This window comes from Thermobia domestica, chromosome 1, assembly GCF_964235325.1.
Source record: "Thermobia domestica chromosome 1, izTheDome1.hap1.1, whole genome shotgun sequence".
Taxonomy (NCBI): domain Eukaryota; kingdom Metazoa; phylum Arthropoda; class Insecta; order Zygentoma; family Lepismatidae; genus Thermobia; species Thermobia domestica.
Genome location: NC_137454.1, coordinates 212,370,882 through 212,442,970, shown reverse-complemented (window position 1 = coordinate 212,442,970; position 72,089 = coordinate 212,370,882). Strand labels below are relative to the sequence as shown.

Sequence of the window (72,089 nt, the reverse complement as noted above, 5' to 3'; positions counted from 1 at the left end):
ATATTCATTTGCATCACATTTTAAAGTAAATCCTCTCTATATATAATTCTTACTGGAAAGCATGCTTAACTTCAATTACTTAATCAATATATTTAATAATATATTTTTATTATAATATTTTTACTATTCAATGTAGAATACACTTCATTTCCCAAAGCTAAACCTCGCAAATGTATGGTGAATATTATCAAATAAATTATCATTTAGTTTACGTAAATACTGCAGCGCCTGATTTGAAATTTCGTACTTTTACTACTACTACTACTACTACTACTACTACTACTACTACTACTACTACTACTACTAATAATAATAATAATAATAATAATAATAATAAAATCATAGCCATATCTTATAAGAATTTCAGGCTTACTCAATAAATGAATTCAACGTGGTCTCTATTCGAAGTTCTATTTATTCGAATCCGATAGAAATACAAAGAGAAACTTCGAGAACACGTAAAAGAAAAATGTTACTTTGGTGGGACTGGAACTAACCTTTAAGAGTTCCTTTCAAGTTACAAATGCCTTAGACACTTTGTTTCTTGTCTTTAAGTTAACTGATTCACTGAGCGTATCTGAGTACGTTGTCTTTATTTTCTACTCGGTTATACACGTTTTACACTATTTTTTTAAGCTTGAACGACAGGAACACGAAAGAAAAAACATTTAGCACATCCCTCATGATACAGTTCCTTCTTAACCAATATGCCAACCAGTTTCTCTTCCTCTTCTTAATAATATTTTTCTTCTTCCATTTTTAACACCCTCTCATTCGCTTTCCTCTCGACCCAGTTATTTCTCCCCATTCTTCTCCACGCACATATTTCGAAACTCTTCAATTGTTTCTCATCATTTTTGCATAATGTTCATGATTCTGCCTATAAATACAGTAAAATACAGTACACGAAGCATTTTAAGAGTTTTTTTCAACTCTATTCAAGGTCCCACAAAATAGTATTTTCTTCATCCTAAAGGCTTCTTTCGCCATTTCTATCCTTGCTTTTATTTCACGTTCGCATATCATATCATCACTAATAATACTACTCAGATATCGAAAACTAGTGATTTGTTCTTTTCTCCCGCTCCTACTTCTATATTTGACACCGATCGCTTCGTTTCAATCACCATGGATTTTGTCTTTCTAACATTTATTTTCATCCCATATTCTTCTGAAGCCTTTCTCAAGTTTTCTACATCTTATTAATTTTCTTTTAAGATTCTGCAACAACAACTATATCAACCACAAACCGTATACACCTAATCATTTCATCTCCTACCGAAATTCCATCTTCATTAGGTAGACTCGTTTTCGCTATCTCTTCTATATAGCTATTAAATAATGTCGGTGAAATACATAATCTCTGTTGAACTCACCTTCCAATTACACTGTCCGTCTACTGTGCATGTAAGAGCGAATTTCCATGAAAGATCATAAATAATTCTGATAATTTATATAGTATTTATGGACGAATACGTAATAGAACCTATATAAATAACATATATCGTTCCTCAAAGTAACGAATACGGTAAACATAAAAACATTAGACATTACATCACGGCGAAAGAGGCATAAATTTCAGACACTTCAAAACAGATTTCGTTCGTTGTTATCGCTGATCTAGTGGCTAGCACGTGTACATTTGGTGTACGGGGTCCCCAGTCAGATTCCCAGTGGGGGAATTTTAATTAACCTAAATGTTTTTGCATTCCTGTTCCTGTCGTTCAAGCTTAAAAAAATATTGTAAAACGTGTATAACCGACTAGAAAATAAAGACAACGTACTCAGATACGCTCAGTGAATCAGTTAACTTAAAGACAAGAAACAAAGTGTCTAAGGCATTTGTAACTTGAAAGGAACTCTTAAAGGTTAGTTCCAGTCCCACCAAAGTAACATTTTTCTTTTACGTGTTCTCGAAGTTTCTCTTTGTATTTCTATCGGATTCGAATAAATAGAACTTCGAATAGAGACCACGTTGAATTCATTTATTGAGTAAGCCTGAAATTCTTATAAGATATGGCTATGATTTTATTATTATTATTATTATTATTATTATTATTATTATTATTATTATTATTATTATTATTATTATTATTAGTAGTAGTAGTAGTAGTAGTAGTAGTAGTAGTAGTAGTAGTAGTAGTAGTAGTAGTAGTAGTAGTAGTAGTAGTAGTAGTAAAAGTACGAAATTTCAAATCAGGCGCTGCAGTATTTACGTAAACTAAATGATAATTTATTTGATAATATTCACCATACATTTGCGAGGTTTAGCTTTGGGAAATGAAGTGTATTCTACATTGAATAGTAAAAATATTATAATAAAAATATATTATTAAATATATTGATTAAGTAATTGAAGTTAAGCATGCTTTCCAGTAAGAATTATATATAGAGAGGATTTACTTTAAAATGTGATGCAAATGAATATTCTAGTTTTAATCCGATTAGAAACCGATAACTAACACAACACTATTTACTTCATTAGTTCTATAAACCTTTATGCTTATCGTATTATAATTATCTTTAAAATTATGTTTTTGTCATTTCAAAACGTAGAACGAGAAATAAATGTAATATTCTACCTAGGTATTTGTTAAGGAAACCTTTGAAACAGTGATGATTTCAGGGCATGACCTGTGGGAGAATTTAAGACCCTGTCGACATAAATTCGTGGCCATATCTTCGATCATGCTCAAAGTGGACTAATACTGTTCTATCAATTTCCTCTCATTCATATATTGACCATTACACGGGGAGAATCTTCTGAAATCATCAATGCTTATAATTAGTTTTTCATTACAAATCAAAAGATAATAATGAAATATTCAACATACTTAATATTTTGTTTTCAGTTTTGGATTTTAAATTTGCAATTCATATAATGTTCCCTTCTAATCGAATTTGAGAGAAAAGTAGTTGCCAAATATTTATTCAAAGAAATGTTTTCAGTCCTCTAATGAAAATAAGGAACACACTTTTAAGGAAAAAAACGAAACGAATACTTCCTACAGGATTTGAACACATAAACTTATGATTGATAGACTATTGACCAAAACCGCTCGACTAGTTGGTCGTCTTCATGGAGTTTCTTTAGACTTTTGTGTAAACTAGTTTCCCGCTCCACACTTTTCTTTTTCTTTCTTTCTTTTTTTTTTTTTAATGTCGATAACACTATAAGTTTGTGGTGAATATTTGGCCGTTACAGGTCTTGCAATGCATAAATGTCTTTTTCGTATAAACTATATTCAATTTTACGTCCTAATAACTTATATGCAACAGGTTGAATTTGTAAAACGATTGGGGGAGTGATCGTAAATGTTTTCATAATTAGAACCTCGATATGGAAACCCACTTAACGTGGGGATTTACTATTGTGAAATTTGGTATATTCTTCAAGTATATTACTTAGACAGTATAATTATTATCAATGACACTACTACTACTACAACTTATTATTATTATTATTATTATTATTATTATTATTATTATTATTATTATTATTATTATTATTATTATTATTATTATTATTATTATTATTAATTGTAACAACTCTGTATGTAAACGTGAAAGATAGGCGGTTTGTATTTGAATACTAAAAAACTAGTTGAATGAGAACCTCGATAGTCGTGAAGTCTAGGAGTCAAGGACATTGTTCTCTAGCTTCTGAATTTGGGTTGAGGGTCTAGGTTGAGTATTCGGGCTCGAGCCAAACACAGTTAAAAGTTATAGGGCACTGGCCAAATATCTTCAAAACTGCTCAGTCCGGGTTTAGAATTGTCAACGACTCGAACAGCTCGGCTCACAGCTCATTCACTATCGACCCGAACCGAGAAATGAGCCGAGCCAACAGCTCACCCAACGACTCGGCTAGAGCCCTCGGCTCAGTTGAGCCGAACCGAGCAGATGGCTCATCCCTACCAAGCCAGCTCGAGCCGATGGTTCACCCCAAGTGAGCCGGCTCGAGCCATCCTCTGAGTTGAGCCAAGCCGAGCTGAGCTTGTTATGAAAACTCTCTTGTGGTTTCGCTATCGAGACGAGACAAGATGCAAGCAGTGTCCCCTCTCGTGAGCAACACTATAAGTATTCCATATTACTGTTTAGCTTACATTTCTCATGGCTTTCGTTTTCCAGTGTAATCAGGTCATGATTTCAAGACGAGTTAAAACGAACGAACCATTTATCAAACTCGACTGAACTTGACGCGAAAAACAGAATCGGCTTGGAACTCGAATCGAGGTTATTACCTTTGACTTGACTGGAAACTCAATTTGAATTCGAGTCGAGTAGAGTTTTAGCTTGACTTGTGCTCATCCCTATGCGTTAGAAATACTTGTTGCTTATTATTATTCTGCTAAACTAATTATATAATAATAACAATGTTGTTATATAAAATTAAAAATACAGAATATAGAGAAACATTACACTACAACTAATAAAATGAGAACACATGAACTGGGAGTGAATCAAAACTTGCCAGTAACTCTAAAATCGATACATGGTTTTTAAAGCTAGTTTCAAACTCTATAATCAACGGGACTCTAGGATAAGCAAACTGATCTGAAAGAACCCCAATATTACATACCATCAGCAAACTATTTTCTAATGATAAAGTATGCCTGCTCATCAGAACACAGTTTATTCATATTAACCCCTTACTATAAATCGTTAATTATGGCACCCTAGTTGTTGATAAATATTTTCCGGCGGGGCAGTTCAGACTGTTTACTTTTAAATTTTGTCTACCATCATCCTCAGGTCTTAAGAAACAAATATTCTTTCAAATGTTCGAACGGTAAAATATTTTCGTTCTCCATCTTTATAAAAACAACACCAATCAAAGTAAAATAGAGTACGTATCATTGCACTCCTAGTTCACTCACTTAATGTATTGATTTGGAGCTGCCAAATCTACGACAAAATCTACCAGGTGCTTGCAATCAGTACACGTGATTTCCCTAAGGCTGTCTTCATCTTCCAAAAACAGCAAGTGGCACTACGAACTTGGGAGCACATGGTATTTGCCTCCATCCAACTATAACCAATGCCCTCAATTTCCTTCGTGCAGTTGAAACCGATTTTCCTCCAAGCTGTTACACAACGACAGTTAGTCTAGTTGTCTACGTGTCGAACTGCTGAGCCAAAGGACGAGGTATCGAATCTCGGAGAAGAACATGAAAATTTTTATTACTTGCAGAATTATACATTTCACCCATAATAAAATGAGCATTCAAACAGTTTGTGTTTCCGTGGAAAAGTAAGAATTTATTTCAAGTTAAACTTGTGAGCAGTGAAGCAAAACGAATTGGGCTTATGGTTGTCCGAATACCTGGCGGTTTGAATAAATCATACGACACGCCTTTAGTATGGAGTTAAAGAGCTTTCTGATACGTATAAATAAATCTCACTGACCTAAAATCCATTACGAAATGGGACCTACCAGAAGCTTCAACACCACGTCTGCGTCACTTTGGTGAACGCTGTATCGAAACTTCCTATATAAATTTCACTCACGGAACGTTTAGTCAGTCGATCGTACTTGGTTTGACTAACTATATTGAAGGGGTATAGACGAACAATATGCAAAATCCATTTTTCAATTTTGTCAGGAAACGAATAAAATGTGACGCCCTTATGTTTCAGATTGTTGAACATTTTTTTTTGGGGGGGGGGGGAGATTTCACTCATCTGCTGTAAGTAGTGACTACTGCTGTTAACCATTGGTTTCTTTAATTTTTCCTTTACACATAGTATCCTCTTTCAAGTTCAGTTCCACATGCCATTCTATTTAGTTTCAAATATTCTGTTCGATTACATACACATTCCTCAATCTCTTATAATATGCCCATATTAACAAAACGGTTCTCTTGCTTTCTTTCTAATAATGATTATTTAGTTTTCAAGAGAGTTAATTTTAAATAAACATGCAACCAATTTCTTAATTACTACGAGCATTGAGTTCTTCCTCATTGTGTGTTAATATATATTCTTCAGTGTTTACATTCTAATAATAATAAATATTTATACCAAACTTAAATATAATTGCAGTATACGAAGGTTAAGTGGGTAATAAAGGAGTTCAAGCCAATATCTTACTTGAATCTGTATCGTAGATTACAATTATCGTTAAAAGAAATTGAATATTCGTATCCAAAATTGATTTTATGTAGGTAGGATGGATAGGAATGCACGAGACAAGATTTGAGGTCGTCTCGTCTCGACAATATGCTGTAAAAGTGATGTCTCGACTCGAAAAATGTATATTTTTCTATTGGAAGAGCTGTGCCTTGACTTGAATTTTGTCAGGAAAATTCTGTCTCGACTCGACTCTGCGCATCCCTAAGGATGGACAGTTTGAAGAGCCCAGTATTCCAAAGCTGGCGGGGTAAGTATTCCATCTACCATTACGCAACATCTATTTCAGATACAACCATTATTATACACTTCATTTTCACAAGCTTCTTCTTATAATAACTATTTCAATTTCCTACTTAAATTCAATTATAGATAATTGTTTCTTATGTAGCAGCTAATATTCATGCTATACAGTATAAAACAAGTACACATTCAATGTAAATAAATAAAAATGTAAGATATTACAGATTACTGGCATTGCGATTTAATCCGATTTTAAGCAGTATATATTTTCTAAATAATTGTTCAAATTGCTTTATAAGAATCCAGATTATGAGGTACCTTAAGGTTTTGTAATGCAAAAAAAAAAAAAAAAATTAAAAATACATGCATATATATAGGTGTATTATAGGGGACTTCCGGGCTTGATCTCCCCCCCACATTTTATGTTTATTCAAATAAAATATAGTAAAGTGAATGATATATTTTGTAGAATGTTCACGTTTTCAAGAATGAAGTTAGCAAAGCCCCCCGAAATATAGTTATATCTTAGAAGTTGTGGAATATCCTTGTTTATAGGCAACTCACACTGGCTCTGCGCGTATCGGTTGCATTAACAATCTGGATATGTGTATGAGATAACAAGAAGAAAAACCTTGATGGAAATCTGCATTTCGGAGAATAGTAACCGAACCACTCAACCTATTAACCAGAGGCAGAGAAAAAGATTACCTTCAGTATTAGAAATTAGTTTAAGACGTTATTTGGCTCTCTGCTTTAGGCCAATTTATTGCTGAAATAATCTCTGGTGCCAAGTTAGAATCGTGTAGTATCGGTATTCCCATCTAAAACTTTAGTTCAATAATTTATTTCGATTCGAGGTTTCCCGTCAGCAGCGACTCAAAAAAAAAAAAAAGTAACAAACTACAATCTTACCAAGCGAAGTATCCCTAGTGGTAGAATTTTGGCTTCGCGTTCAGGAGGTCGTGCGTTCGATTCCTATTGCTGACCATCCTGTCTAGTTTTCCTCAGTTCTACTAGGCAAATGCCGGGATAGTACCTACTAAACATGCTAGCCGACACCTTACCAAATTGTGTGCCGCAGTGGCTCAGTGGGATTATGAAAGCATACACTTTTGTAATTTATATTCGCCGTCCGGGAATAGCAAACGTGCTGAGCGAAACTCCTTCTATCTCACCGACGTTCCAACGGAGTTACATTCTGGTGCCAGAGATTTGATTTGTGTAGGAGACTACAACGCAGTGTTAGATCCTATAGACTCAAGTTTTGGTTACAATACTTCTCCTACATTACGTAAATTGATTCAAGACTTTAAGTTAGTTGACGTTTGGCGTCATTATAAAGGTAACGCCCCAGGGAACACTTTTTTCCGACGAAATGGATCCTCACGTTTGGATAGGATCTATGTCAGTACCACTTTAATTAATTTTGTGCGCTCCATAAACGTTCAACCTGTATGCTTTTCTGATCACTATGCTGTGGTTTGTACCATTGATCTACCTATCCGTAAGTACTTAAAGTCATCCTTTGTTTGGTCACTCAATAACAGCATTTTAACTGACGAGGATCTACAGTTGCTAATTACCAATAGGTGGAACTATTTAATGCACTTTAAATCTCACAAGAAAAGTTTGTTTTCATGGTGGTTACATCACATTAAACCGTCCTTTCGATCTATCTGTAAACAGCACTGCAAAGACAGATCCTCTCTTCTTAAAGAGCAATATAATTATTACCATCACTTATTATGTGACTACTATAAAGAACTTGCTCAAGGAGTAGACGTACTCCCTCATATTAAGGAAATTAAGGCACTCCTACTCACTTTACATCGTAAAAAAATCAAGGTTTTATCACGAGAGGCAAAACAACGATGCTTCAGCATGAAGTTCCCTCTTTACATACAGTTATCTGTGAAAGGCGCAGAGGTAAACAAAACCTTATTTCCAAGGTCTCCTTTCCTAACGGTGTAGTTCACGAGCATGATCAGGTGATCCCAGCTTTGTACGATACATACCAGAACCTATATTCCCCCGCTCCAACCCAATCTTCTGACCCTTGCTTCGAGCGTCCGACCGGACTTTCACCCCGGAGGCTCGTAACATATTCAATGCGCCCTTTACAGAAAGAGAAGTCAAGCACGTTATTTTTGCGGGGAAGTTAAATAAATCTCCGGGACCCGATGGTCTTACACTAGAATTTTAACGCCAATTTCACAGCATTCTTACGCCTTTTCTCACAGAAATGTATAACGAAATCCGACTCACTCCCACGTGCATATCTTCTTTTACCGCTGGTATTATTGCACTTGTATACACGACTCCAAAAGTGCATTACCACCTGCAATTCTACTTTTCCTGCAATAGCAGGCAACCCAAAAAGCTCGGCGCTTCGGTTGGTTGCGAATTCGAAAGGCGTTGGACTAAACCTCAATTTTGTAACAAATATATCAGTGTGGCAAACTGGAAATAAGAGAATTAAACAAATTGTTAAGAATGACAATTTTATTACCGTGACGGAGTTGGATGACATCAGAAGTTACAAAATGTTCTTACTTAAGCAGTTCAAACAAGATGAATGGCAAGAAACAGATATAAGAGGAAACCATTTCTCTCAGTCGCCCCCAAAAAAGAATCTAAAAAATATATACATTGCAAAGGTTTAATATAAAAGCCCAAATCAAAATTTAAAAAGTTGACACCCGAAAGGAAAGAACAACTGAAACGAAATGAGTGCAATTGTGCACAGATATTGCAGACGTAAAATGAAGGAATAGGGGTTTCGTATTTTATTTAAAAAACGGTTGGGTGGGGCATGGGTCCCTCCAAACATTGGATCACGAAACATCAAAAGTGTTGGTAACAGTATGTCAGATGTGTGTAAAGAACATAAAGAATTGCAGGGAAAATTTACGTATGGACAATACGAAAAAACAAACGAATACGAGCTTTTTATGTTCTGCGGAAAAAACATTTTAGGGGGCAAAATCCCCAACACAAAATTATGAAATTCGACACGCGAAAGGCAAAATCAAGTGAACCAAAGTGAATTAAATTGTGCACAGATATTGTAGATGTAAAATGACAAAAAGCGGGTTCCGTATACTCCTGCAAAAAAGGGTTGGGTAGGGCAAAGACCCCTCCAAACCTTTTATCACGAAATGTCGAAAGTGCTAGTAACAGTATGTCAGATGTGTGTAAAGTACATGAAGACTTGCAACGAAACTTGCAACGCAAAAAATAAACATATACTGTGTTTTATTTCCTGGAAAAAGACGGGTATTGAGGGCAAAAGCCCCTACCCAAAATTTTGAGTGTTGACGCCCGAAAGGCAGGAAAAAAAGAACCAAAGTGAAGAAGTTGTGCTCAGATATTGTAGACATAAAATGAGGGAATACGGGTTTAGTATATTCCTAAAAAAAGGGTTGTTTGGTGCACCGACCCCTCCAAACCTTTGATCACGAAATATCGAAAGTACTAGTAACAGCATGTCAGATGTGTGAGTAAGGGACATGAAGAATTGCAGCATAACTTTGTGTATGGACAAAACGCCAAATATAAACGCATAGTTATTTTATTTTCTGCGAAGAAACGGTTTTTAGGTTGCAAAAAAACTCACCAGAAAAGTTTGAAAGTTGATGCTGAATGCTAAGAGGAAGTGAACCAAAGTGAATGTAATTTTGCACAGACATTGTAGACGTGAAATGATTATACGTGTTTCGTATTTTCCTTCAGAAAACTGTTGGGTGGGGCACCGAACCATCCAAACCTTTGATCACGAAAAATCAAAAGTGCCATTAACAATATTTCAGATGTGTGTTAAGGACATGAAGAATTTCAACATAACTTTGTGTATGGACAATACGCAAAAAATAAACATATACTGTTTATTATTTTCTGCGGAAAATCGGTTTTAGGGGGCGAAGTCCCCCACCAAAAATGTTGAAAGTTGACACCCGAAAGGCAAAAAGAATGAACCAAAGTGAATGAAGTTGTGCACAGATTTTGTAGACATAAAATGAGGGAATACGGGTTAAGTGTATCCCTGGAAAAATGGGTTGTTTGGGGCACCGAACCTTTGATCACGAAATATCGAATGTGCTAGTAACAGTATGTCAGATGTGTGTGAAGGACATGAAGAATTGCAACATAACTTTGTGTATGGACAAAACGCTAAAAATAAACGAGTACTGTTGTTTTTATTTTCTGCGGAAAAACGGTTTTATGTGGCTAAAGAGCCCACACCAAAAATTTTAAAGTTGACTCGAAAGGTAAGAAGAAGTGAACCAAAGTGAATGAAATTTTGCACAGATATTGCAGATATAAACTGAGGGAATACGAGTTTCGTATCTTCCTGTAAGAAACGGTTAGGTGGGGCACGGACCCCTGCAAACCTTTGATCACGAAATATCAAAAGTGCTAGTAACAGTATGTCAGATATTTGTAAAGGACATGAAAAATTTGAACGAAGCATTTTGTATGAACAATAGGAAAAAATAAACGAATACGCGTTTTTTTATTTTCTGTGGATAAATGGTTTTAGGGGCAAAAGCTCCCACTCAAAAATTTGAAAGTTGACGCAAGAAAGACAAGAAGAAATGGACCGAAATGAATGGACGATATGTGCACAAGTATTGCAGAGGTAAGATGAGGGAATATATGTTTCGTATTCTTCCTGAAACAAAAAACTGTTGAGTGGACCCAGGCTTTGAGGGGCGAGAAGGGTGGACCAAAGCGAATGAAATTGTATGTAGATATTGAGTGTGTGAACTATGGCCCTTCGTGTTTCACATGTGTCGTGTCTCCATCCGATTTCTTTAAATTTTTCAGATCAACTACAAGCACAAACAGTATAGCGTTTTTACAGTATTTCAGGAGGCACTTTTAACCCTTATAATGTTTTTGCGCATAAACAAAAATACGTGTCGATTTATTTGCAGTTTGCTCTTGATCTGCCAAATTTGAAGCAACGGATAGGGGAACTTGAGAAACACGAAAGGGCTTATTTCACATAGGGTGTATATAAAACCTACACACAATTTCATTTGCTTCGGTCCACTCCTTCCTGAGCTATTAAGGAAATATTTAATTTTTCTCGGATGGGGCCTAGGTCCCAACAGTGTTTTCCTGCAAAAATTAAAACACGGTTCATTTATTGTTTTGGAATATACGAAGTTTCGTTGTAATTCGAAATATTCTTTAGGAACGTCCGACATATGCTTATTTGCAATTTTGATATTTAGTAATCAACGGTTTGTAAGGTCCGTGCCTCACTCAACCGCTTTATTCCAGGATAATACGAAACTCAATTATCTCATCTTACGTCTACAATATCTGTGCACAATGTAATTCAATTCGGTGCAGTTCTTGCCTTTTGGGCCTCAAATTTAAAAATTTTGGGTGTGGCTTTTGCCCCCTGAAAACCATTTTTCTGCAGAATAAACCGTATTCGTTTTTTTTTTTTTTGCGTATTGTCCCTACTCAATAAGTTGTTCCAATTCCTCATATCCTTCAAGCACTTGTGACATACTGTTATTAGCACTTTTGATATTTTACGATCCAAGTTTTGGAGGGGACTGTGTATCATCTAAACTGATTTCATTTTTTTCAGGACAATAAGAAACACACATTCCCTAATTTTGTCTACAGTCTCTATGCACAATTTCATTCACTTCAGTTCACATCCTCTGGCCATTCGGCCTCAATTTTCAAAATTTTGGGTGAGAGCATTTGCCCCTAAAACCTTTTTTCCGCAGAAAATAGAAAACCCGTATTCGTATACTTTTTCCATACTGTCCCTACAATGTGTTGTTCCAATTTTTCATGTCCTTCAAGCACTTCTGACACTGTTATTTGCACTTTTGATATTTCACGATCAAAGTTTTGGAGGGGGCTGTGTCCCACCTAAACGGTTTTCTTTTTTTTTTCAAGAAAATAAAGAACCTGTATTCCCTCATTTTATATCTACAATATCTGTGCACAATTTCATTGACTTCGGTTAACTTCCTCTGGCCTTTTGGGCCTCAATTAAAAAAATTGGTGGGGCTTTTGCCCCCTAAAACCGTTTTTCCGCAGAATATAAAAAAAACCGTATTCCTTTATTTTTTGCGTATTGTTCTTACACAAAGTTTCGTTGCAATTCTTCATGTCCTTTACACACATCTGACATACTGTTACTAGCAATTTCAATATTTCGTGATGAAAGTTTTGGAGGGTTCCGTGCCCCACCCTACCGTTTTTTTTTCAGGTAAATATGAAGCCTGTATTCCCACATTTTAAGTCTGCAATATCTGTGCACAATTTTATTCACTTGGGTTCAGTTATTCTTGCCTTTCGCGTGTCAATTTTCAAAATTTTGGGTGAGTCTTTTATATTAAACATTTATGTAACTTTTTCTTTTTTAAAATTCTCTTTTTGGAGGGGAGAAGGAGAGAAATGTTTTTTCTGATATGTGTCTTTTGCCATTCATCTTTTTTGAACTGCTTAAGTAAGATCATTTTGTAACTTTTGATGTCATCTAACTCCGTCACGATAATAAAATTGTCATTCTTAACAATTTGTTTTATTTCCTTATTTTTCAGTTTGCCACTCTGATATATTTTTAACAAAATTGAGGTTTGGTCCAACGCCTTTCGAATTCGGAACCAACAACCGCCGAGCTTTTTGGGTTGCCTGCTATTGCAGGAAAACGAGAATTGCAGGTGGTAATGCACTTTTGGAGTCGTGTATACATTAAAGAAAATGTAATCTTTCCCTTTTATGTGTTTAATTTTTTTTTTGTTTGTTTGTTTTACAGTGGAAAGCTTATATGCCAAATGTCATTTTACTAGATTTAGAGATTTAGGATATACACTACTCTTTTTAGAAAAAAATATTACCCACCCTTTTTACGATACGTATTTCCCAAAATTCTTTCTTTTATCCTGCTTTCGTAAGAAAGAGATTTTTTAATTAAAATTTAACGACTCTACTTGTAGTTTGCTCAGAAAGTCACTTATCTTAACTTTATATATATATAAGAGTACAGAAGATAAACATAGTCAAACTCATGGACTTTCATGAACAGTTTCTGATTTCTTTTGACTTAACTTATTCGTAAATTTCCCACAAGCTATAGTTTTAAATTCACTCACTGTCAAGACCCAGGTTTCAAAAAGGTAACAGACTGAAAATATAATAATAATATATGTATTTATGTATGTGTGTAATATGTATATATTTATTGTTTTATTGAAGCTTTCGTAATTTGGAAATATACATTTGGTTTGCTTTTAATATGAAAAAGCCTGCTCCGCTGGAAAAGTGTGCAGGCTACATCTCTAAATGACTACGTATTGATTTTTTCAAACGTATTACATTAGTAATTTAGCGTTATTTGTTGATTTTTCTTCCTTATACATATCAAACATATAAAAACACACTGTGAAATAAAGTAACTGTCTGCGTTCTTAACATATATAATCGGTTTTTAGTGTTCACTTGTGAAATATCTTTTGTCTTCATTAAGCAAATTTTGGTGGACTTTTGTCCTACCTTTGGAAAGTTAGAGTGGTCTTTCGTTCTACTTAATAAAAAATACACTCCACAGAGTATATATATCTTGCAATTCTGAATGCTTGCTTGGTTTCAGAAAAGTCTTGTAAAATATGCTGTTTAAACATTTTTATTAAATTCTTTTTTAAAAATTTGTTATGGGATTCTCGTATCTCCATTGGAAAGAAACGAATTTCTTAATCAATTATACAATTAATTCTTAGAATGAAATACGTTATATAATGTAATTTATGTATTTATGCAGAACACATAATGATAATAATAATTTTAGTAGTACAAATATAGCTGTTACCGTTGTAATTAGCTACGCTCGTAACATTATTGCCAACTTGTTACTGCATCGTCGAATTTCGTGTGATAGTGGTGAATTTCAGAACTGAAGCAGGTGAATGAGAAACGCACTAGTCCTAAACTGCCCGACCTAAAATTTAGATCCAGTGCCTATATATTTAGGTCTTATAACGTTTAGTTCTTTTGCAGTTTAGGACTGATGAATGTTACCCTAATCTAATTGTTTCATCATTTACTCTCTGACGGTGCAAATTAAAGTTCAACAAGTTGCTCCATTATTTTGTTTTTCCTGAAAAGCAATAAGGGAACATATTTCCCGAGAAAATTTTACTAAGTTCAAGTAGCATACAACTCGGAAAACTAAAGGTATGCACAGGGAAACATTTTACATAAGCGCTAAATAGAGTAGTTCAATCATAATGCTAAGTCTTATAAATATCGATTCAGTTCAGCGGAAGTCATACGATATAGTACATTATCCTTGTGATACTGATTTTTAAAATAATCAAGCAAAAAATAAATGAAAGGTGTTTTATAGTAAGTTGAAGTTTCGGAACCCGATCTTGAAGCGAGGCTATATGAGAGGGGAATTAAACTTCAAACGTAGATCCAAACCATAGTAACGGGTCCGAATTTTTAGAATCTCCACTGGAAATCAAACTCGTGACTACGTGCCAAAGGCGAGCGAGATATTTAGTAGTGCAGTGGGAAGATAACGAGAAGGAAAAAAGGATAAAATTGTAACTTTTCTACCCTTATTTTCTTCTCCCCTTGTAGATACGGCAAGTATCGACCATGATTGATTTTAACGCAAAGCACTGTCTATTCAGGATAGAAATATTATATTCTGCATGCCTGTTAAATGATTTTATTACTGACTTCTCATTTTTAAATGATCACAGTAAACATAAGCCTAAAAGTGCGAGAGCTTGTGGTGCCCAATCATGAACATCTTCAAAGTACGTCGAAAGATATTATTATCATTCAGGCTTAAATATCTCAAACTGGACAAATTTTCTTTAAAATATTTCGGTATTCTTGTAAGAGAGTTATTTGTTAGATCTAAACTCTGAAGAAAGCGTAATTGATCAAATCCGGTTAGATCAAGTACAAGACCTGTAGCAAAGGGATCCCATCTTGCTCTTTCAAAATCATTAATCATATTATTTGCAAGATTAAGATTAATAAGCCCAGCGGTGGGAACAAATGCAAAAGATTCAACGTAAGTTATTTGGTTATTAGCAAAAGACAGTGTCTTCAGTGATCCTAAACCATCTAACCCAGAATACTTTGTAAGGTACTCAATTTTGTTATGAGACAAGTCTAGTTCTACCAATTTGCTATTATTAATAAATATATTTGTGAGAGAGCTAATGTTATTGTGACTCAAATCCATGTATTCTACGTTTCCAAGCGGTAGCAATACACCTGAAAGATTCTGTAGATTGTTATGACTTAAATAAATCATCTTTAGGTTGTATACACCTTTAAATATATCGGTGTCCAAAAATGTTAATTGGTTACGACTCAAGTTCAGAAACTGTAATTTATTGAGGTATAACAATGAGTTGGATAGATTTTGAAGTCCGTTATCATTCAAGTAAAGTCTTATTAAATTTCGTGTTCCATTAAATGCGTCATTGTCCAGTGATTGTATCTTATTGTAGCTTAAGTCTAGAAGGTTTAATTTGTCCAGCAATAGTAATTCCTTCGAAATATTCTGTACATTGTTATGATTAAGATATAACTTTGTCAGGTTGTAAGTTCCTTTAAAGGTATCAGCATGTAACACCGTTAGGTTATTGTGACTTAAATCCAGTTCATCTAAAATTGTCATATTTTGGAAAGTTTCGAGATGAATTTCCCGTAGAAAATTATTGTCAAACTTTAACAATTTATGGCTTTTATGCCTAAATAAATTTGGTGAAATTTTAGCAAGCTTGTTGTGGCTAAGCCAAAGCTCGGTAACATTTTGAGACTGGCTAAGAAATGATTCCGGAAAAGATTGGATGTTATTGTGACTAAGATCAATCGATGAAATATCTAAGGAATCAAACAGAAATTTAGAAGAGATGTTGACAACGTTACAATTTCTCATTTCGAAATATTGAAGATATGGTAAGCTAGCTAAACCACCCACGCTTGTAGTAAATAAAGAGTTTAAATCAGTGTTATTTGATATATCGATGTGAGTCAATTGAGATGCGACTTTATTACTTACAAAATGATTTGAACTATAACTGTTGAGTGACTCATTCTCATTTGTAGGCTGCATAAATAATTCACTGAGTGATATCAATCTATTTCCACCTAGATTGATCTTGGAAAGATGAAATAACATATTTAAGACTTTTTGAGGAAAGTACTTAAATTTGTTGTTATTAAGAGAAACTTCTTTAAGACTTGTCAATCCGCAAAATATATCCTCATCTAATTCAACCAATTCGTTTTGTGATAATGAAAGCAATGTAAGATTCGATAGGTTTTGAAACACTAATTTAGGCAAATGTTTAATTTTATTGTTTTCGAGTCGTAATGATTGAAGCCCGAGAGTATTGTTGAATAACTTTTTCGGGATTACGGTAAAATTTGTGTCTTTAATAACCAACTCTTCCAATGTATCAGGAAATAGAATATCAGGAAGTCTTATGATAGATTGGGATTCAATAATTAGCCTCTTAATTTTGTATCCGGATAATTCTTTCTCTTGCAAGTGTAATACATGAGGTTTTATCCGATGGTCATAGAAATTGTAAGAAATCAACAATGAAAACATTTCAGGAGCAAATTCTTTAATAGGCCAAAGTTTTGCTAGAATCAGTTCTACCACCGGACAGTTATCAATAACAGAAGACACCATTTCGTGAACATAAGCAGCAGTAAACGTAACGTTGGGGACTCTTTGTATAATATCGTTGGAGTGACAAAAGATACTTACACGTGGTCTTTTAAAATTACGCCAAAATGGTAAAAGAATTCTCACTTCCTCTCACAAAAGAACTCAGTCTCAAACCATGAGTCATAAACCTCACAATCTGTCACAGGCAGTCTGTTGATATTTCGTATCAATGATTTTGAATTCTGGATGTCAGAAAGAGATTCAACCAGTGTTATGAGGATTACAGTAGTGACCAGAACGTGTTTGGAGGTACTAGTACTCATATTGACAATGCGTAGGTTTCTTGACAACTAACACACCAGTTTATTCAGGGAATGCTTTCATTCACCACTTCTTTTTACAAACTATCACAACAGAAGTGCACAGTAACATCAATAAACGTGCCAAAGATTTTTTTAATTGCAGTACATTTCCACAGAAGATGATTGAACATAACTGATGAATTTTGAATTAACGCTCCTTTCAGGAGCTACCTAAATGAAAAGAAAAAAGATTAATTAGTTTCTTGCCCATAACTATATTCGGAACAGGTCACACCTAAAGTCATTTGACAGCTGCTTGAATTGCAAAAATTGTTGGAACTCCTACAATAAGAAGAAGTTATTGCATCGTAGAAATGAGTGAAATTTCTGCAAATCTCCGCACATTTCACAACTTCATATCGATAGAGGTTGAAATGCAACGCAGATCCGTGAAAAAATGTGAGGTTTAGGCGTAAGATCGTTATCAAAAGCAATAGCCAAAAGATAGTCCAGTCTTTTATGTTCGGGAAATTGCAATATCGATTATGCCTTTTGCATTGAAAATCAATTACAACAAATGTGGAGATTATTCTGGCGGAAAGTTGGGCTGGATCGATACGTAAGCAGTCATGACATAGGCAATGATCTAAACATTCACCACAAAACAGTGGTAAGTCATTGGGAGAAACTCGGATTAAAAGAAAAGCAAAGAATCTCGAAGTTTGAATGGCACATGATTTGGCTTAAAAATATTTACTAGATCAAATGTTTATCTGCGAATATCTACTCGAACGCAACAAACTCGAATCGTTTATAAAGTAGTTGATCACGATTGATGAAATGTGAATATCCTACGATAACAGTGTGTGAGAAAAATCATGGTCAAAGCAAGGGAAAACTTCGCAGTCTGTGGCAAAACCCACACTGACGCCGAGGAAGGTTATCACAAGTTGCTGCCACCATGCAGAATGATAGACTCAGACTTCTTCTGTCGACAACTAGCGCAAGTGCACCTAGGAATTCAAAAGAAATCATCATAACTGGTCAACAGAAAGCATGTTGTATACGACGCTGAAAACGCCAGTCTGCATACATATTTAATAACCCGTCAGAAATTAAGAAAAGTTGTTAATGAAAAATTAAGAAGTTAACTTCAGAAGAAGCCTGTGAAAATTGATAAACCGGATAAACCAACACGTGCAAATTTGATAAACCAGAAAATACAGAAACTGTACAAGGACGGGATTATAGTACTGCCAGAGAATGGCACAAAGTATCGAACAAGATGGCACATATGTGATTTCGTAATGTTATATTGAAATGATAGTAAATGTATTCTCAATTTTGACCTCCCATATCCTGAAGTCTTATGCTAATGGGATTTTACCTTTTCTTGAGCCGACAATATGCCTCCAAATATAATATTTGCGACATGTGCCTATGCTGAAGATTATGGATTATTTTAAACAAACTCTGACATCAAAATTCTGTTTGAAATATTGTTTTAATTTTGTGTACAGAATATAAAAAAATAATAATATCACTGTTTCTGTTTTCAATTTTCAAAGTGATAGGAATCTTTGATTTCAGCAAGCAACAAATAGTTACTTTCAAATATTGGGTTGGTGCAATTAAAATGTCCAACTCATCTGTGTCACTTTCAATGGCCAAAAGAAAAGTTCAATTCTTGCATACTCAAACAGTCTCTAGGTGCAGCCGTACACCTTTGCCAATGCTCATGCAACAATTGCGCGTCAAAGCGAAAAAATCTAAAGTCTGCGGTGCAATATAGTCTTCAACAGTACGTTACACATCATGATCATCGGGGAGTCCTTCTTTGCCAAGAAGAGATCGGATTGTCTAAACTATTTGTATAATTCGTAATGGCTTTCTTCTAATAATAAGAGAAAATTCTAACAGGCTATGAAATCTCTAACGATCCCTAAATTGTCTATGGGATATTTTTGTTCCTCTTTGAGGAGAACGCCGCCTTAGAGCTCTCTCGTGGTTAACCAGTTAGCGTACACGCCTTTGGCGTGAGAGACCTCACGGAAGCTCATGTGGTTCGGATCCCACGTTAAGTTCTAAGTCAATATCTCATATAGCTTCGCTGCTGAAATGATGATAAAGTGAAAATCAACAGAACTCAACTCAACGTAACTCAACTAAATATACACTACATTTGAAAAGGATGTTAGTGTTCATCATGAATACACAATGGAAACATTCATTTACATTGTATTGTCGATGGACTTTTTGGATGTGGCAGAACGTATTTTATGATCAATTACTGACCTGTATATCAAGTATGAGAAATACAAAATTTCGTATGATAAACTGGTACTATACAGGATGGCAAAACTTCTATGCAACGATGTCGGTTTCAGTACAATTTCATGAAGCACTTCCACGGATGAAAATTTTTCAACCGCAAGATGAACCACATTTGATCATTATTGATGGTCACATGCGAGAAGTGAATTTTCGATTTTTTTGATATTGTTGATCTGTTAACTGAAGAATCGCATCATCGAAATATTAATATGATTTTCATAATACAAAATACATTTCATCAAAGTAAAGCAAATAAAAATATGAGTTTAATTTGTTCGTACTTGGTGTTGTTTAAAACTCCACGTGATAAGTCACAAGTTAAGCATATGAGTTATCAAATCGTGCCTGAATATCCACTGTTTCTACACGAAAGTTATGCATATGCAACTGCAATTCCATATGGCTATTTACTGATGGACCCTAAACAAGTTACGCCCGGATGAAATGTTATTCCGTACAAATGTTTTTCGAATATTTACATAATTACTTCTCCGCAGTGACAAAACACGTTCAAATTATTGCACATATTAAAATAATGACTTAGTCTGTCACAATGTCTCCTACAATGAAACAATCTGATCTACTACGTGCAATGTACAAAGCTTTTGCGTAAAACTATAATTGCCAATGTAGACGCTTAATTAAACCATAGTATTTTTAAATGTTGTTATGATGCCCTAAAAGGCAAGGTTCCACTGACAATTGTGCACAAAGCAAGGTTGAAATGTTACAAAAACACGCTCTGTTGCCTCGTGGACAATACAAAATAATTGGATAAGAAGAAGCATTTAGCGTACAACGAGGAGGATTCTTACATGCACTACTTGCACCTATTGTAGGAAGTATGCTATCCAGTATTTTGTTTAGACAATAGTCATCATGAAACATAGCAAGAAAATGATTTTAGTGCCATCAGATATGCTCCAACGAATTCATACATAATCCAGTATGAGCAAAAAACGTGAATCTAATCTCGACCATGAAATGCAATTAAACTTAAGGCTTACATAGACGGAGAACCTATAGTCAAGGGTTCAATTCTCAATTCACGCCCCAATATTAAGTATTCTTCACAAAATGACACTATATAGAATACGTCGTACTGTACTGACGATGAAAAATTTAATCAGTACAATAGGACATCACAGAAATATCTCTATGTCACACATACAGAACAAAAGCCAATCCAACTTACAATCATATCGATAAAACCTGACGGTGACATTCCGAATGCTGGTGGTAGCATTAGGCAAGAACTGTTAGCTGCCATACAATCGCAGTAAAGCAGAATTACTATTTCATCTTTTAAAATAAAATGATACAATTACGTGGGATCATAAAGAAACACTGTACATGAACGACAATAAACTATATGAGACCAATATTGTAGTATCTATTTGTAATGTGACTCGACCGATTAAATATACAAATTCTCAAGGCTGGGAATTCTTTTGCAACTACCTTGCATCATCAATCACTCCTTAATAATTGATTGGTGATCCAAGAAAACTGAACTATATCTTAATATTTATACGATTTTTATGTGTGCCAATAGCTCAACAAAATGAACGTTAGTGAGTTTTTTATATTGTGTATAATGTTTTCTCTTACGGTGGACTTCATGATAAGGGTGCTAGCGCCAGTTGTGCGATTTCAATCTGACACTTTCTTTAGAAATGAGGCGCTTGTAAAATATGTTCTTTATATACGTATATTACTCTTTCTTTTTTAATTACTATATTACATTCGTAAATTTTCTATAGTCATCTCCATATTCGTAATCTGTATTCTTCCACCAGTTTTACTCTGTCGTCAAAAAAGCCTATAAATGTCAATAAGGTTGCATCTATCATTCTTGTTTATTTTAGACTTCACAATACACCTATCACTTCACACATTTGTAATCATGGCGATTACCATGATAGCGGAAAGGAAATAACTAAACAATTTCAGTTTATATCACGAAATTTATTGATACAGTTAAAAATGGCTACGTGAAAGATCACGTAAGGTATATTCAACTTAACTTTTAACGTGGCAAAAGTTTGTTGTAAAATTAATTCCAACTAGCAAGCACATTCTATAATCATTTACGTAAATGTAGCAGAAAATATGGGACTTATTTTTGCAATAATTAGCATAGTACGGATAGGCGGCGCCATAATGGTTGCAGCGGGTGCAGCTGCACCCACATTAACTTTGATTTTCAGATTTCCTACAACAATCCTTTCTACTTTGTATAGCTATTTATTGTTTCCTATGTTTAGACATACTGTATTTAAGTGACTTCTTAAGTCTCTCTCATAAGTTACTTGCTATCATACAGTATTCTAGATATTTTTCTATTTGTAAGTAAAACTTTGGGATTATTTTTGAGATCTTAAAAGGCTCAATATTGCAGAGCGTTCTGGCAACAATGTTAGGATATGTTGTCTCTTCCGAACCTGCACCCACATTACCAAATCCCTGGCGCCACCTATGATAGTACGTACTCGCATTTTAAGCACTGCGTTGCTGTATGTAGAATTTTGCTAAGATTGGTAGGAAACTGCCCCCAGCTAAGAATTTGTAGACTACTAAACTTTAAATCTTGTTGTCTTATATTCGATAAAATAGAACACTCAATAAAATATCAAAGGGTTTCAGCAAGTGAATTCGCCGATAACTTATGTTACCTTAGAAATAGAGCGATCGGACCAATTATTGCCGTATTGAATATATAACAGTAGAGTATAGCATTCTTCTAACCCTTTCTATTACAGCTTTGTCTGGAAAATGCAGTTTCGAGATCTAATAATAATAATAATAATAATAATAATAATAATAATAATAATAATAATAATAATAATAATAATAATAATAATAATAATAATAATAATAATAAATATTTCAGAATCTCCATGAAAGAACAACTCTTGAATGGGCTCACTAATTTCTACTCAAAATGAAATAAATTCATTCATAGAGTTGAATTGGTATTGGATTTACTTAAAAAGAAGAAAACGATGGCTATGACGAAAAGTTCCTTTCTTCTCAGGTTAAGCCCTCTTGGGTCAAATAAACAACATAGAGCGATTAAAAAACAGTAATAGTCATAATGGCATGGTCGGCATGAAAATCCTCCCACGAGGATGAAATGATGTATCGGATAGATTTCGAGACGCTGATTACGAATATCTCATCGAGACAGTTCCAGCACGTAAGTTTTTTTGTTTTGTTTTGTTTTGTTTCACGAAGTGCTGTTTCCATAATTGACAGAAAAATCGTATTTTTCGTATTTAATATGTTTTCCGTGTTTGGAGGCCATAATTCTGAATTATTACGAGGGTGTGTAGTGCTCCACTACGTAGGTTACAACAGTTAATTCTATGGCTTGATGTGCAATCCGTAGTTCATTTCAATGTCATGAAAGTTTGTTGTAAAACAGTTGAGAAATTTATATTAAGTTTAATTAATTTTATCAGTAGTACCCGGATTATATATATAAGTATATATATGTACCTAAGTTCATTTGAAAACATCATTATAAATAGACCATAAACACTCTTTAATAAACTTATTCTCGGAAGTAAAAACGAAAACATATTATTCTGTTATTGAATTAAATACGTATTGTATTTTGGAATTATCAAACTTCAACGAAAGTTATAAAATTTGTGCAGATAAAGAATCGCAACAAACCAAATTATTGAGGAAATTCTATCTTCAGTGTAAAGTGAACCAGATAACATTGCCTGAGTAAGAATTGAGTATTTTTGTAATAGAAAGATATAACAAACGAAATGATAGCTTAATTTTTTAGGCTTGAGGGTCACATTCACTCAACACCACTGAAGCCTTCAGACATGATATAATATTCATATGGATAATTTTGTCAAAATTATCAGTACTAAATATGCAATAATAGTTGATAAAATTTCCGTATTTCGATAAGTATTGCAGTATGTATTTTGAAATGATGGTAAGTTTTCTGATTATCACTGAATACGTCTTTCTTTTACCTGGATCTTTTGCGATGTATATCAGGTGAAGAAATATATATATATCGAGAATTTTCGTGACCGTAAAGACATATCGCATCATGTATGAATAGTAGATATTTACTGTATTTTGTGTTTCGTGGAGGTAGTCATGCTTATTAACTTAACTTAAGTAGGGAGAATAGGAACTGATTTACTAACGATGTGTATATTATTGTTCTACCATCGTACTTTTGTTCGCTATCGACTTTAACAGCCCACTTGGATCAACAATGATAAACTTATCATCACTCATCATCGCGCTTCTGTTACTAATAATATCTACCATCCTACTTCAACTACTGCTGCTGATGTTGTTATGTACCGTGTTATGAAATCTAACCTCACCTAATCTACCTTTTTATTTTTTCCTACTAGTATTCATAAATTAAATAACAATTATGGAAATTTTATACAAATTGAGATTCATCATAGAAGATACCTATCGGAGTCGTCCATAGGCAAAAATTACATCAGAAATCTTTGATTATTTACATTTGTTTTCTTTGTATCTGTTACTTGTATTAATATTAGTTTGGTGATAATATATCAATTCTATTCTAAATTTTGGTTATTGTCTATTAAGATCTTTGTTAATAATTTGTCAATAACGTGTCGTGCTGCCCTCTGGATGATGGCTCCAGTATGTCGTCTTTAAGTCCCAATCCGACGTGTCACACTCGATATCAACGAATCAGGAATGAAATAATCTACAGATGCGTGTTCTTACGATCCCTGTCAATTAGAAGTTTTCCGTTGCGCAATACTAGATATTTGGAAAGACAGGAGCTACATACAGTGTGTTGACCAGTATTACAGTGCGTCCCACTAGCATTCGAACCCGAGAAAAACGTTATAATTTCCGAACAAATGTACATAAGAAAATGAAATTCACAATACACGTACCTTGTTTCATGCTAAACACAAGAAAGGGTTGGACAGAAGCGCACACGTCTAAACAAAGGCGATAGGTGGCACCAGGGAAAGTGCCGCTTGGCGTGGTGCGCGTGCGTTTGTGTGACTCAAGTAGCTGTATCGCGAGGATGGTTCTGTACACCATACAGGAACGCGTGTTCATTGTTAAAAAATATTGGATATCGGGATCGTATCAGATCGTTCAACGTGAATTTTGCTGTGAATTTGGATGCCGTAAAGGACCATCGAAATCATCAATTCATCATTTGGTGAACAAGTTCGAAACAACAGGAACGTTGCTTGTGGGACATGGAGGCGCGCGTCCACGGATGTCCGAGGAGACAGTACAGAATGTGCGGCAACGTCTTTTGCAGTACCCTAAGAAGAGCCTGCGTCGATTATCACAAGAGGTAGGGATGTCAAAGTCAACTGTGCAAAGAGCCGCCAAAAGAGCCAATCTGTTTCCATATCGCGTTATAGTCGTCCAGGAGTTGAAGACTACAGATTGGGAAAAGCGCGTGATGTATTATCGTTGGTTGCAAGCTTTATTGCATGACAATCCAGGAATCCTAGAATATACTTGGTTCACAGATGGAGCTTGGTTCCATCTCTCCGGTTATGTGAACTCGCAGAATACTCGGGTGTGGGCCGCCGAAAATCCGCATGTGTACCATGAGATTCCACTTCATTCCTTGAAGGTGGGAATTTGGTGTGCAATTTCCCGACAGCGTATCATTGGACTCATCTTCTTTGAAGATACAGTAAACACACAAGTTTACTTATACATCTTCAGTGAATTTGTAATCACTGGACGATCAAGAATTGCGTCGCGGTTATTCCAACAAGACGGAGCAACATGCCATACTTCCAACGTGTCCATGGCAGAAATTGAGTCCTTTTTTGGTGACAGGATAATCTCCAAAGGATTGTGGCCGCCAAGATCCCTGGATTTGACACCACCTGATTTTTTTGGTGGGGTGCTGTTTCCATAATTGACAGAAAAATCGTATTTTTTGTATTTAATATGTGTTTTCCGTGTTTGGAGTGTATAATTCTGAATTTTTATCTTAATCCAAGAACTGTTACTAGGCTATATCCCAGGAACATTCTTTTTCCTAGCTCACGACCTCTGGAAACGTACCCCTTCCCCTTGGTTTGCAAAGATTTATTGTCGTTCCACACTGCATACACTAAAACCTAGGCGTTATTGACGGTGAAAGGTTTCGTAATCAACTTGCGATCATTCGTCGGCTTCCTTTTGTCTAGACGACAGACAGATTGTTGAAAAATGCGCCGAGACATACACCACGTTGTCGCGTGAAACAAATATTTCAGTTTCGAAAAATGAAAAAATGAAATGAAATCTTTAAGTTTAACGTCCCACGGTTATGCCGGTTAGGCTAATGGAGACGGTGATAATGAGAAATGAGTGAAATGGTGGAATGAAGAAAGTGGGAGGAAACGGGAGAACCCCGAGAAAACCCACGAGCACGGTGTTTGTCCACCACAAAGTCCACACGGCGCGAGCTGGGATCGAACCAGGGACCCCAAGCACCAGAGGTGAACGCTCTACCACTGAGCCACCGCGCCCCCTCTATATTTCAGTTTCGAGTTGATCTTCGTGTTAGAAGGTGGTGTTACGCTGTGGCTGTGTATACTGTAGGTGGAAAATATTTCTGCGTGAAATATTGACGTTTGTGATAAACGAACATGCCGAGAACTTGCAACAATTTGACAGATTCATTCTGCTAGAAATGTGGGAAAGTGATTTTCAAGGGACAAAGTAGGCCATTGTCACCGTTCCTGAAGACAGCCTACCATCTGTACTTCGGTGTAAAATTGGTGACCAGGGTCGCGTTTGGGCTCCGAAACAAAGTTGTAACTCGTGTACGCGTACTCTCACAGGATGGTTGAAAGGTACACATAAATCGATGCCGTTTGCCGTACCTATCGTTTGGCGCGATCCCTGTGATCATGTTTCAGACTGTTACTTCTGCCTGACTAATATAGAAGGTTTCTCAAAAACCATGAAGCATAAAATACAGTATCCTAACTTGGATTCCGCGAGGAGACCTGTGAAACATGATGTTTGTCTGCCTGTACCCGTACCACCGGATTCATACACCCTGTGCAGTGTTTCAACCGATGAAGAACCTGCTGCTTGTGAAGATGTTGCACAATCTTCGAGTACACAGTCAGATTCCAATTATGCTCCAGTGCCTGACACTAATGAACCACATGTGATAAGTCAGGAAGAGCTGAATGATCTGATCAGAGACTTAAACCTTCCCTAGTCTAAGGCCCTGTTGCTTGCATCACGACTTCAACAATGAAATCTACTAAACCAAGATGTGAATACACCGTATATCGATGTACAGGAAAAGAGAAGTGAGCCTAGTTCCTAATTTTACAAAGGATGGTTATTTGGTGTATTGCAGTGACATTCCGTCGCTTATGGGACAACTGAAGTTGAACTAGAACACTGAAGATTGGAGACTATTCGTAGATTCCTCTAGGATAAGTCTCAAGGCAGTGTTACTACACAATAGCAATGAAAAGCCAGCCATTCCTGTTGCTCGTGCTGTACATACGAAAGAAACATACGAGAACATGCGAAACCTATTGCAGAAAATAAAGTACGATTTCCAGTGGTCTGTATGCGCTGACCTCTATCCTCACCTCACCGGTTTACAAGGAGGTTACACAAAGCACTGTTGCTTCTTGTGTCATTGGGATAGTCGAGCCAAAGATCAGTACACCATCACAGAATGGAGGCCAAGGAAGCAACTGGTCCCAGGGGAGATGAACGTGGCTAATGAACGTCTTGTGGATCCGAAGAAAATATTCTTACCACCCCTTCGTATCAAATTAGGGCTCATGAAGGTCTTTGTCAAGGCCCTGAACCGGGAATTTTCTTCTAAGCTTAATGAAGTGGAAAGTGAGGCTTGGGAGGCCTTTCGAGAAATGTGCAGTAACTTTCTAGGGGATCATAAGTCACCTGATTACAAAGACATTGTGGGCAGGTTAATTACTTCATTTCGTAACATGGGATGTAATATGTCCCTAAAGTTACACTTCCTGCATTGCCACCTGGACTTCTTCTCTGAAATGTACAGCTTGGTGGAGGTCTCTGTCGAATACGGGGAAAGGTTTCACCAGCAAATAGCTACCATGGAGAGTCGCTACAGTGGTAAATGCAGTGTGAATATGTTGGTAAACTTCTGTCGGAATGTAACACGCGACACACCCTGTAGTAATTACAAGAGGAGTAGGAAATCCAAGTGACACGTAAGTGTTAAACTTTAACTTTTTATGCAATTTTATCTGCATAATTTATATTCATATTTAAATTATAACGTGCAAATTATTATGGGTGGAGAATAGCATCTTTGGGCGGATATTGAAACACCCCCTCCTGCCTGAAAACTGGTACGTCCTGGAGAAAAATGGGGAGCTCGAAACTCAGGAGCTCGAAACCTATCGGAATCACCTATTTTCGTTCGTAAGAGTGAAAAAAAGTTTCATTATGCCGACCAGGTATAGGATTTACTTAAAAAGAAGAAAACGATGGCTATGGCGAAAAGTTCCTTTCTTCTCAGGTTAACCTCTCTTGGGTCAAATAAACAACGTAGGGCGATTAAAAAACAGCAATAGTCATAATGGCAATAATTAGTAGATTTCTTAGTAATCTGTTATAGAGTTCAATATTTTCTAGTCATATCAGTAGGCTATTATTAACTGATCGAGTAAATTATTATTCACTTAAACTTTTTATTCCTTTTAAAGAATAAGTGGCATGCATTGCGTATTGTGAAACAAAGGTAGATTTCCAAATATACGTAGATATTAAGTATCAAAACCGAAAGTGGTAGATCTATAACTTCCAGTTGAACAAAGGGATAAAGTCGAAGATAGAACCTTTTCTTCAGACGCTGAATCCGTATGAAAGCATTCTCTCTCCAGTTTTTTTTTCTTTCTTCAAGAGGATCAGAATTGAAGCCGGAAGTTTTATGGATTTCTACAGCTTCCAGTTTTTCTATAAAGATAAGGGAGGAAATAGAACCTATTCCTACGATGCTGAATCCATATAAAGAGACCACTTCTAGCTATTTACTATTGTGTTTCTTAATGGCGATCAGTGTAGAAACTAAATAATAATAATAATAATAATAATAATAATAATAATAATAATAATAATAATAATTCCTTGTTACGTTCGAACAGAAGTATAAAAACGAGTACATTCTATTTTGGCAATAATTAATTACGCTCTAGTGATGGAGACATTAGTATGGCGGATAGTGATTTCCTGAATACTACAACCGGAATTTCCTGAACCGGTATTGGTCGACAGAAAATCCACACGCAATCCACCAGGTACGCTTGCATGATGAGAAGATTGGTGTTTGGTGTGCCATTTCCGCCACACGCGTTATTGGGCCCATATTCTTTGAGACGACAGTGAACAGTGACGTGTATATGGGAATCCTGGAGGAGTTTTATACACACTTGGCCGAAGAGGAGCGTCAGTTATGTTACTTTCAGCAGGATGGTGCAACATGCCACACATCAGCTGCATCATTGTCCCTTGTGCATGAGGTGTTTACACCAGAGAGGACAATCAGCAAAGGCTTGTGGCCTCCTCAGTCACCAGACTTGTACACGTGTGACTTTTACTTATGGGGACTGTTAAAGGGAAGAGTATACGAAACAAATCCACACACAATTGAAGAACTCAAGACCAGGATCCAGGATGTCACCAATAGCATTACAACACAAGAACTGACAAGGGTATATATGAATTTCCTCAATCGTGCTCACATGTGTGTTGAAGTGGGCGGAGGACACTTTCAGCACCTGCTGTGAAGGCTGCTGTGAAGGTGAGTAGTCATATTCAATACATGACATTTCATTTATGTGTTGTAGTTAATCATATTCAATACATTACATTTCATTTTATGTGTTCACTTTACGGGCCGGTTTTACGTGCCGCACCCTGTAGAACTCCAGTTTTTTTTTTTTTTTCAGATTTAAGAAAATTATACGAACTCGTGTTAGAAGTGACTTGCACTAAGGAGAAATAACATTGGGAAATATAGAAAAGGAATTCACGCCTGTACTATTTCTTATTTTTGGTTAATTAGAAAATTGTCAATCAGCCTCGCGCAATACACATAATTAACAATGCTGCACGACAGGAATAACAGAAATGTCAGAAAAAATAAAGTCATCCAGTAGGATTCGAACCAGGTTCAAACGTATTACGTTACGTAAAACAAAACACTTAACACGCATGGCTACCGAAATATCAGTAAAGTTTTCTTCCAGTTTTATTGATAGATAACGAACTCCTCCTTAACAACCCTTCGTTTTTTTTACGATCTTTTTTTCTTCCTCTCCTTTGGGTAGAATTTCTTTAACAAAATTTTCTGCATATGCAAGGGTGCTATTTTGTTCTAAAAGTATCATAATGTTAAGTAACAAAAGAAAAGCTGAATAGTTTAAATATCAAATTGTGAGCTCTGTTTGGAAGTCTTGTTATCCCTCCCCCCTCGCCGTCATTTCCCCTCCTATTATTTGGAATGCGTTGTTGCCCAACTGAAATTTAAGAGATTTTTTAAAAAAATACATGTGCAATTATGCTTTGGGGAAGAGTACATTAGACTTTCATTCTTTAATTCATGTCTACTATCGTCTCCTCTTATTTGTCAGTGTATTATCTTAACACCATGGCACCGTCAGACATGATCGATTGGTCTAAAGTATTAAGCTAGAGTAGTCTGTGAAGCTTTTATTAGCGCTTAGAAAATGGAAAATGAAATGAAATCTTTGAGTTTTACGGCCCACGGTTATGCCGGTTAAGCTAAAGGAGACGGTGATGATGAGTAATGAATGAAATGGTGGAATGAAGAAAGTGGGAGGAAACGGGAGAACCCCGAGCAAACCCACGCACACGGTGTTTGTTCAACACAAAGTTCACTTGGCGGGGGCTGGGATCGAACCCGAGACCCCAAGCACCAGAGACGAACGCTCTATCATTGAGCCACCGCCACCCCACTTAGAAAATGGAATCCACCAAAAGAACGCCTTTACGACCCGAAAAGACGGTTGATATGACCCATCGTGTTAGAGTCTGTTTGAATTTTCTCGGGTTTTTAGATGATGAAAGATGATGTCACTCAAGTGATACGTGTTTGTTCTTTGGATTGATGGAGACACCCAGGTCTCATCACCAGTCACAATGCAATAAAGAAAAGCGTCTCTATTTGTGTGATATCGTGTCAGGAATGTCAATTCTGAACTCATTACATCATCACAATACACTGTCCTTATTTGTTTTCAATTTTCCGCTGGATTCACCTTTTGAGATTTGAAAAACGATTAACGTCCCTTAACTCACAGTCGGCGGGATTTTCAATAACACAGTTCATTTTGATCACCCCAACTGCACAAAGGTCACATCTTGCAATCTCCACTTATAGTGCTATGAACACTGGTATGAAAATCAGCTAACCCAGAAAATAAAAAGAAAGGAGTGGAACGCGCGGCGGAAACACGAGAGCGATCTTTTTTTAAAAAATGCAGAAACCACCTGGTTTAATGAACTAGCGGCAAAAGTGTATAACATGGAAATTCTCAAGTTCGTAAACAGATACGACAGATGTTTAAATGAAGGCGGTGATTACGTAGAGATGTGAAGAAGGCTTCAGGTATGTAACATAATTATTTTTTTTACAATAATTATTATGTTTTTCACTTTGTATAACTAAACATTCTTTATTCTGGATGATCCTCGTATATATAGCCTTCCTCGCTGGTCTAATCGATAGAGCGCGCTCATTTGGTGCATGGGGTCTCGAGTTAGATTGCTGTGGAAGATCATTGAACGGGTTATGCTGGTTCGGATTCAATCATAAACTCTAGATTCTTGTCTCACATAGCCTCGGTGCTCAAACGAGGTGGTAAACAAATCTTTTCTACATACAAATTAATCAGTAGTAAAATACCTGTAACTACGGAACTAAGAAAACTGTTACGTTTAACCTTGTTTCTCTCTGTCTTGCCAGCATTAATCAATTAAGTGTATTACTTTGTAGCGCAGCATTGAAAGAAAATAATATTAATAATAAGAAGAAAGTAGAATTTAAAAAAAATTAGAAACTTATAACGCTTTCTAATAAAACAAACTGAGTTTCGAATTAACTTTTAATTCCTATTAACTTTTAATTTTAACATTACATTTAATTACTCCAGGTAGTCTTGAAATGTTTATGTTGCTTAGACATAAAATACTATTACAACAAAATTTCATTATTATTATTATAAATATTACATAATAATATTAGAAGTAATATTCCAAATCTTGAAGTAAAGTTTGCATCTGAAATATTCACTGACATCTCGATTAACTAAAGTTGGAGTCTATAATTTCTCTACAATTTCAGGAGAGTCTACAATTTGAATATAAGAGAACAAGCCAAGTTTGAATAGGAAAATGTTCACATGTACTGGAGTTCTTACAATAAAAATAATGCTTGATTATACAATACAAAAATGCACTCGTATAAATAATTTTTAAACTACATTTTCATATTTTGTTTTATCAAAGTGACAAGTTTAAATTTTAATGACATTCTGATTTTTTTTTTTTAGGACTACCACATTTATGAATAGACCAGTAGGTTTTCCCTATTGCGAAAAATATTCTTTCATCATTAATTTTAGCAAACCTTTTGTCTAACTAAAAACTGCATTGACTCCATTATAGCTAATCTGTTATCATGGAGTAAACAGATTCATTAACTGTTTCATCACTTATTCTCTTACGGCACAAATTAAAGTTCAATAAATTTCCTCTCTGTACTTTTTTTCTGAAAAGGAATGAAGGAACTATTTTCCTGAGAAAAGTTTTACTAAGTTCAAATGAAAACTTTAACAGCATCCAATTCGGAAAACCGAAGCTCTGCACAGTAAAATATTTCACATATACGTTAAACAGGGTAGGTTAACCATTATGCTAAGTTTATTAAAAGAACGACTGAGCTCAGCTAAAGACAATATCGTATACCGTGATTGTGACATTGATTTTAACATAATCAAATAAAGAACAAATAAAAAGTTGCTTTATATTAGGTTGATATGTTGCCTCCCTTTCTTACAGCGAGGCTACATAATGCGTTCCAATTTCGGAACTCGTCCATCGTAAAACAAACTCGCGGCCCCGTGAACCAAAGGCGAGTGCACCAGTCACTAGTCCAGCAGGAAGATCACGAGAAAGAAAGAAAGGATAATAAAATTGTCACTTTTGTACACATTAATTATCCTTCCCTTAGAGGCACAATAAGCATTGACCTTACTGGATTTAACGCAAAGTATACTACTGATAGAAGTTTTCTATTGTACCTGTCTGTTAAAAGATTTCATGATTAACTTTACAATTTTCATTATTGAATGATTATAATAAACACAAACCTAAAAGTGCCAAAGCATGTGGTGCCCAATCATGAACATCTTCAACATAATCACCTCGCAAAACCTCTGGCTCGGCACAACGTAACTTATCGGCTGTAATTTTTGCTGAATTGAGTCCTTCGTTAAACAGATAGGTATCTTCGTCTTGCAGTTTCAATAAATGAAAAACATCACAATTACATATATAAGGGTTATGATTCACATTTAAACTTACACTTGAATTCGATTCTAAATGGCTAGTGTACAATTGGCTAAAAATTAAATCAATACTCATCACTCTATTTCTTTGAACATCAACAGATAAATTGTAGGATGAATATTCGAGATCATACGAAGTAAGTCGAGAGACTTTATTATCGTTTAAACTTAAATACCTCAAACTGGACAAATCTTCTTTAAAATATTTCGGTATTTTTGTAAGGGAATTATTTGTAAGATCTAAACTCTGAAGAAAACGTAATTGCTCAAACCCGGTTATATCAAATTGAAGACCTGAAGCAAAGGGATCCCATCTTGCGCTTTCAAAATCATAAATCATATTATTTGCAAGATTAAGATTAATAAGCCCAGCTGTGGGAACAAATGCAAAAGATTCAACGTAAGTTATTTGGTTATTAGCAAAAGACACAGTCTTTAGTGATCCTAAACCATCTAACCCAGAATACTTTGTAAGGGATTCAATTTTGTTGTGAGACAAGTCTAGTTCTAACAATTTGCTATTATTAATGAATATATTTGTGACAGAGCTAATGTTATTGTGACTCAAATCCATGTATTCTACGTTTCCAAGCGGTAGCAATAAACCTGAAAGATTCTGTAGATTGTTATGACTTAAATAAAGCATCTTTAGGTTGTATACACCTTTAAATATATCGGTGTCCAAAAATGTTAATTGGTTGCGACTCAAGTTCAGAAACTGTAATTTATTGAGGTATAACAATGAGTTGGATAGATTTTGAAGTCCGTTATCATTCAAGTAAAGTCTTATTAAATTTCGTGTTCCATTAAATGCGTCATTGTCCAGTGATTGTATCTTATTGTAGCTTAAGTCTAGAAGGTTTAATTTGTCCAGCAATAATAATTCCTTCGAAATATTCTGTACATTGTTATGATTAAGATATAACTTTGTCAGGTTGTAAGTTCCTTTAAAGGTATCAGCATGTAACACCGTTAGGTTATTGTGACTTAAATCAAGTTCATCTAAAATTGTCATATTTTGGAAAGTTTCGAGATGAATTTCCCGTAGAAAATTATTATCAAATTTTAACAATTTATGGCTTTTATGCCTAAATAAATTTGGTGAAATTTTAGCAAGCTTGTTGTGGCTAAGCCAAAGCTCGCTAACATTTTGAGACTGGCTAAGAAATGATTTCGGCAAAGATTGGATGTTATTGTGACTAAGATCAATCGATAAAATATCCAACGAATCAAACAGAAATTTAGAAGAAATGTTGACAACGTTACAATTTCTCATTTCGAAATATTGTAGGTATGCTAAGCTGCTTAAACCAGCCTCGCTTGCAGTAAATGAAGAATTTAAATCAACATTATGTGATATAGCTATATAAGTTAACTGAGATGCATCGTTATTATTTACGAAATGGTTTGAACTGCAACCGTTGAGTAACTCATTATCATTTATAGGCTGCATAAATAATTCACTGAGTGATATCAATCTATTTCCACTTAGATTGATCTTGGAAAGTTGGAATAACATATTTAATACTTTTTGAGGAATGTACTGAAATTTGTTGTTATTAAGAGAAACTTCTTTAAGACTTGTCAATCCGCAGAATATATCCTTATCTAATTCAGCCAGTTCGTTGTGTGATAATGAAAGCAATGTAAGATTCGATAGGTTTCGAAACACAAATTTAGGCAAATGTTTAATTTTATTGTTTTGTAGTCGTAATGATTGAAGCTTCAGAGTATTATTGAATATCATTTTTGGGACTACGGTAAGATTTGTACCTTCAATAACCAACTCTTCTAATGTTTCTGGAAATAGAATATCAGGGAGTTTTATGATTGGCTGATTTCTAATGGTTAGTTTCTTAATTTTGTATCCGGTTAATTCTTTCTCTTGCAAATTTAACACACGAGGTTTTACCCCATAATTTTCCAAATAGTTGGAAATTAGCAATGAAATCATTTCAGGAGCAATTTCTTTAATAGGCCAAAGTTTTGCTAAAATTGGTCCTACCACGGGACAGTTATTAACATGAGGAGAAACTTGTGAGTGAATATAAGCAGTGGTAAACGTAACGTTGGGAACACGAAGTATAATGTCGTCCGAGTGACAAAAAATACGTACAATTGGTCTGTCAAAACTACGCCAAAATGGTAAAAGAATTCTGAGTTTTCTCTCGCAAAAAAACTCAGTCTCAAACCATGAGTCATAAACCTCACAATCTGTCACAGGCAGTCTGTTGATGCTTTGCATCAAGGATTTTGAATTCTGGATATCAGAAAGAGATTGAACCAGCGTTATGAGGATAACAGTAGTGAGCAGAACGCCTTTGGACGTATACGTATTCATATTGGCAGTGCCTAGGTTTACTTACAGCCACACCAGCTTTTCCAGGTTATTGTTTCATTCACCACTTTCTTTCACAAAATATGAGAACAAAAGCGTAGAGTAATAATAACAATAAATGTTACACACTTTTCTTATTGTTTTTCGTTTGTCTTGTTAATTTCTTCTCATGTAAATGTACATTTTCACAGAAGACGATTGAACATAACTGTTGAAATTTGTATTAACTCTCCTCTCTGAAGCCACCTGAAAGAAGAGAAAAATTATCAATTCTTGTGCGTAATTATACCCGCAGGAGTACAAACCTGAAGTCACTTAGCAGGTGCCTGTTCAAGAGCAAAAACTGATGAAATTCTTTTAATTAGGGGAATCTATTGTGCCGTAAAGATGAGTGAACGTCCCGCAAAACTGTGCTTTATTTCACAATTTTATTTCCATAGAGGATCAAATGCAGCGCAGATGAGTGCTCAAGTTACGTTATCAAGGGCAACAGGCAAAAGATGGTCCAATCGCTTTTGTACAGGAAATTTCTCTCTAGAAGATGACTCTCGCTGTGAGTGTCCAGTTACAACTAAAGTGGATTTTATTGCGGCAGAAAGTTGAGCAGGACCGGCATGTGAGCAATCATGACAGGCGATAACTTAAACACCCATAACCAGTGTTAATTCATTTTGAGAAAGTTGGCTAAAGAAAGAAAAGAATCTCAAAGTTTAGGTACCACATGCTATGACTCAAAAAGATTTTACTGGATCAAATTTTCATCTGCGAATATCTATTCGAATGTAACTAGCTCAAGACATCTCTCAAACGGTTGATCACGAGTCATGAAATGTGAAAACGTACAACAATGTATGAGAAATATCATGATCGAAAGAAGGAAAAATTCTACATTCTGCGGCAAAGCCCATACTGACGTCGAGGAAGCTTATTCTTTGCATTTGATGTGATTGGAAGGGCACTGTGCATCACGAGCTACTGTTACTGTGCAGAACGGTAGATTCATTCCATGTACATTCCTCATTCATTCAAGGTACATTCGCGAAGTGTTTCCTCGGAATTCTTGTAAAATTAATTCAAGTTATTCGTACCCCAATATGTATTGCACTAATTTTAGCGGTCAATTTAACGAGTAATTTGCATATTTATGGGCCTTTATATATATATATCCGGAATTTAATCATACACTACTATGACGCTCGGACACAAAATTGCTTTTAGTTTCTTTATGTGTAACTGGACATGAATGTGGGCATATGCAAAACAAATTGGATCAAGTTCTGCTTCTCTGATACATGCTACACATCCAGGCCGCCATCTTGGATTCAACTTTCGATTTTACAAACGGGAATAGGTGCAAGTGATACATGAAATTCATGCACAATTTTCTCGGAAATTCATTCATGTAGTGAATTTTACCGTAGCTTGTACCATTTGCAATGTATTACATGTTAAATGTCAGAGACTTCACGAATATTGAGCCAAATAGAAAATTGTGCAGATCCCGGTGTGTATATGTAATCTTTTACGTGATTTACCGTTGATGAAATATTCTCTGAACGTACATGCATACAGACACACAGAGTCGATACGGAAATCGTAGGTCTTCACCCAAATCTGGAAGTGTCTGGATTTACATTAGGCATTTTGAACCTAATACAATACTTCATTGTTATAGTATAACATGGAAGTAATAAAAAACACTGAAAATAATGTAATAAGATTATGACACCAATGTTGTAAAGAATTTGTTTATATCTACAGTATTTTTTTTCAGTTAGAAATTGTTTTGATTTGTCAAAATCAAAAACGTAAGCGTAACTCCGCAATGTCTATTCGTGAAGTGCCTGGAGGGATTTATCATGCAATATCTTCCAAACGGTACAAGCTACGATAAAACTGACTACGGTAAAATGAATTTCCGAGGAAATTGTATATAAATTTGGTGTATAACATGCACCTATTCCATTTTGAAAAAACGAAAGTGGAATCCAATATGGTGGTTCCAAGATGGCAACCGGGGTGGGTAGCATGTGTCAGAGAAGCAGTACTTGATCCAATCTGTTTTGAATATACCCACATTCATGTCCAGTTAGATCTAAAGAAACTAAAAGCAAATTTTGTGTCCGAGCGTTATAGTAGTGTATGATTGAATTCCAGATATATAAAGGCCCATAAACATGCATTCTACCCGTATCGGGCCGCTAAAGTTAGTACAATACACATTGGAGTGCGGAGAACTTCGTATTTTAATCAATTTTACACGAATCCCGAGGAGACATTTTGCGAATGTATCTTGTCACTATTTGAAAGCATTAATAACTTACAATGTGTACATAATGTTCTTATTATTATTACATTTTCAGTATTCTACCTTATTAAAGCGAGTTTTAATAGCACGTAAATTTAGAATCACAGGTTGCAACAATAGTACCAAAAAGGTTTATAAGGAAAAAAGAACATTATGAGATTAAACATACCAATACCAAACTCACACACTGTTATGCAATAGTATATTTGAGTTGATTATGAGTTTAGTAATAAATTCGCCAATATTTGATTCCTCAGAGTAATAAAGTTGTTAATTAATCACCATTGCAGTAATTATTACAATTGCAAAGTTCATAGGTAAGTTAATATGATTACCACCTCCGTAACCCACTCTGAAACAGGATGACCTACTCTGACTCACCTTGACTCACCACCACCAAAGCCTATCATTATCAATTCTGACCTATGATCCACACCCTCCTCTCCACTGACTAAAGAGTTTGTACTTGCAATAAAACAAAGTTGCTGTGAAATTATCAATAATCGGAGTTCCATGGTAATTTGCTCGAGCACCGTTCTGTTACAATACCGGTGTATCTGACCTTTGCAATGTAAAATGGTAAAGTCAAACGCTCTCTCCTTCGGTGCGAGCGGTCCCGGGTTGGATTTCCGGTGGGCGCACTTGGTCGAAAAAGCGTAAAAAGCTTTTTCAGGCCAGCCATTATGAATGGGCTTTTCCTCATTCACACAATACAAATGCTAGGGTGGTACTTAACTTATAGGTCCCACGCAGCTTCCTTCCTTCCCCCATCCTTTCTTCCTTCCCTTTCCCCAGATAGTGTACTCGCTGAGGGACATCATCCGTCATACGTACGGCTAAATAGCCTTAGATGCTGAAAGCCCAGAAATATAAAATTCCAAAATCCTAAATCCATAAAATGGTGGTGTTTGTCTTGGGCCAAATTACGATGAATTTCAGTTTAACTATCATATATAATTATTTTCTTGTTCAATTACAGATACTTTTCAGTAGAAAATAGGATGAAATTTGAAAGTCCCAATCAAGGTAACGTAGGCCAATGTGAAGAAAGAAAAAAACAGCGTAAAATTTTCCATATAATTAAACCTTAAAATTTCTATGTAATTAACCTTACAATACAAATTTTATACCTATTTTTCTCACAACTTTATGGCTTGACTGCCTTGTGCTCTGAACGCTCCATGGAATAAACACCAGTTTCAGCAATTTATAATAGAAAGCAGTAAATATAAAATGTGAAGTAATGGTTTTTATTTCTCAATTGAAGATAGGGATGTTATGTTACATTTTTCGAAACGTTGAATTCTGGCGGTTCATGCACATGCTATATGTTAGTCATGCTACATAACATATCATTTAGTGAGTCTTTGTTCCAGTGAAGAGATTTGGAAACAATGAAGGGTATATGTTAACAGAGTTGTGAAAGTCAATTTTCCCGAAATGCACAATTTATTACATACCACCTTTATCCTCTAAAGTTGCTTCAAATAAGTCTGTTTCAACAGTGGCTGACCCGGACTAAATGACCTAGTTATGCATTTAACAACTTGATGATATTTCAGAATTCAATTTAGGATATTTGTTGCAAAACACTAAGGATAACTCAGAATAGATAGAAAAAATCAACTTATAATTAGATAAAAAAATACTAACTTCCTAGCATTTAATGCTAGATAATAGTGATGAACAAATGCAAGACCAAGACCCGGGTGGTCTTGGTCTTGACCTTGCACATCCGGTCTTGGTCTTGGTCTTGCACACCCAGTCTTGGTCTTGGTTTTGCTTGCAAGAGTCTTGCAAGTCTTGCTCTTAATAAATCTTATGCTTTTCATAGGAAAATTTTACTCTGAATATAAGGGATAATAAATTCTACAATGTGCCAATAGTAACGGAAATACAATGTATGTTTCGAAATATAATACTGTATAGTTTACCTTCGTGTACGTATGATGATAGTGTACAATATAGGCGATGATTTTTTTTCAATGGGTGCCCACACTTCACTACTTATAAGATAAATCACTACGTTTCGTAATCTTTTTTATATTTTTAACGGATCCAATATTCCACTGAGTCCCAAACTGGTTAGGCTACCCCCGAGACACATGAAAGAAACTCAAGATGGCACAGATTACTAAAATACCATGAATTGCAAAATTATTCCTACATTCTAAAGGCGTCAGATTTTTTTCCAACCACGATTAGTTAATCTTTGTATTGAACAAACTTCCAATTGACCATTGAGAATTTGTTTTACTGATTCTAATATGTACTCTATAGGGCGGAAACATATACATTACGCAAAAGCGATGAAAAAAATTGGAGACTATAGAAACGCGGGCATGAAGAAGAAAGGAGAGAATTAGCTGGGTTGAACGGAAAACGAATGAGAAGGTGTTAGAAACAGTAGCAGTAGGGAAGAATAGAAGAATTTTAGATGTAATTAAGAGAAGGAAAAGCAACTGGTTGGAATATTGGCTGAGGAGGTACTGTATTATGAGAGACAGGCTAGAAGGTATAGTAGAATGAAAGAGAGGGAGGGGCGAAGGAGACTAGTTGAAGGAAGATATTAAAACAAAAAATTGCTACGTCAAAACGAAGAGACTAGGGAGGACCATCGTACATCGAAGCTTCTCAGTTGCAGCAAGTGGCCAGCCAATAACGTTAAAATAACTATCGTGATGATGATATGTTCAGCAATATTGGCCAAAAAAGAGAGAAAAATTTAAAATAATAATGATTATAATTATGACACTTAATGCTTTAGAGTAATTTGAGTGAAAACTGAAAACGACTCAATTGTCTATGTTTTTTGTGTAAACTCAACTTATGTATACTTTACCTGCTGTATATTAGAATATAAAATAACGGCGTCAAACTCCAAGTTATTTGAAAGAACTGTACAAAATCATTCTCATTTGGAATATGGATTATTTTTCGTTGAATAATGTTATATCGCTCAATCCTCGATATGATGTATACTTAAGGAGGCTAAAAGTTATATTGATAAACAATTATTCAACTTATAAACATCCACCCATGAAATCAGACTTGCAGTCAGATGCACTAAGTTTTTGTCAATGTCATAAAAATGTTATTTCGATATTAATATTACGAGCACACATTAAAAGTTTCCAATAAATGCTTGAGCCTCGGAGCCAAGGCAATACCCGTGTAGTATGCACTATGGTGTATGGAATTACTGATGATCAATACTACATTTCTCTTTAGTTTTGGAAGAAGAACACCACTAATATGTTTAAATATCTAGTTTAACGTCCCACCGTGCACCGAGGCTAAGGGAGACGGTAATGATGAGAAATGAATGAAATGATGGAATGAAGAAAGTAGGAGGAAACGGGAAACCCCGACAAAACCCACGTACATGTGTTTGTCCACCAAGAAAGCTAACATGGCGCAAGCTGATATCGAACCAGAAACCCTATGGACCCGAGGTTAACGCTTTACTACTGAGCCGGTACTTGTGCAAGACTCTTGCGCAAAAGTCTTGGTCTTTCAGGTATGGTCTTGGTCTTGGTCTTGCATCGGGATTCCTGGTCTTGGTCTTTGTCTTGCATGTAAGACTCTTGCAAAAACTGCAAGACCAAGGCTTTTGCGCTGATCACTACTAGATAATGTCCAAAATTATTTTTGCAACTAAATAAAATTAATATACAGTGGATTACAGGGTTACGAACTTAATCCGTTCTGTAACGCTGTTCGTAAACTAAAATATTTGTAAACTGAAACTATTTTTCACATTAAAATTAATGTAAATACATATAAACTGCTTTAGCCACAAAAACATGGTAATGAATACACGGGTATAAGTGACGGGGAACGCGGTAGGATATCGTTACCCCACTTCTAAAAGATATCCATGGTGTTCCCCCACTTCCTAAAAAACTATAATGGGCAAAGATAGGCATGAGGGACGGGGTGACGTTATCCTTCTCCCATATATATAAAGGAAACCAAGAAAGTTCTGTCAGTTTTTGTGTTCAATTGGCCCTCACACCGTGAGTTGAACGCGAATGGAGATAAGCCAAAGGTCAGTTGTTAGTTTGGGTGTTCAAACTGGGGTCAAACACCGCTGCAGCGAGGTGGAAGATATGCCAGGCCTTTGGTGAGGGTGTCGTGAGTACTCGGACAGTGCAATGGCGGTTTAAGAAGTTTAAGGATGGTTTAAGAGTGAAACACTCGAAGACACACCGCGTGCCGGAAGACCAACACATGTACAAAATAAAGATCTTCAGGCAGCAATTGAGCCGAACAGTGGCCAGAAATATGAGGAAGTGGGACTGTGATTCAATGTGAGTGGAGAATCCATTCGGAAGAACCTCCATTAACTTGGGAAGCATTAAAAGTTGGGTCGATGGGTCCTCCATGATTTGACTCCGGACCAGAAGGTAACGCGAGCAGATACCCGTGTTTCTTTGTTGTCCTGCCTGTGTTGACATGTGATGAGAAATGAGTTCTCTACGAATTTCAACGGCGCAGTCATCATTGGTTAGCAACCCATGAACCGGTTCTAACACAGCCAGAACCAGCACTGCACCAGAAGAATGTCCTCCTCTATATTTGGTGAATTTCTCGCGGCTTCGTGCATAGGGAACTGCTACCACCTGGTAACAGCATCAAAACGACTGTATACTGCGACGTGTACTGTCGGCAGTTGAGCCGTGTTCAAGAAAAACTCAAAACACTGGACCTGGCACTTCTGAATCGCAAAGGGGTACTCCTGTTGCAGGACAACTCTAAGCCCAACGTGGCTAGGATGACCCGGGACATCATTCTACGAATTGGATGAAAAAGACTATTGCATCCGCCATACTTTCCGGAGAGTGTACCACCCGATGATCACCTATTCCACTCCTTGGACTATCACTTTAAAGGACACCAGTTCAAATTGCTAGTAGAGGTGCAAAATGCACTTGGTACCTTCTTTGCTTCACGGCCCACGAAGTTTTACCGCGTTGCAATCCATATCTTTCCAAAACGTTGGCAGGTGGTCGTCGCTGCTGATAGGGACTACGTCTTACGGAAGATCTGCTTTCTATCTTCCACATACATCTTAGGTGATATATCGATGTTCAAATGTGGTGGATGAAAAAGCGACAGAACTTATTTGGTTACCTGTGTGTGGGGGGGTCCTGTTGTGCCATAAGTTCTGTCCCTAAGTTCACTAGCGCCACACGGTCAATTCGTCCGACGTTCGCGACCAGGTTTGTTTACACAACACGTGCCGAACCTGTAATTCAAACCAGTCCCCAATTTCCGTCATTCACTCGTCCAGTTAACATGGAGTTGAGCATCAAAGACAATCGTATCGCTGTGAACGTGTTGGCTAAGTACAACAAGTCGCCGGTGGAGAGTTTCAATCTTCTAAAGACCTTGGATATTACGCAAAAATGTGTGAATCGTGCATGAAAAGGTTCAAGGACACCTCCTCAATTAATGACAGAGCAAGAAGTGAATACCCGCGCACTTCTAGGACCTCAGCAGCTGCGATAGCAGTAGCTGAGCGAATTCGTCGAAATCCTCTCCGAAAATCATGGCGCGGGAGATGGATATAACGAAGGGAACGATATCCCGCATCATCAAACAGAACATTAAACTTGGGGCTTACAGAGGAACCACAGGACAACTGTTGACACCAACTTTAAAGAAGGTACGAACCACAAGAGCAAGGATATTAGTCCACCTGTACGCGAACGGGAAACACAGGCGAATCCTGTTTACCGATAATAAAAGAATATATATATTCTCCGTACAAAAAATATCAACAGGCAAAATAACAGAATTAATTCACACAGTTCTCAGGAAGCTGCCAAACAAATTCCTAGGGTCTAAACGTGCCACCACTCAGCTTCCATGATAGTCTAGTGGGGCACGTCTTTCGACGATGTCACCTAGCTATACTTTTGGAAGCAGGGAGTCAAGACCAAGGCAACAAATTACCAGAACGATGTTTTGGAGAAGGTAGAGAAACCATTGAATCTCAATGTTCTTTTGTCGCAGAATGGACAATCCAGCAAGATACGTGCCAGCATATAAAGCGAATATGAACCAACAGTGCTTAGCCAACAATGTTCCCCACCTCATATACAGTGAGGATTGGTATACTGGAAACCCAAATCTCAATCCGCTGGACTACCCCCTTTGAGACTACTTAGAGAAGAAGTCCTGCAAGAAATTTCACCGTAATATTCAGTCGCTTAAGGCTGATTTAGTAAAAGCAGCCACTCCCATATATACAAAGACGTGGTGAGTGCAGCCACTGACTAGTGGCCTCAACGATTGAAATGTGTGTGAAAGCCACCGGAGGACATGTTGAATACACTAGTGTTTTTTTCCATTGCTTTGGTACTAAAGTGCACGTAGCAATATAGAATTTAGCGTACTACAAAATTTGGACTTCTTTTGCCTATTTGAATAAAGGGCATAACTTATGGCATGATTATATATATATTGTAGTTGACACCAACAGGATCTCTACAGAGCCCCGTAGCAGGCTAAGCAGAGAGGAGATAGGGGTCCAATGCTCCGTAGCACGCAGAGGAGAGTTAAGTGGCCAACAGAGCTCCGTAGCAGGCTAAGGGGCTGTTATTAGGATTCTCAGACAGAGCCCCGCAGCAGGCTAAGCCAGGAGATAGGATAGGTGTAGTGCCGTGCGGACTAGACAGCAGACTAGAAGCCTGGGGTTAAGTTACTCGTAATGTTCCGTGGCAAACAGTAGGAGTGTCACCAGAAAACTGGCACAGAATTGCCGTCGTCCAGCCAATTTATAGGGTTTCTTGGGTGGCGGTGGCGCTGCTGCTCCGTGGTTGTCGACTGCTCCGTGGGAGGGACCAGAAGCCCGTCGTCTGCAGATGATTGTAGATCCATCGGGTGTGAAATCCTCTTGTCAAACCACGTGGGACATTACAATATATATATATATATATATATATATATATATATATATATATATATATATATATATATATATACAGGCGCGGATCCAAAGGGTGGGCTATAGGAGCTACAGCAACCCTCCTCCCCTTTTACGCTCGGGTATACACTGGATAAAATGGGCTTCAATTCTACTTTCTTTACAGTGGATAAAACGGAAAACTATGGTTTAGTCCCTCCCTTGATCATATCCAGATCCACGGCTGTATATATATCAAGTGCTTTTCTGGGAGATGAAGAATGTAGAATGAAAATACCGTGATCCTCTTTAAAGACAAGCAAGTAACATTAAATTAAACGAACAAAGTTAGTATTGTCACTATTCATGTTAGCAATCCCGAAAACTATGAATTAGACAATAATGTCAGTCACTTCGGATTTTATTTTTCACACCCTGACCCTCCCATGACGGGGGGCTAAACTTTGACCTGAACGGTTTTTGGATTGTCGCTATTCATCTCAGCGATACCGGAAACTATGGAATCGACATGAATCAAGGTCAATTTGAAAATTTAGTTTTTAGCTCCGCATTTCTCCCTTCCATGCCAAAGTGGGTTAAACTTGAACGGCTTCAAGACTGTCACTATTCATCTCAGCGGTCCAAAAGCTATGGATTCCATACTTATGTCGGACAATTTGGATATTAAATCCCCTCCTTCCCCCTATGCCATTGGGAATAAACTTAATGCACTTCAACGATTTCGGAATTGTTACTATGCATCCCAGCGAACCCGAAAGCTATGGGTTCGACACTAACATCCGTCATTTTCGATTATTTTTACATATAAACCAATTTTCCATATATAGAAAGTGCCAATAAAAGAGAGATTTTTTTAAAAATACTAGGACACGTTCTGTTTATTTTTTTAATAAAGAGTCAATATAATGAAATTTAACCTCCCTAAGTTGAACGGCACGTGAGATACTCTATTTTTTGCAAGAATTAGGACCCCCCTTCCCCTTAGGATATGCATAATAATAAAAGCGGTGTTATAACATTCCAGTTGGGATTGGGGCCTAATTATATTCCAAAAGTCATATGATTTGGCTTTGCCATTTGACCACACATATAGTTACATTCAATTTTTTATATACACTGAATCCTATGTTACATTTGTAAATCCTGTAGTTTTTGGACTTAACGTACAGCAAACGCACAACTGAAATCACATGTTTTATAATACTTTCTGTGTAAGTGTTCCATCTTAGTGTTTTATAGTGTAAGTGCTTTATAATACTTTCAGTATGAAACAATATAGGCGGTCAGGATCTCATATACAAATGAACGTATATAACATATAGCTGGCGAAGGTAACTTGTATGTATGTATGTATGTAATATAAGGAAGACTTAGATATCAGACATCGTGCAACGGCATGATGTAACATCTAAGGGCAGTGCCTATGTAGCATACGGATGACATGTCCCGTACTGATTTCTGTAGTAAGCAAGATTATTCTCTATATGTGCACAATATACAGCTGTCCAGAGAAAGTATTTTTCTCAGTGTAATCATTGATATGTAATGGGCGATTCAAAAATACGCAGGGGCCGCGGTGCCTCACTGGTAGAGCGTTCACCTCTGGTGCATGGGGTTCCTGGTTCGATCCCAGTTCGTACCAAGTGAACTTTGTGGTGGACAAACACCGTGTGCGTGGATTTCCTCGGGGTTATCCCGTTTCCTCTAATTTTCTTCATTCCACCATTTCATTCATTTCTCATAATCACCGTCTCCTTTAGCCAAACTGGCATAATCGTGGGACGTAAAACTCACAGATTTCATTTCATTTTCGAAAATACGTACATTTTCTTCAGTAGTTAGCTCGTCTAAAAACGCAGGGTGTGTCTTGAAAGCCAAGTAGTAAGTCCAAGTGCTATTATTACAATTACAAATTACAATATCCAAAAGTGCCTAAAATTCTTTTTTCACTTACACGGAATGTACTTGAACCGGAACCCACAAAGTGGGAATGATGTATATATTTCCTGAAAGCTTGGGTCAAGGTAAGATCAAAACCGGTTACCAAAATTGGGGAGATCTCAAGCATTCCGCTTGAGGGCAGCATGTTACTCATTTTTATTAACACCTTTAAGCGTGTCTTAAAGTCCGTTGCAACCCCGAAAAATCTGAAACGGTGGGACAGATATGAAAACAGAAAAACATGTCTTTCATCAAAAATAAATTGCCCCAGGCTCCACCGCAGGGTCCCAGATGGGGTGCAACTCAATTTTTTTAAAATAGAAAGGGGGGTGAACTTGCATATCGTATGACAGTTGGTGTTAAATAAAAGAAGATAAATCAAGTCGCGACTCTCTACGATAAGCCTGTGCAAAATAGCGGTGGGTCAAAATATCAACACAATCTTTATTCCAAAGTGTATAGTCAGTCGTATGAATCTGAAACGGTGGAACAGGTGTAGAAACAAAAACACGGATATGTCATTATTTCAAAAGTATAATGATTCAAAGTACAAAAAAATGTTCCAGGGTCCCTCCCAGGGTCCCAGACGGAGTCCAACTCAAAATGTTGAAATGGAAAGGAGTTCAAGTTGAGTATCGTATGAAAACTTTATTAATCTGAAGTGGTGAGACAGGTGCAAAAACAAAACCAAACAAAAACTAGAATGTATCAAAGGAAATGACTCGTGCCATTTTGCAATGATTATCGACAGTCGAGACTTGTCCAATGTCCAATTCTATATCATTTAACACGAGCTTTAACACATGATGTGCTTATTTATCCCCCCTTGGCACTAGAAACTTTTGAGTTGGACCCCATCTGGGATCCTACAGTTGAAACTGGGATATTTCTTTTTTTCTTTGATACATTCTAGTTTTTTTTTCCACCTGTCTCACCGTTTCAGATTAATAGAAGTGGCAATAGACCTGTTCATCAAGAGTCGAGACTTGTTTCCTATTCTTTCACTTAACATAAGCTTTCATAGGATACTCAATTTGAACCCCTTCCTATTTCAACATTTTGAGTTTGACCCCGTCTGGGACCCTGCGAGGGACCCTTGATTTTTTTTAACTTTGAATCATTATACGTTTGTAATAATGACATATCCGTGTTTTTGTTTCTACACCTATTCCACCGTTTCAGATACATATGAGTGGCCATAGACTTTGTAATGAAGATTGTCTGAGATTTTGACTTACCGCTATTTTGCACAGGCTTATCGTAAAGAGTCGCGACTTGATTTATCTTCTGTTATTTAACACCAACTTTCATACGATGTGCAAGTTGACCCCTTTCTATTTAAAAAATTTGAGTTGGACCCTGTCTGGGTGCCTGCGGGGGACCCTGGGACAATTTATTTTACTTTGATACGTTATACTTTTGAAATGATGAAAGGCATGTTTTATGTTTTCATATCTGTCTCACCGTTTCAGATTTTTCGGGGTTGCAACAGACTTTAAGACACGCTTAAATTTGATAATAAAAATGAGTAATGTGCTGCCCTCAAGCGGAATGCTTGAGACCTCCCAAATTTTGGTAACCGGCTTTGATCTTACCTTGACCCAAGCTTTCAGGAAATATATATATCACCTCCAGTTTGTGGGTTCATGTTCAAGTACATCCCGTGTTAGATATATTCATCTCAGGTAAGTAAATAAAAACAAACGAACAAGGGAGAAAAATGAAGGCCTTGAAAGTAAAACGTAGACAAATTCACCAATGTTCAGAAAATGCTGTCTACAATACACTGACAAGGGACATCACCCAATTGTCCGGCTCCGATTTCAATGAAATTTTTATTGCTGATAGAGGACATGTATTCATTACTTGTAATGACAGAAATTTTTGCCATGGTGCATGTTTTCTATTTTTTAATAATTTTTAAAGGTTGTGATGTAGTTAATAGAGATTACTGCAGAAGTCCCTTACTACCCTTTGTAAACGGAGTATTAATGAAAGAACAACCATGTAGATACTTATAGGGCATAGTGGGAAGTTGTATGGTACGTATGACCTTGACGGCAGCCATCTTGAAATCCGCCATTTTGAATTAAGGTCAAGTTTTTAAAATGGGAATAGGGTAATATGATACATAATTTAATCAGAAAGACAATGGTAAAATTAGTTTTAAGATTCACTCATTTGGGGAAAAGTTACAGGCATATTAATTGGTTATATTTACTATGTGCGTAAGTCCCTTACTTCCGCTTCTTAACCGCGTATTAATGATAATAAGTGGATAAACGTTTCGGTAATACATATTATGGCTAGAGGGAAGTGATACGATAAGGATATCACTGACGGCAGCCATCTTGAAATCCGCCATTTTGAATAAAATGAAGTTTTAAAAAATGAAAACCATAGCATGTGCACCTAATTTCAATAGTAAATTTTCCCCAAAAAGCCAATGATATGTTTATTTTTGTTCTATCGTTAACTAGCATGAATTTATGACTCTTCTAATGTGCACGAAACGTCCATTATTCGATCCTTCAAATTGGCAACACTCCTAATTTTCACCGTGTGTTTTAAGATTCCAACTGGCACTTTGCAATTGTTGCCATGGCTCATGTTTACTAAATTTATTACATTTTTTTTTTTTTTTTTTTTTTAAGAGTTGCGAGTTGTCAGTTCATGAATAGTGTTGGGATAAGCATCCAGCAATCTTTCTGAATTTTGAAGACTTGCCATGTAATTATTAATTTCCTAGGCAGTGTAATCATTTATTTTAACCCAGAGTACATGAGGAACGTATGAACCTATGTGACGTAAAGAAATAGAAATAAAATTATAACAAATTGGTGTTACAGGAACTTAAAATTATCATGAAATGTAACCTACATGTTGCGCAAACGATAAACAGTATTTTTTAAATAAATACAACTTTATAACTTTAAAGGAACAGCAACAATGATAGAAAATATCAAAGAGACATAATATGACTGTTCCCAACACACTGTTTGTACCATGAACAAAATATGAAAATAGGTAATTTGTTTATAAAGAGGTGTAACTTAATCGAGTTCCCGATCAAAACTGATTACAAATCTTACAAACATGAACCATCGACAACAATCGCTAGAAAACGAATGACTTTTTTGTCTGACTAGCTAAAATATTGCCATAGAAAATAAATGAATATACAACAAACAAATAAATATAAAACAAAACAAAAGACCATTGATTTACACAACAATCATATTTCGATTTCTTTTTTGAAGTGAATTTTCATTTGATTTCTCGTTTCATCTACTATCCATTACAAGCTACGTCTTCGGTGTTACCTGAATGCAAAGTTGGACTTCTTTCGTTGTGTGATGATTCATGTCAGTAAACGAGTTTTTGAAGGGCAGGTATAGGAAATAAATAATTACATTGCCTAGGAAATTAATAATTACATGGCAAGTCTTCAAAATTCAGAAAGATTGCTGGATGCTTATCGCAACACTATTCATGAACTGACAAATCGCAACTCTTAAAAAAATGTAATAAATTTAGAAAACATGAGCCATGGCAAAAATTGCAAAGAGCCAGTTTTAATCTTAAAACATGCGGTGAAAATTAGGAGTGTGGCCAATTTGAAGGATCGAATAATGGACGTTTCGTGCACATTAGAAGAGTCATAAATTCATACTAGTTAACTATAGAACAAAAATAAACATACCATTGGCTTTTGGGGAAAATTTACTATTGAAGTGTATTCATGCCGGGTGCCACATGCTATGGTTTTCATTTTTTAAAACTTCATTTTATTCAAAATGGCGGATTTCAAGATGGCTGCCGTCAGTGATACCCTTATCGTATCACTTCCCTCTAGCCATAATATGTATTACCGAAACCTTTATCCACTTACTATCATTAATACGCGGTTAAGAAGCAGAGGTAAGGGACTTACGCACATAGTAAGTATAAGCAATTAATATGCCTGTAATTTTTCCCCAAACGAGTAAATCTTAAAACTAATTTTACCATTGTCTTTCTGATTAAATTCTAGCCCGAAATTATGTATCATATTACTCTATTCCCTTTTAAAAAACTTGACCTTAATTCAAAATGGCGGATTTTAAGATGGCTGCCGTCAAGGTCATACGTACCATACGACTTCCCACTATGCCTTATATGTAGGGTAGTAAGGGACTTCTGCAGTAATCTCTATTAATCACATCACAACCTTTAAAAATTATTAAAAAATAGAAAACATGCACCATGGCAAAAATTTCTGTCATCACAAGTAACGAATACATGTTCTCTATCAGCAATAAAAATTTCATTGAAATTGGAGCCGGACAATTGGGTGATGTCTCTTGTGAGCAGTGAATCGATAAGTCGTAGTGGGTCGGTGGGTCATGGTAGGTCGATGGGTCAGGGTGGTTCCGTGAGTGAGTAGATCATAGTGGGTCGCGGTGAATGGTAGGTCGAAGTGAATCACGTCCTGTTGAGCCACGACTCACAAATCTTGTCCCACTTGACCACGACCCTCTGACCTACTTCATTTCTGTTTGTGAGTACTGGATCTAGGAGTGCAGAGTTAATTTTAACACGTAGTTCTAGTACCCGGCAAATTTTAACAACCGGTTTGGGCAAACTGGTACCAACCGATTGAGTGACACCGCCGGTGAAGATGGTCTTCTGTTGTAATCTCCAGAGACCAACTTAGAACTGTAATGTACACGATGATAACAGAGATAGGCCTAAGTGAGCAATGTATACTGATGTCCAAAATTATTGTTGCATGTCTATAAATATGTTTTTGTAGGAATATAATTTCGTAACGTATTCGCCCGGTATTTCTTATAATATTAGTATATGTATAATCGGCAAATACATGCATGTGGAAAATTTCATGTCAAAAGAGCAGTAAATAAGGACAATAAAACGAAAATAAAACTTTCTTGTACATTTAGCAACATTTTGTTTTCCTCGCTCTAATTTTTGTATTTATAATTCTTTTCTTATGAAATTTACCACAAATATACATTTCCTGATTATACACATAGTATCAGTATTAAAAGTACTATGCAAAATCATTATCAGATTATATTCTTACAAGAAGATAGTTAAAGATATGCAACAATCATTTTGGATATGAGTGTACGTCTCTCTGACATGAAAGCTGCATGGGTAAACCTGTCACTGGCAGAAAAATATTGATGACCAATATTTGTAAAATGGTTTTCATCTGCCCCCCCCCCATTTTTTTAAGTATTTTAGGTCAACAATGACCCAAAAGTGACTCAACTATGTAGCAGCTTGCTATGTTCACGAAACAATATTAGATAAAATGGATATGAAAAAGTAGCACAAAAGTTTGTTACCAATTGTGAAAAAAGACAAACAAAAGCCTCGTTTTCATTAGTTCAAGGCTCATAGGCCTAAAACCTGTTTTCAAAACTTTATTCTTTCTGAGTGTTGACTTCGCACTACCTTATATCATTATTTTTTTACACACACTTGGTACCATTTAAGTTCAACTAAAATTGTAATACAAAGTTGAATTTTATTGTTTGAATAAACAGACAACTGTAAAGTGTGTGCTTTATAGTACCACATTCGCCCCCCCCCCCCAAAAAAAAATGACTATCAAAGGAAAATAAAACACACAAAAAATGTTTTTGTCACCTTTTCAAGTAAAAATGCTTTAAAACGTAATATCTGAAGACTACTTTTTCCCTAATTTTTCAGGGAGTACCCCATACCCTCCGCTTTCCTTGGGGTACTCCGTACACCTTAGTCCTCCTGATAGTTTGTCTGTCCCCCCAAAGTTTATGTGCTACTGACGCCAATGATTTCCAGTACGACTTCTTTATATCCTAGTGGTGCAGTATTATTTTTACCAGCCTTGTTTTCAATGAAACTTCAGTTCTTAGCTACTCAATAGTTAGGCCCAGGGGCGGATCCAAGGGGGGGGGGCGATCGGGGCGATTTCCCCCCCTCAGAAGAGGAAACTTTCTTATTTTATATATATAAATAAAACCCATCCCACAATTTGAAACTCTTAAAAGTAGCTCTAAGTAGCAGTATTACAACCCACCGCCATCCCCAGAAGTCCGTCCTGGATCCGCCACTGATTAGGCCGAGTTTGTAATTGTACGGTATTTCATCTAATTGCTCTTTGTTATAAAATTCGTAATATTTGTAACTAAGAATGTGGTTTATTTCTAATAGCTGATTGTATCTTGCCCATGGTCGTTATTCACATCCCACAGCGTGGGAACCAGTAATTTAGATAATACCCGATATTATATTTGGATTTGATATGATTTGTTATTGCTTAATAGAATATTCTATTATTTTGTTACTTTCTTGGCATAAGGAAGAAAACTAAAAGGTAATTTAAAGGCAGAAGATTTACGGCTATGAAATATGAATAATGTTAAAAAAAAAGGAGAATTTCCCCCAAAAAAACATGGATTCGTTTATTTTCTTGTAAGTTCATTGAACTCAGCAACGATGGTCTCAGAAGATTTGCTCAAGGACATTCACAATATACGGAGTTGTGGCGGAAGCACTTCAACAATACTGGTAACTCACGTTGAACAAAGTCGGAAATTTGCTCCTAAGAATTTCGTATCTTGGGGGTATTTCGATCTTGGCTACCCCATGAGAACCTCATTGGCCCTCAGAAAACCTACATGTATGCCTTTTGGCACTTGCTGTAAAGTACTGTACAGTTAAGCCAGTACCAGCATACTCAAAGCAAAAATAAATAAATACATAAATAAATAAATAAAATAACATTCAAGGGAGACACATTGCATACTTTGAGCAATTATCTGTTATTAACAAGGACAGAGAAAATTTCTGTACTCCTGTTTCCTTTTATATCTGCTTGCTGATCTAGTGGACGCACTTAGAAACACATGTTTCTGCGTTCAGCTTTTGGTAGGGGAACCCTGAAATTTTAATGCATTACGGCAGTTTGAATATCTCTTTAAACTGTATATTCATATATCATACTGCCTCGGTGCTGATCAGAAAAGACGCTACTCTAATACCACTAAATGATCATATGTTTGCCCTCTTCTAGAAACAATGGAATGAAATCTTTGACTTTAACCTACTACGTTTATGCCTATTAGAATAAGGAAGACGTTGATTGAAGCAAGTGAATTATGAAAAAAAAATGAAATCTTTGAGTTTTACGTCCCACAGTTATGCCGGTTAGGCTTACGGAGACGGTGATGATGAGAGAGGAATGAAATGGTGGAATGAAGAAAATGGGAGGAAACAGGAGAACCCCGAGAAAACCCACGCACACGGTATTTGTCCACCACAAAGTTCAGTTGGCGGGAGCAGGGTTTGAACCCGGGACCCCAAGCACCAGAGGTGAACACTCTACCAATACGAGTGAATTATGATGGAAGGATTGTGGAATGAGAAAGTGAAAGTAAACGGAAATAATCTGAGAAAACCCACGAGTACGATGTTGTCCAACACAAACTTACTTGGTCAAGGATCGAACCAGGGACTCACGCACCAGAGGTAAGCATTCTACCACTGAGCCACCGTTTCCCTCCTGCCCTCTTCTAGAAAAAATCTCTTTCATTAGCGTTCTCTTTACTCCAGAGTTGTAAATTAAGCATTTAACAAGCGATAGAATGAGAATGGAAGAAGATATACCAAAAAATGCATGCATGCTTATAAGAAACTACTAAGCGAAACAAAATGTTTGTTTTGAACTTACCAGCATATTTAATGCTAGATATGGTGTTTGGGTATGTAAAGAACTGCAAACGTATATGAGGAAATTCGACACAAAAAGTATGACAGCATAAGACGATTCCTTCTTTTCCTTTAATCCATGTAGTCATACTTGAATACGTAAACACATGCACATGAGAAGAGGTACGCTGCGAACGTAGGTGAAGTACTCTATGTGCCTATACGTATACGTGAGTAAAGCATAGGATAATAATCTTTGCCATCAGTGGAAATTCCGTTTATTTAAAGTACGTCATTTGTGTCTGTGTTACTCTCTCAAATTTACGATCATTTGAGTTGTTTTCCTCGTTGAGAATTGAAGAAAGAACTATGTCTTCAGTTAAGTTCATGGCCATATGCCTCGGGAACTGCAATAGTGCGTGACGTCAATATCACGTGGGCCTCTTCTTCCTTTGCTCGCTTTGTAGTTGCGACTTCTTATTTTAGTGCTGGAGGACTCATTATCAACTGAGTGACAGGAAGACTTAATAATATAAGCTTCTCTCTTCTGTTGCAAGAGGATCCTTGATTCGCTACCAAACTAGGGTTGCCAGATGTCCCGGTTTTCCGGGACAGTCTCGGTTTTGTTTTCAACGAAAGAATTAACTGTCCTAAAAAGGGCATGTTTGTCTCTGTTTTCGTTCTTCAGATTAAAAAAAAAAAAAATCAACCTCCAAGAACTAGTATGTATCACCTAAAAACGGAAAATTTTCGAAGATTTGTGTAGCCAATTAATTTTGCTAAAGAAACAACAAGGAGTTTGAAAATCACATCCATCCCTTCGTCCTATGGGTTGTTTGGCTTCTAGAGGAAAAAGAAGGAATTAAATATATATATATATATATATATATATATATATATATATATATATATATATATATATATATATATATATATATATATATATATATATTCAAGAGGAGGCATAATATGTTCTGGCAATAAGTTCTTGAATAGGCCTATCACTTTCGATATAAAAGATCGCCTTTTTCCAGGTGACAGGCTTTAACGATTAGCTATTTTATACTTCAATCGGCAGCGCAGTACTGCTCCATTTTTGGAAATTGAATCAACAGTGGCGACAGTACTGCTCTCAGTTGTTGCATGTTAAAAACATTTAAATTGTTCCGTTTCGTCTTGAGAGGCACAATTTTAAAATAAAGCGTTTTATCCAGTCCAGTGGGTATACTATATATGTCTGTGCAAGTTTAATGAAGTGAAGTGAACTGAATTTCTTTGTTGGTGTAGAGTAAAATAACGTTCTTGTTTCACTTCACTTCATTGCTGGTGTCTGATGTATAAAGTACTTCAATCATGCCCAATCGCAAGTATTCTTTTCAGGAGAAATATTGAGTAAAATAGTCATTTATAAAATGAGGAAGAAATGACCATGAAGTGGAGAGTAGGGAAAACGTGTAAGTGGTATTAATATAGCACATTGGGAAAGAGCGGATATCAAAGACCACATAGATGCGAAAAGCATAAATCAAACACGTATTCTGCTAGCACTTCAAAAAGACTGGACAATTATTTTGTTCCCAAACCTTCTGAACAGGAAAAATTGGTACAAGCGGTTGAATTAACAATATGCTTCCGTACAATGAAACGTCATATATAATTTAAATCGATGGATTGTACTAGTAAGTTAAATTCTAAAATTTTAGTGATTCCTTTATACATACGTATTCTGCCCTTACTGGCAGGTCAGTTGCAGCAGCCGAGAAGCTTCCATGCTTCACGGTCCTCCGCTAACCTCTTCGTATTCACGTATGATCTTTCTTTTTATATCCAGGGCCGTCCCATGGGCGGGGCGACCGGGGCAATCGCCCCGGGCGCCGCTACCATAGAGACGCCGGAACGACAAATCAACAAACTTCAAGGAATTCAGATTATGTTGGTAAATGAATTTTTATAGAAATTATGTTAACTCAGATATTTTAATAATGATCAGGCCACGGCCAAGTAAAATTTATTTATTTATTTCATAAGGAGAACGCAACAGGCTTAATGCCCAGTTATACTAGGTAGTGTCGTGTACATACTTATCTAAGTCCTAAAGTGCAGAAGTCCTAAAAGGCAGAAGTCCTAAAAATATGGGCACTAGACCTAAATTTTAGGACTTCTGCACTTTAGGACTTCTGCAGTTTAGGACTTCTGCCTCGGTATGATTTTTAGGACTTCTGCCTCGGTATGATTTTTAGGACTTCTGCCGCGATATGATTTTTAGGACTTCTGCCTTTTCGGACTTCTGCCATTTAGGACTTGTGCCTTTTTCATTCACTTGCTTTAGTTCTGAAATTCGCCACCACCACACGAAATTGGGACGATGCAGCAACTAGTTGGCAATAATGTTACGAACGTATCTAATTCCAACAGTAACAGCTATATTTGTACTACTAAGATTATTATTATTACTATCTGTTCTGCACTTATACACGAATTACATAATACAATCTATTTCATTCTAAGAATTAATTACATAATTAGTTAAGAAATTAGTTTATTTCGAATGGAGATACGAGAATCCCAAGACAAATTCCTAGAACAAAAATAAATAAATAAATAATGAAAAAATGTTTAAAAAGCATATTTTACCAGACTTCTGAAACCAAGCAAACATTCAGAATTGCAATAAATACTGTGCGGAGCGTATTTTATTAAGAGTAGGACAAAAATCCATCGAAGTACTTAATTAGGGTAAAAGCTCACTAGACATTTTACGAGTGAACATTAAATACCAACTGTATACATAAAGAACGCAGTAAATTTAAAATTGAGCAAAGAACATTTATTATGCAATACAGTGGGTGACATTCATGTCTTAAACGGCACAAGTCCTAAAAATATAGGCACTAGACCTAAATTTTAGGTCCTGTGCCATTTTTGCAGAAATTACTACATAGTCATTTAGGGGTGTAGCATGCAAAATTTTCTACGGGAACATGATTTTTATATATTAAAAGCAAATCAAAAGTTTATTTCCAGATTACGAAAGCTTCAATAAGACAATAAATTTATACATATTACACATGTACACAAATACATAATATTATTATATTTCCAGTTAGTTCCTTTTTGAAATCTGGACCTTGACAGAGCGTAAATTTAAAATCACAACTTGTGGGAAATGTATGAATCAGGTAGTTATAAGAAATCAGAAACTGTTCATGGAAATCCATTTGTTTGACTGTATTTATCTTCTGTACTCTTATATAAAAGAGTAAAGATGAGTAATTTTGGGGCATACTACTACAAGTAGAGTCGTTAAATTTTAATTATAAAATATAATTTTCTTATGAAAGCAGGACATAAGAAAGAATTTTTGGAAATAAGTATCGTAAAAAGGGTGGGACAAGATTTTTTTAAAGGGTAGTGTATCTCGCAAGTTCTGAAGCTAGTAAAATGAAACTTGGCGTATAAACTTTCCTGTTTTAAAAAAAAACTGAAAATTGAACACATAAAAAGGAAAGAGCAAAGGGAGCACTTTTTTATGTTCGAATTCCCCATTACTTACTCAGAAAATATGTAAATAAATTAAGGAAGGATTTGTTTAAGCTAGATGCGTGAAACTCGGTATTTGAACTTTTAACTAAAAGTAATAAAATACTATATGTTTCAGCATCTTGAAAATTACACTTCTAAGGGGAAGGAGGGTCAATTTCTATAATATTAAAATATCCCACTGCTTATAAGATTTGGGCAGAAAACTCTTTTCCTTTAGGCCTCGGTTCATCTAGTTAAGCAAACGAGAGTACAAAGTGGCTAATTAATTAGGTTCTTTTAATTATTTTAACATGTTGACGTAGTTTAATTCTTTTAAAACTGTATACTTTCACATTCTATTATAAACATCCTTCATTTGCTGTAATTATTAAACACGTTTAGTAAACATAAAACAGACTAACCCCCGGTCCCGGCCAGGAATGTGTTTTTGGTGTTAAGCCATCATTTGCCGTCCGTAACATAACCTTTGATTTTAACTTCACGTACTCTCAAGACTCAAGTCTCAGAAATGTAGCATATATGAAATATACTACTACTACTACTTCTACTACTACTACTACCATTACTACTACTATTACTATACTACTACTACTACTACTACTACTGCTACTACTACTACTACTACTACTACTACTACTACTACTACTATTAATAATAATAATAATAATAATAATAATAATAATAATAATAATAATAATAATAATAATAATAATATGCACTTCTGAAATACGTATGTATCTATGCGTTATTAATTCTTTCTTAATCTTGAAAGAAACTTTGGATTTGTTTTTAGTTTGTGAAAATCAAGGCCCTCTAGAATAACTTGCTGGCTACTCCCTGAATGGCTATGTATTGGTTTCTGTACACGTATTGTGTTATCACTTGCTAGTCTAGTGTTATTTGTAGAACAAGACAATGGTTCTTGTCTTGGAATATTACTAGTTTGGTGTGGTAGTACAGTGACAGAGTGTGACCTATAATTTAATTTCCCTGTAGGATATGCTATCTGCAATGCAATAAACTGTATATGCTTCTTCTTCCTAACAAGGATGGGCGATAAGCCCCTGCAATTCCATTACAAATAAGGACGAAATTATTTTATAAACTACTTGGTGAACCTTTGTTAATATAACGCTATTAGTTCTTACAAACTTTTGTTAATCTTATTTAACAATTGCAAAATGGAATAAAAGAGGAAATATATAATGATGATGATTGTTTATTTACATAAGATATACATACAACAAAAGGGAATCTGTTGGTCACTACTGCGTATCTGCTAAACCAGGGTCAAACTCTGTGTGTCACAAAAGTTAGTTTAACAGAGTTTAAAATAATATATATTTTGTTCCAAAGCAAAATAGGCTTTGGAACAGTGGGTGAGATCCAAAGCTATTGCTAAGAGGTATCAAAAAACTAAAAAAGATTGGCTCTGAGAAACAGAAACGCAACTTCTAGAGACTTAAACATTAAAATGGCTGAGTATGGTGTAGACATTTCGCCTGAAAATGTTCGAAGGGTTCTTTGTGTTAAGGGAATAAAAGCACTCAGGCCAAGAAAGAAAGCAAAAATTACTCCAATCATTACAAAGAAGCGCCTCGAATGGGCACGTGGCAAAGAACATTGGACTGCTGATGATTGGAGAATAGGAGTTTCAGTGATGAATCATATCTTCGTGTCTGATGAATGTTCACAATATGTGCGACTAGTGTTGCAAAGGTCTAGAAAAAACAAAAAGGAAATTTTGGGTTAAAAAAACAGTTTTTTTTACCGTTTTTCCCGAACCTGAGAAAAACGAAAAGATTGGGAAAAATTGAAATATTCGAATGTCTCACACATTATGCTTTTAAAATGAAAACTACACTATTTTATATTTACTGCTTTACAGTTAAGATCATTGAGTATCTAATTATGTTTTTTGTATTAGAATAGGGAAATTTAATGGCAGTAAATATATTTACACCATTCCTTTAAAGTTAGCACAGTGGTAAAATGGAGTTATGGCTACAAAATATTCTGAAATATAATCGAAGTTAGATTAAATAATATAGACGCATTTAAATTATCTTAAGTAATCTTATAAAGTTACCGTTTCATGGCAGGGAAGTGTTAAAACAGGGCCAGAGGAATAACAGGGCCAGAATCATTTTAGTTAATACCAGTATGTTAAAATCAAATATCTATTTTATGGATACACGTATCTTCCTTGTGCTGTGTAAATTTTTGTAAATTTTGAACCCATTAGAAAAAAATATTTTGTTCGGAAATATTGGCAAAACCCGGATAATGTAATTTAAAAACTATTTATTCGCCTGATGCTAATCTTATTTACTGTAACGTGTCTGCAGCATCTATACATACAACGTATTTCGCTAGCAGGAAAAATAGTTAAGAGGCCCACACACGGTCCATGGTTTGCGCAAACATCATGTTTGTGCAAACATCATGTTTGCGCAAACACTCGGCCACACACGATACAACTGTTTGCACAAACTTCAGTTCAATTTTGAGTTTAATCGCGTAAGCATGTCCACTGAAGCAGCTTGTTTAGCGATAGTAATTGCTTGTGCTTTGGAAGCGGAAATACCCGCGAAACCAAAAAGAAAGAAGAGGGTGTGGATGAAAGAGTGGTTGATTATGATACATACATTGGCAACATTATTCACAATGTAAATGTACTATTCCAGCAAACTCAAGAATTTTGACTGTGCATCCTAGAATTATATATAGCAACTAAATTACTTACATGTTAACTTTTCCAGTGAAAATGCTAAACACTTGTCTTCAACACTACTTTCACTATCATCTATGTCAGTTAATATTTCGTCTTTGTCTGAATCTGACTCTTGTAAATTTATTTTTATGGGTTCCAAAAACTGTAAACACAAAAAATAATTCTTCGAGCTTGACTTCGTAGCACTTGAAAGAAAAAGAAAAAAAGGAAGACAGAAAATAAAACTTCTGTTGTACTCGGTTTGCTTATAATTCCTAAGCAACACGATATGCTCGAGTTTGTTTTGGGTTACGATAATTTATGACACCATTCAGACGCCTGATGCTTTTGATTCCCTTATAGAGGAGAAAAGAGGGTGTTAAAAGTCGCTTAAGGCAGTGGAACGTGAAAGAAAAAAAGGAACAAAACATACTGCGTTCCTTCTGTCGAATAACAAAGGGTCTATCTTGAAGTAAATTTCAAAACAAATTACAAACTTCCCATGCTTTATTCTTACGATGATGGCAAAGATTGCAAAGGTATGTAGCCACGGGGGAAAAGGGGGCTCTGTCTTTCCGAACTATTTCCAGCTCCAAAATGAGGTTCGTCTGGTATATGTTTAATAAACTTATTTAACAGTTAATGCAAATGAAGGACTTTATAATAAAATATGAAATTTTTTTAAAAAATCAATCATCATCAATACGGTTTCTATACCTAATTGAATCAACTAAAATTAATCATATGCTTTATATTCTCATTACCCTAACTGGGTACACTGTGAACTCACTACTATATTATTGCATAATAATATCGGAGTTAATATTTTTTCGTTTTTTTTTTCCTCTGTAGAATTTTAACCTACATAAACACAAAGTCAGATAAACAGACTGCTATAAACAGCATTTATTTTCTTATTAATAGCTTATTGATTCATCTTTTACACTCCGGTTTTTAACTTCAGTACTGTCACGATCCGTCTTTTGATAAGGAAGCATTGTGAAAATATAATATGCGCATAGTATGTATGTATGTGTGGTGAGTTAAAATCCTTTCATGTTGTGAAAGAGGTAATTTGTTCTCCTTTTAATATGTGAAAAGCTTGCCTCCCCCTGAAAGTAATCTTCTCCTAGAACAACTTGCTGGCTACACCGCTGATTATCCTGTAATAAAAGTTGAGAGTTCTATTTGAAAATCGAAACAAAATCCACTGGAAATTAGACGCGGGACTCAACGCTCGTTTTACTAATTGTTTTATATGGAAACCTTTCAAAGCGTCTATCATGACAACCAGTTGACATAGAAAGATGTGGTTTTCACGTATTTGTTCGTAATTATTTTCTCTACTTGGTAAAGTGAGCAGTTAATGTGCTAGTACAATATTTCTAAGTAGCGCCTGTGATATTGTCAAGATTCGCAGTAGCGCGAGAAGACAGCGTGCATAACTGCTTGTCGCGAACTGTCAACACCGCTCAATGCCAATTGGACGCCGTGTGAAGCCAACACAAGGCCATGTTTCTCATCTGAAATCTGCAGTAACTTCTCATATGCCACATTTTTCAAATTCCTGTTTTTATAATCTTCACTCTTTACCTTCCACAGTTCAGGTAAATTTCGATAAAGGTCAATAAATTCTCGCCAGAATTTTTGATTCCTATTCATTGACGCCATAGCGCAAGAAATAAAGCGTCTGTACACTAAGCTTCCTACTCGGAAATAAAGCTCGTGTTTGCACAAACATGCCCATACACGGTCCACGTGTTTGCGCAAACATCATGTTCGTGTAAACAATTTTCGAACGAGTTCGATGTGGAAAATGTTTGCACAAACGTTTGCGCAAACAGTTCATACATCGCCACACACGGTCAAACTGTTTGCACAAACAGCCTTGTTTGCGCAAACCATGGACCGTGAGTGGGCCTCTTTAAAGCAACATCCTTTAATTTTACTTTTTAGTTTTCTGATAAAAATACCTCTTTATTATTTGTATACTTTTCGAAGAACTCAAAAAGAGAAAGGATTTTCTTTACATATACACACATACACTGCATAAGTGCGTACATTTGAGCAGCGACAAATATATTAAAGAATTTAACATGTGAAACTTCCGTTCGTTATTCTTAAAGACTAGCAGAATACCCGTTCTTCATACGGGGAGAATAGTTTCATTTTCGGTATAAGGAGCATCAAATCTGTCACCAGTGAACTTAGGTACCCCAAAACTATGAGTTTGACACTAGTATCAGTCATTTTCACTTACTATTACATGTCATCCTCTCCCTTTAGGAGTAATAATGGGGGCTGAATTTGGATTTAAACGGCATCGGAAGTGTCACTGTTCATCTCAGCCACCCAGAAAAGTATGGATTCGACACTGATATCGACAATTTTCGACCATTTTTATATACCCACATCTTCTCCCCCCACAAGTTGCGGTGCTGAATTTGGATTTAAATGTCATCGGAAGTGTCACTGTTCATCTCAGGACCCCAAAAACCATGAATTCAACACTAGTATCGATCATTTTGGATCATATATATATCCGCCATAGCTCAGGAACCATAAGTTGTAGAGAGATGATATTGATGTTGATCAATACCTAAAAGGATGGTAAATATTTTGGTATCAAATAGTAACCGGTGGCCATTGATTAACTGTCTACTGGCCAACTGGCCACCGTTCCCCAGATATTGGCCAAAAAAGTTCGAATTTCTAGATATTTAAGCAGCCATATCTCGAGAACTGTGAATCATAGAGAGATGATATTTTTCTAATTTTTGCGAGAAAGAGAAGAAGGTGCGGATAAAAAGACTTACTTTTACATCAAGGAACAATGACAGTTTTCCTTCCCGCTCCATATCACCATTCTTTTTAAGTTCGTTCTGACAATGCTCTTGAAGCATTCTCAACTGGATTGTAATGTAAAAACTACAAAAAAATTACCTGGTAGAATAGTTTGAACCGAGTCATTTGTTCGGAAACGGTTGGGTAAATGGAAAACTCGATGGACATGTATCCCATCATTTTCAAGGTGTAATATATGGCTGTACCAGGAGTATATTTTTATTTTTTTCTTTTAATATTGTATATTTTAGTTTCTGATATAATTGCAAGTATATTTTTCCTTTTCATTTAAGTGATTCTAAAAGAATGAACTTTTGGTTTTAAACTGATAAGACTTAAAGATGAAATCATTGCTTGAGGTTGACTTCGAACTAAACTGCTATAGATAATCTTTCAGCTATCCACGTTGTATTTGCTTTTTGTAGATAATTCTCTAGTTGCCGTTTTTGTTTACGTAAGGCACATGATCATGACTTCTTGAGTTAACATCGATAATTTGTCAGCTTCAAAGTTTTGTTTTTCTGTTCTGTTAACTATCTTATGTACTCAAAGTCAATACTTGGTTCCAGAAGTATTATTAATGTATGAACAAATGGATGACTATGACTATGTGTACGTGATGTTTTGAAGTTCAATGATAAGACACTCACATGAGAGATTAAATGTTTCCTTTTTGAAATCTCTTAACACCAAAGGCGAGAACAACAAGATTAATGTTAAATATATAAACTGTGAAAATTCACAGATAGATTATTCAGTGTTAAAATCATAGACGCGTAACTACCGCGAGAATTCATCCGAAGAAGACTCTTTTTCTCATCCACCCAGAGCATATACTTATATTTTAAGAACTACGGTTCTTACTGGCTGGCTGCTTAGTCTTAATTCTTTCGATTAATTCAACTAGAAATTTAACTCTTCGTCCTGAAGTCTTTTGGAAACTCTAAATCTTAACATACTTCAAAACATCACTTCAAGATATAATTTTTCAATATATATATATATATATATATATATATATATATATATATATATATATATATATATATATATATATCATTATTTTATTCTATGAAATCTTGGATTAGTGAATCTTGTAATTAATACTTTTATTTTTTTTTTAACAATAAATACGGCTTTCTCTATCTGGGATTTGCCGCGAAAAGATCCTACGTACTTTCTTTAAATCCTTCAAGAACCTACGGTTCTACTACAGATAAATTGGTGGCAGCGGTGGGATTCGCGGAGCCGTAACAGATCGACGTGAGTTCGATCTCAAACTAACCCATTATACCAGGAAACTTCAAAATTTTTTGGCGGAACTGAGAGCAGTAAATCTCAGTCTCTGCAATTTTTATATTGAAATTGAGTCTTTCTTCAAAAGAAAAAGAAAACTACGGGTTTTCATTATATATATGCATCTGGGTGGTTATGTAAGCCAGGACGAAGAAAAATAGCAGCCAACATTTTAACATTTTTTCGAAGTGTGAAGTTTCAATTTCCTTACTACGGAGTGCCAGGTTGCAGGCGCAACCTGAGGGACAGCAAGAACCGAATCCTGCCAAGCAGAGACATTTTGTGAACACCCCATGTGACAGTTTGTTGCCAGTATACAAGAAGACAATCAAGACCCCGGTTTTGCAGCGGAGAGAACTAAGAAAGGGTACCCAGGACAACTAGATTTCATCTCTCAGCGGAGACCAGCATCTGTTTCAGCACGCTTAGCGGCAATCTACCCAGCACTTAGAGTTCCACAACAAACAGTGAGTACAAAACAATTTCTTAGGTTTCTTGTGAGATTCAGTTGGAAGAATTCAAGTGTGAATAACTGTTTTTCCGTGGCCAGAAATACAAGTTATTAAGAGTAGGACAAAAGAATATTAATACGCGTTCTTTACGAAGAAGGAAACCCACTTCAGTACACGCGCTTTTGTACGTTCTTCGATAGAAGGGAGTGTCCGAAAGGATTATAAGGTTATCTTAAGCTAAATAATACTTTTGTCTGTAGGATTAGTAAGGTAAATTGATAACTACATAAACTTCTGTAAAACATGGCACATTCGCAAACAAACAGTAACGCCGATTCTGAAACAGATTATTGTTCCATTTCGGAAGCTTTAAAGTTAATACATAACCCATTCAATGGTGACAAACGTGCTCTTCCTGAGTTTATAGATAACTGCGATGCAGCTTTTTCTCTAGTTCAACCGTCCCAACATAGTAAGTTATTGAAATTTGTGAAAGCACGTATTATTGGTGACGCAAAGTCAAAGTTGTTAGTTAGAAGTGCCACTGGAACTTGGGCCGAAGTAAAAGAAGTATTACAAGAAAATTATTCGATTAGGAGAACTATCGATTTTTACGCTTGTTCATTGTTTAGTGCCAGGCAGAACAAAACCGAGAGTATCGCAGATTGGGGTTCACGCATCGATTCCCTGCAGAGTCAGTTAAAAGAAGCAGCGGTAAGAATATTACACGAAAACCATGTTCCAGGAGCGGTAGAGCTAATTCAGCATTTAGCTAAAGCATCCTTCATACAAGGTCTTTCAGACGACAAAAATCAAATGATAGCTCGCAGTAAAGACAGTGACACTTTAAATTTTGGTGGGGCTGTAGAAATTTGTTTGGAACAGGAATCTAACCAATTGTCTAATAAGGATAGAACTGAGAAAGGGAAGAACTCACAATCACAAGGTAGTAGGAAATTTAAGAAAAACATTTCTTGTTATTTTTGCAAGAAGCCTGGGCACATTGAGGCCAATTGTAGACTAAAACATAGTAAAGGCACACAAAACAAAAATGTGCGGTATAGTGCTAGCCAAAGTTTAGAGGGATCCCATATGTGTTGCCATGCACAGGAGATGCATGAAGACTCTACTAGTAAGTACGAGTATTGTTGTTCCGGCCACAGCTGTGGGTCGAAGTGTCTTTCTGAAGGAAGACAGGGACAAGGTACAGAGAAAAGTATGAATCAAAATAAGTGTATCAAAATGAATGCGGGAAACGGTCGACGGGAGTAAATCAGCAGTCTGTTTACTTTCCTCCTCTGAAAAAGGGCTGTAAAGAAAAACCTCCAGGTAGTCTTGAAGTACAAATAAAAGAATTAGGACCAAGTACTAAACATTTTTTGATAGATACGGGATCAGACATTACATGCATTCATAAAGACATTCTGTCTCCTGAATTAGTGAATAAAATTGATCATAGTAAAGTTACGAAAATCAAGGGTATATCAGGTTCCCCTTTATATTCATGTGGTTCCTTAACTTTGAATTTAGAAATTGATAAGAAATCTATTCCGGCTTTGTTTCATGTAGTAGATAAATTATTACCTAGCTCCTATTCAGGAATAATAGGTAGAGATTTCTTAGAGAAACACGAATGCATCATATCATTTGAAACAAGTAGTACGAAATATACTATTCCAGGTCGCTGTCAACTATTAGTTGAAATTCCAGCAAAGAATAATGGCGTAGGGATAGTTTCAAAACAATCCTTAGGAGAAGGGATTTTTCTTGCGGAGAGCCTCACTGTAGCCAAAGATAATAAATGCATTAGTTGTGTAATGAATATAAATGACGAAGAAAAGGTTATTGAAGTTGCTCCAGTCGAATTAGAAGAATTTGTGGAAGTCGACGAAACTTTAGTTGCTCACATAAAACAGGATAAAAACAATAGTAACAATAGTAGTATTAGTGAAAGATTAGAACTACTAAAATCTCTTGTCAGACTAGAACATTTAGATTCAAAAGAGAAAGAAATAATTTGGCAGCTCTGTATAGACTATAATGATATATTTTATTTCCCTGGAGATAAACTTACTGCAACAGCAGCTATTGAACACACTATTCCTTTCAAACCAGAATTTCAAGGTAGTATCGTAAACCAAAAGAATTACCGATTGCCAGAAATTTATCGCGAAGAGGTCAACAAACAAGTAGAACAAATGTTAGAAAATGAAATCATTACCCCTTCTACGAGTCCTTTCAATTCTCCCATGTTAGTTATTCCAAAAAAGATGGATGCTTCCGGGAAAAAGAAATATCGTGTGGTAATTGATTTTCGAAATTTAAATAATCTGACTATTGGGTATTGTTTTCCGCTCCCAAACATTGTAGACATTTTGGACCGTTTAGGAAAAGCCAAACACTTCAGCACTTTAGACCTTGCGTCTGGTTATAATCAGGTGTTAGTTAAGGAAGAAGACAGACCGAAAACTGCCTTTTCAACAGACAAAGGTCATTTTCATTATCTTAGAATGCCTTTTGGGCTAAAAAACGCGCCATCGTCATTTCAATATTTGATGAATACAGTTCTATCAGGATTACAAGGTACTTCATGTTTCATTTTTTTGGATGATTGCGTAATATATTCTGACACGCTAGAAAAACATGAAAAACAACTCCGAGAGATTTTTCAAAGATTTAGAGAAAATAATTTGCAATTACAACCAGACAAATCAGAATTCTTTAGACCAGAAGTAGTTTATTTAGGCCATGTCATTACAGCTGACGGAGTAAAGCCAGATCCCCGGCTTATCTCAAAAGTCATGGAATTTCCAGTCCCCAAGGATAAGAAACAAGTAAAAGGATTTTTAGGCTTGACAGGATACTATAGAAGACATATTCCAGATTACGCCAAAATCGCATATTCTCTAACCTCTCTCCTAAAACAAGACGCAGAATTTCAATGGTCTGCTAATCACCAACTTGCTTTTGAAACTTTAAAAGAAAAATTAACTCAAGCTCCTGTTTTAGAATACCCAGATTTTTCAAAACCGTTCATAGTAACCACAGATGCTAGCCTCAATGCCATTGGAGCTATTTTAAGTCAAGGTGAAATAGGAAAAGATAAACCTATTGCTTACTCAAGCAGAAAATTGAATCAAGCGGAAACTCGGTACAGTGCAACTGAAAAGGAATTACTTGCGATTATTTGGGCTTCCAAAATTTACAAACCTTACATTCTAGGCAGAAAAGTAACATTTGTCACGGATTGTAAACCACTTACTTGGGTTTTTTCGGTAAAGGATCCCACCTCTAGATTAATTAGATGGAGAATTCAATTAGAAGAGCTAGATTATGAAATCGTGTACAAACAAGGAAAAAGGAATACAAATGCAGATGCTCTAAGTAGAATGTATGCATTAGAAGCAGATGTAACAGATAGAAACCTTTTAGACGAAGATACCAAAAGACACATATTAAAAGAATTTCACGAAATTGCAATAGGAGGCCATCAAGGTGTTTGTCGTACGTACGAAAAAGTAAAAGAATACATGAAATTAAATGATTTAGAAATATCTCTTTGGCCAAAGTTAAGAGAAGATATAGAACAATTCATTCGGGTTTGTGACAGTTGTCAACGAAACAAAATTTGTTCCAAAGTAAAAATGCCTCTCGAAATTACAACTACACCTAGTACCACTTTAGAAAAGGTATGTTTAGACGTTGTAGGGCCCCTAACAACAACAGACAAAGGTAACAAGTATTTGTTAACAGTCCAAGAAGAACTTTCGAAATATACATTTGCAGTCCCTCTACCACAACAAGATGCTGATACAATAGCCAGAGCTTTCGTAGAAAATATAGTTTTAAAATACGGTATTCCACAGATAATTCTTACAGACCAAGGGAGTAATTTCATGTCAGATATCATGAAAAGAGTATGTAAAATTTTGCAAATTGAAAAGATAAATACCTCTAGCTATCACCCACAATCAAACGGTAGTCTAGAACGTTTTCATCCTTCACTGAAAGAATTTTTACGACATTTTGTGTCTGAAAATCAAAGAGATTGGGACACCTATATTCCTTATGCTCTTTTTGTATATAACACAACCCCTCACACAAATACAAATTTTCAACCTCATGAGTTGTTGTTTGGTAAAAAAGCTAATATTCCAGGCATTCTCCAAAAGAAACCCCTTGAACCTCTGTATAACTACGACGACTATGTCAAAGAGTTAAAGCAGAAACTGCAAGAAATTCATCAACTAGCCAAATTAAAGTTGCAGATATCCAAGGAAAAGAACAAAGAATATTATGATCAAGATAACAATGAATTTCTTTTCAAACCTGGTGATGAAGTTTTACTTTTTGATGAATCCGTACGTCGTGGACGTTCGAAGAAACTAACTTCTTATTGGGTAGGTCCCTATACAGTCATTAACACAAAAGGTGTAAATTGTCAGATTAAAAGAGGAGGAAAGGTAACAACTGTGCATGCGAATAGACTAAAACTATACTATTGAGAAATTCTAATATCATAACATACCTCTTTCAGGTATGGTTCGTTTACTCTTTCTGCTTTTGGCTATTTCTCTCCCGTTGGGATTTGCTTTCCTTGGCGTTGAAGTGGAAAAATTCCATGATTCACCTGGACTATATTATAATAATTTGGGTTTCACACAAATATACAATGTAGAATGGCGACTGGTTGTGTTTGTGAATCTGTCTATGTTAGATTTTAATTATAATGTAATTAATAAGTATTTTTCTGTCACAAAACACATATGTAATTTAAATATGGTACAAGCCAACAAAACAAGTTGTGATAACATAAATGGGAATCAAATTCTTCAAAAACTACAAGGAATTCAAGAGTTACGTAAAATCATAGATCAAACTACAAAAGTCACAAGTGACTCTCATAGAAATAAACGAGGAATATTCAATTTTGTAGGTGAAATTTCAAAGGTACTATTTGGGACTTTGGATAGTCATGATGCTGATTATTACACACAGCAGATTCATAAATTAGTAACTGATCAGAAAGATTTTCTGAAGCTGAGCAAAGAACAAATGGTAGTGGTCAAATCGACATTACATTCAATTAATAATACTTTATATGCTGTAGAAAATAATGAAGAGTTATTAAGTAAAAATATAGAACTATTAAAGAATGAGCTGAATAAACGTGCTTCTCAGTTAAGTAAAGAATTTCTAAATTTAAAACTAAAGGTAGCCTTAAATGATCACATTCAAAAATTAGATCAATTGTGTAGAGATCTGAAAGCACAGTATGATATAGTCCTACGAGCTATCCTAAATGCTCAACATGGAATATTACAACCACACATAATAACCCCATTTCAGATACTTCAACATTTTAAAATTAATCAAGTTGACTTAAATAATGGTGTATCATTACCCATTCCCCTTAGCGTTTCATATGGGTATTTACTTTTGAAACTTCTTTCTTTAGATGTCTTTATTAATGATGGTATATTAGGTTATGTCATTCGATTACCCCTCACGGAAAATATGAAATATTTCACTTATAAGGTAATGGCATTTCCGTTTAAAGTAGACGAAACTGATAAATACATTTTTATTCAGCCAGAAAAGGAAATGTTACTTATGGATAGCACGAAACAACACTATTTTAAAATAAGTGAAATAGAGTTTCAAAAATGTAAAATTTTAAGAGATGATTGGTTTATTTGTAAACAAAACTTCCCTATTCTTTCGACACATTTGCATGAAGATTGTGAAGCTAAACTGCTCCAATATGTTCGAAATATACCTAATGACTGCAATCAAAGAATTGTACAGTTAACAGAACTAATGCTAGTTCCTATAGGTAATAATAATTGGTTGTATATCGCTCCAGAAAATGAAAAACTAACAATTGTTTGTAAATCACAAGAACCTTATGATGTGAATTTGAAAGGATCTGGCAAAATTCACTTAGACAATGGTTGTAAAGCATATGGTATTCGTACTTTAATCCAATCCCAAAGTATTCTGTCAGTTAATGTTTCCCACAAAGATGTAATTCCTCAATTTAACCTCTCTTTAGATTGTTGTGAAGTATTGGGTGAGAAAGTTCCATTTTCAGATATAACCATAGATTTACCTTTGAAACATGTAATTAATACTGTCCAAGACTTGAAATATGCAAGTCACAAGGTTGATGAAATTCAACAGCAAATATCTGAAGAAGAATGGAAACTTAATCATACTAATACTGTATCAAATTTATCTATTATTGCGTATGTCTGTGCTGCAATAGTTATTATTATTGTAATTTGTTGTTGCTGTAAAAGATGCGGATGTTTGAAGTTATTTTACAAATGGTACAAAGATGATACATGTTGCAGACAGATCTGTTTTAAGCCCACTATTGTAAATAAGATTCAACAACGAGACGATGTTGCTGATAAGGTGGTTATAATGAGTAAAATAGCAAATTCATTGGAGGTAACTGAATCAGAAGAAATTCCTCTCACGAACAGAAAAGTACCAAGTCCTAGAAACAAAATTAGATAAGCAGAGAGTAACTTAAAACAAAATTTTACGATATAAAATTTTGTTTTCGATAAGGGGGGAAGTGTAATATATGGCTGTACCAGGAGTATATTTTTATTTTTTTTCTTTTAATATTGTATATTTTAGTTTCTGATATAATTGCAAGTATATTTTTCCTTTTCATTTAAGTGATTCTAAAAGAATGAACTTTTGGTTTTA

The 72,089-nt window shown here is 35.7% G+C and overlaps 1 protein-coding gene across 1 annotated transcript; it reads right to left on the bottom strand.

Annotated features, from left to right (window-relative positions):
* Positions 1–15,130: 15,130 nt before the first annotated feature.
* Positions 15,131–54,904, bottom strand: LOC145678606 (uncharacterized). Its single transcript, XM_081748954.1, has 3 exons — positions 54,541–54,904; positions 33,093–35,880; positions 15,131–16,260 (listed from the first exon to the last, which is right to left on the bottom strand). Exons 2-3 carry the CDS (start codon positions 35,635–35,637, stop codon positions 15,131–15,133), a joined length of 3,675 nt encoding a protein of 1,224 aa, XP_081605080.1. The 5' UTR covers positions 35,638–35,880; positions 54,541–54,904.
* Between the last annotated feature and the right edge of the window lie 17,185 nt (positions 54,905–72,089).

Excerpts from the sequence above, each read along its gene's own strand:
- LOC145678606 (XM_081748954.1), bottom strand. The coding sequence starts at position 35,637 with ATGAATACGTATACGTCCAAAGGCGTTCTGCTCACTACTGTTATCCTC. Across the intron at positions 16,261-33,092 it reads TTTGGCACTTTTAGGTTTGT|ATATTTCATCGATTGATCTT; the intron begins GTTTATTATAAT and ends TTGATTCCTTAG.